The sequence below is a fragment of the Pyrus communis genome, chromosome 13 (assembly GCF_041283825.1).
Source record: "Pyrus communis isolate YQ-2024b chromosome 13, ASM4128382v1, whole genome shotgun sequence".
In the NCBI taxonomy this organism is placed as follows: Eukaryota; Viridiplantae; Streptophyta; class Magnoliopsida; order Rosales; family Rosaceae; genus Pyrus; species Pyrus communis.
The window spans coordinates 29,286,709-29,354,547 of record NC_142577.1 but is presented as its reverse complement, the minus strand read 5'-3'; the positions used below and the strand labels follow the sequence as shown (position 1 = coordinate 29,354,547).

At 36.8% G+C, this 67,839-nt stretch overlaps 9 protein-coding genes and 2 pseudogenes across 20 annotated transcripts in view; 8 read left to right on the top strand and 3 right to left on the bottom strand.

Moving 5' to 3' along the window:
• Positions 1–1,819, top strand: part of LOC137737782 (origin of replication complex subunit 4-like) — a 2,526-nt pseudogene extending 707 nt beyond the window's left edge. The window contains exons 4-10 of the transcript XR_015954850.1: positions 1–42; positions 147–197; positions 287–330; positions 404–467; positions 1,128–1,214; positions 1,350–1,442; positions 1,552–1,819. The exon at positions 1–42 is cut by the window's left edge and continues 6 nt beyond it. The product of XR_015954850.1 is annotated as an origin of replication complex subunit 4-like (transcript). The remainder of the gene's footprint in view (positions 43–146; positions 198–286; positions 331–403; positions 468–1,127; positions 1,215–1,349; positions 1,443–1,551) is intronic.
• Positions 1,820–3,005: 1,186 nt separating this feature from the next.
• Positions 3,006–7,286, top strand: LOC137737961 (uncharacterized). Of its 2 annotated transcripts, XM_088682718.1 has the most exons (4): positions 3,006–5,534; positions 5,632–5,665; positions 6,596–6,681; positions 6,824–7,286. In XM_088682718.1, exon 1 carries the CDS (start codon positions 3,200–3,202, stop codon positions 5,366–5,368), a length of 2,169 nt encoding a protein of 722 aa, XP_088538844.1. In that variant the 5' UTR covers positions 3,006–3,199; the 3' UTR covers positions 5,369–5,534; positions 5,632–5,665; positions 6,596–6,681; positions 6,824–7,286. The 2 variants fall into 2 exon arrangements, with proteins under 2 accessions (XP_088538844.1, XP_068333652.2); XM_068477551.2 differs by lacking the exons at positions 6,596–6,681; positions 6,824–7,286 and having other exon boundaries at positions 3,012–5,534; positions 5,632–5,875.
• Positions 7,287–8,645: 1,359 nt separating this feature from the next.
• Positions 8,646–11,103, top strand: LOC137736634 (palmitoyl-acyl carrier protein thioesterase, chloroplastic). The gene is made up of 6 exons (XM_068475871.2): positions 8,646–9,138; positions 9,228–9,361; positions 9,545–9,658; positions 9,766–9,934; positions 10,039–10,107; positions 10,299–11,103. The coding sequence occupies exons 1-6, from the start codon at positions 8,773–8,775 to the stop codon at positions 10,641–10,643; spliced, it is 1,197 nt and encodes a 398-aa protein (XP_068331972.2). The 5' UTR covers positions 8,646–8,772; the 3' UTR covers positions 10,644–11,103.
• A 490-nt stretch (positions 11,104–11,593) lies between these two features.
• LOC137736851 (L-serine--phosphatidylethanolamine / L-serine--phosphatidylcholine phosphatidyltransferase) lies at positions 11,594–17,694 on the bottom strand. 6 transcript variants are annotated; one of them, XM_088682975.1, is made up of 13 exons: positions 17,196–17,694; positions 15,277–15,466; positions 14,651–14,716; positions 14,513–14,572; positions 14,193–14,283; positions 13,961–14,015; positions 13,603–13,682; positions 13,376–13,492; positions 13,206–13,290; positions 12,951–13,042; positions 12,269–12,522; positions 12,049–12,167; positions 11,594–11,948 (listed from the first exon to the last, which is right to left on the bottom strand). In XM_088682975.1, the coding sequence occupies exons 2-13, from the start codon at positions 15,432–15,434 to the stop codon at positions 11,821–11,823; spliced, it is 1,305 nt and encodes a 434-aa protein (XP_088539101.1). In that variant the 5' UTR covers positions 15,435–15,466; positions 17,196–17,694; the 3' UTR covers positions 11,594–11,820. The 6 variants fall into 6 exon arrangements, with proteins under 6 accessions (XP_088539101.1, XP_068332250.2, XP_088539104.1 ...); XM_068476149.2 differs by having other exon boundaries at positions 12,049–12,137; XM_088682978.1 differs by lacking the exon at positions 17,196–17,694 and adding an exon at positions 17,109–17,140 and having other exon boundaries at positions 12,049–12,137.
• A 6,274-nt stretch (positions 17,695–23,968) lies between these two features.
• LOC137737776 (DExH-box ATP-dependent RNA helicase DExH5, mitochondrial-like) lies at positions 23,969–32,116 on the bottom strand. Of its 2 annotated transcripts, XM_068477327.2 has the most exons (19): positions 31,518–32,116; positions 30,751–30,905; positions 30,589–30,676; positions 30,203–30,439; positions 30,001–30,096; positions 29,551–29,739; positions 29,290–29,449; positions 29,083–29,213; positions 28,706–28,873; positions 28,351–28,623; positions 27,913–28,107; positions 27,333–27,536; positions 26,916–26,985; positions 26,653–26,801; positions 26,127–26,432; positions 25,765–25,824; positions 25,527–25,679; positions 25,255–25,365; positions 23,969–25,030 (listed from the first exon to the last, which is right to left on the bottom strand). In XM_068477327.2, the coding sequence occupies exons 1-19, from the start codon at positions 31,935–31,937 to the stop codon at positions 24,563–24,565; spliced, it is 3,633 nt and encodes a 1,210-aa protein (XP_068333428.2). In that variant the 5' UTR covers positions 31,938–32,116; the 3' UTR covers positions 23,969–24,562. The 2 variants fall into 2 exon arrangements, with proteins under 2 accessions (XP_068333428.2, XP_088538329.1); XM_088682203.1 differs by lacking the exons at positions 29,083–29,213; positions 29,290–29,449 and having other exon boundaries at positions 31,518–32,087.
• A 276-nt stretch (positions 32,117–32,392) lies between these two features.
• LOC137737354 (fructose-bisphosphate aldolase 3, chloroplastic) lies at positions 32,393–35,377 on the bottom strand. Its single transcript, XM_068476805.2, has 6 exons — positions 34,986–35,377; positions 33,987–34,256; positions 33,773–33,882; positions 33,563–33,653; positions 33,110–33,379; positions 32,393–32,941 (listed from the first exon to the last, which is right to left on the bottom strand). Exons 1-6 carry the CDS (start codon positions 35,145–35,147, stop codon positions 32,663–32,665), a joined length of 1,182 nt encoding a protein of 393 aa, XP_068332906.2. The 5' UTR covers positions 35,148–35,377; the 3' UTR covers positions 32,393–32,662.
• Positions 35,378–37,106: 1,729 nt separating this feature from the next.
• Positions 37,107–40,859, top strand: LOC137737682 (2-oxoglutarate and iron-dependent oxygenase domain-containing protein CP2). Of its 3 annotated transcripts, XR_015955293.1 has the most exons (10): positions 37,130–37,581; positions 37,947–37,994; positions 38,218–38,394; positions 38,469–38,619; positions 38,726–38,812; positions 39,173–39,297; positions 39,547–39,665; positions 40,089–40,156; positions 40,267–40,378; positions 40,472–40,711. XR_015955293.1 is itself a non-coding variant. In XM_068477225.2 (9 exons), the coding sequence occupies exons 1-9, from the start codon at positions 37,291–37,293 to the stop codon at positions 40,505–40,507; spliced, it is 1,146 nt and encodes a 381-aa protein (XP_068333326.2). In that variant the 5' UTR covers positions 37,107–37,290; the 3' UTR covers positions 40,508–40,859. The 3 variants fall into 3 exon arrangements, 1 of the variants encoding a protein (XP_068333326.2); XM_068477225.2 differs by lacking the exon at positions 40,089–40,156 and having other exon boundaries at positions 37,107–37,581; positions 40,472–40,859; XR_015955294.1 differs by lacking the exons at positions 40,089–40,156; positions 40,472–40,711 and having other exon boundaries at positions 39,492–39,665; positions 40,267–40,379.
• Positions 40,860–50,161: 9,302 nt separating this feature from the next.
• Positions 50,162–51,158, top strand: LOC148692065 (E3 ubiquitin-protein ligase RHA2A-like). The gene has a single exon (XM_088682192.1). It carries the CDS (start codon positions 50,368–50,370, stop codon positions 50,878–50,880), a length of 513 nt encoding a protein of 170 aa, XP_088538318.1. The 5' UTR covers positions 50,162–50,367; the 3' UTR covers positions 50,881–51,158.
• Positions 51,159–58,108: 6,950 nt separating this feature from the next.
• On the top strand, positions 58,109–59,240 carry LOC148692064 (uncharacterized; annotated as a pseudogene). The gene is made up of 2 exons (XR_015955342.1): positions 58,109–58,882; positions 59,142–59,240. The product of XR_015955342.1 is annotated as an uncharacterized LOC148692064 (transcript).
• Positions 59,241–61,245: 2,005 nt separating this feature from the next.
• On the top strand, positions 61,246–62,628 carry LOC137738450 (LEAF RUST 10 DISEASE-RESISTANCE LOCUS RECEPTOR-LIKE PROTEIN KINASE-like 1.2). The gene is made up of 3 exons (XM_068478083.2): positions 61,246–62,065; positions 62,226–62,285; positions 62,397–62,628. Exons 1-3 carry the CDS (start codon positions 61,342–61,344, stop codon positions 62,513–62,515), a joined length of 903 nt encoding a protein of 300 aa, XP_068334184.2. The 5' UTR covers positions 61,246–61,341; the 3' UTR covers positions 62,516–62,628.
• A 2,160-nt stretch (positions 62,629–64,788) lies between these two features.
• On the top strand, positions 64,789–67,173 carry LOC137737871 (cytochrome P450 CYP749A22). The gene is made up of 5 exons (XM_068477445.2): positions 64,789–65,152; positions 65,351–65,574; positions 65,713–65,945; positions 66,037–66,415; positions 66,514–67,173. Exons 1-5 carry the CDS (start codon positions 64,870–64,872, stop codon positions 66,946–66,948), a joined length of 1,554 nt encoding a protein of 517 aa, XP_068333546.2. The 5' UTR covers positions 64,789–64,869; the 3' UTR covers positions 66,949–67,173.
• Positions 67,174–67,839: the final 666 nt, after the last annotated feature.

Here is a 67,839-nt window from a genome sequence, read left to right as displayed (position 1 = left end):
TTGAGTGGCCTTTTACGTAGCAGTGACATCTGCGCGTTCAAGGTTGATTCGTGGCGGGGTTGAAATTGTGATGAATCATTCAGGAATCTTAGACAGTAACATTATTATGTTTTTCCTTTTATTTGATACGGTTGTTGGTTATTCAGGAAATCGCTAGGCAGCTATGCATGGAGCATCAGTTGGTGTTCTCAAGAATGGTAAGTGCATAGTTTTAACGGAAACCACTTTTGTAGCATTGTACTTCCGAAAACTTATGGTTTCTTGATGTGTGTGATCATTTTTGTAGGCATCGTTTGATGATAACTCCCAGTTTATGATAGCCATGTTAAGGTGCGCATAAAGTTTTCTTGGTGCTATTCGTATGCTTTGGAAGTTCTGACAGACTTGTTTCTCTGCTAATTAGGGAGTGTGGATTAGCACATAAAACAATTATCTTTGTGCTCGATGAGTTTGACTTGTTTGCTGTTGTAAGACCTAATCATCCTTTGCCCATTTGTTTTTCATTCCTGCAGCCTTGCTCTTTGACATTCATGATTTATTGTTGGCTGCTTCTTGCTCTGAAACCCGTGAAGATTTGTGAAAGGCAATTAATTAGCAAGTAAAATTTTTTGAATCTTATCTGGGGCTGCAAAGTTACACTGTAAGCTGTAGGAAAGTTTATCCTTTCATAAGGAGCAATTTAAGCTTTTATTGAAGAAAAAGATTGTGCAGACTGAAACATATTGAACAAGCATACTCTTCGGTCTACTGAAACGTAATGTTGGAAGAATGACAATGCAAAGATGCAGTAAATAACCTAGAGAAAATATATCTTCTACTTTGTCTGCCTACTGGAGCTTTCATGAAAAGGGTTTGCTTGGTCAGGCAGCTCAAACGAGCATATTTGTTTTCTTAAAATTGACTGGTTGGGTGCTTTTGGTTGAAGTGTCAAGTTGTCAAGTATAAATATTAAGACAAGACATCATTTGGTATGTGAATACTATGCAACATATAAGGTGTAAGAAGTGTACGACTTACAAACTAAACATATACACACCTTAAAGAGGTTCTTGTTCTTGTTGGATTTATAGAATAAAAATAAACAACCAGTAACTCTAATATTTCTCTTCATTTATGGTTCCTTACAGATAAAACAGAGATTGCTTTATAGTTTACTTGATGCAATGCAGTCAGTGACATCTCAAGCTGTTGTCACTGGTGTGAGTTCGCGACTGGTATGTTGCTTTAAAGTTGCTCCTATTTTTCCCTTGTCAACTTTTGTTGCCATAACTGTGATGTGAATGCCTAGATATAATGTTAGCAGAAATGTGGATTAGTTGCATCAAAGTTGAGAAGACTTTCTCATGCAGGATGCTGATATGCTTTTGGACAAAAAGAGTGAGATCTCGGTTTTCACATAGAAAGCTTTTGTTTCTTCCTCCTGCTTATGAAGACATACAACAGTAAAGTTACTAACTTATGACTTGGGTGCTACTATTGCTTCTTCCCAAATATGGACACTTCCGGTATAATAATTGCTTTTCTGATTTTCTTAATTTCCAAACGAGGCAGATTGTTGGAGCACATTTTACTATTGCCAACAGACTCGAGCTTTCCTCCAGACTATGCTATTGTATTCAATGTCAAACTTCAAGTATCCTTTCGCAAGCATTCGAACACCTCCGACAACGTGAGCTAATTGGATTTGCAGACAACAGAGGACAGAATCAATCTGTTGAGTTCAGTCCTATAAAACTTTTAGTCTCATCCCATGAACTACATCAGGGGATGAAATCATACGGATCCTGTCCCGTAAGTCGCGACAATATTTTTTTTTTCTTTCTACATGTGCAGTGGATAAAAAGGATCAACTGCAACCGATCATACAAAGAATTTAATCACAATGTAGGAAAAGGTTTAGCATGTATTAGAACTTTACGTTAGGTTTTATGCCATCGTCGTCGATCTTAATGTCGAAGATAACGTGTAGCAAACCACTTGGGTTTCATGAGCTGTTGGTTGGCGTTGTTGACAGCCAATTCTTCAACAATTAATGGATCGTCAAAAGTAGAGTGCACGGCTCAAGGGAACTGGTTCATGTCTATCATAATCGCAAGGCGTGTAATCTCTACCATTGTTTCACATCAAACACAAACAAGCAAGACTTGCTTCTCTTTTTTTTATTCTTTTTTTTTTTTTTTTTTTTTTTCGGTCAAACGATAGATTTTATTAAACTATGTGTTAGATTATCCATCGATAAAATTCGAATTCACATCGTTATACAAAAGCTTAATTTATTTTCATTCCGTCATGCAAGACTTGCTTTTTAATACCAATTTTTTAAAGGAGGTATCGATGCATGGCTTACGACCATACAATCTTATGGTGTATATTAAGGGTGCGTATACCACGATGTGTCACATCACATACAAACAATCATCTTTTCAACTCGTTGAATTTGACGGTTTCACTTTGCCTTTTAGAGTGTAGAATAGTTATCACCCGTGACATGTGTGATCAAATAAAGGAAGACACTTGGGTTAGTTTGTCGTAATTCATAAAATTCTTGAACAGTACAATTACAGTATTTGTTTGGTGAGGTATAAACACAATCTAAAGAGATGTTATTGATATTCTCAGACTTTCTCGTTTTATTTTTTCAGCTCTCATTCTCATCATTTAAGATTGCATGGTAATCTTATTTTCGATTATGAATTTAGTTGATTTTAAATCGAGTTAATTTTTAAAGTGTAAAATATAAAATAAACGGATTTTTTTTTCTTTTGAGTCTAGCGATAGCGGTAATAAGTCACTAACGAAATTTGAATCCATATTGTTATGTAAAGACATAATATTTTTCCATCATTATGATAAAAAGTCACGACGAATTATTAAATAAAGAAAGTGCGTAAATGAGAAGTTGCTAACATTCCCCTTGCCCATGGATAACGGGAGAATCGGTGAAAGTGTAAAACCTAACAGTAAACTTGAAATTCAGATTACCAAGTCGGCAAGTCCTCTGTTTTGGGTTTGGGCTCGGGTCCGCAATACACTAGCCACCATGGCTGCTTCCACCACTTTCCCCAAGCTCACTTCGATCTGAGCCGCCCAATAAACCTCCACCAACGTTGAGGTCACTCAAAACCCAAAACCCAAACCCCCCCTCCCCGCAACCCCTCTCTCGGATCCTCCGCCTCCGGATGAGTCGCCTCTCCACTCAATGACCCTCTGCGCCAGAGCTTCAAAAGCTTTAGCCGCCACTGCCTCAGCCGTACACCACCGTCCTCTCAAGGTACGCCGTTTCTCCCCTGTCTCTGGGTCTTTCCGCAACTGCTCCTCCACTACTTCACTACCCACCGTAGCTTTCTCCGAGACTCAGTACCGGGACCTTATTTTCGACACCATTGACGAAAAGCCCTGGGCTTTTTGCAACTCCAAGTGGGTCTCCGATCGTTTCCAAGCTGTTATTGTCGACCCCGACTTGTTTGTTCGAGTCCTCGTCGAGATTAGGAGCCGACCCAGAATCGCTCTGAGGTTCTTCCGATGGGTCGAGGGCCAACCGGGTTTTAAAAGATCGGAGTTTGCCTTCTGTGTGATTCTTGAGATTCTGGCTCACAACAATTTGATGAGGCCGGCGTATTGGGTTATGGAGAGGGTGATTAGTGTAAATATGCATGGGATTGTGGATGTTTTGATTAATGAGTATATGTTTTCGAAAGTTTCGTTGAAGCTTCTCGATCTCTTGTTCTGGGTTTATACGAAAAAATTGATGCTTGAGCAATGTCTGTCGATTTTCGATAAGATGATTCGAAACCGGTTGTTGCCGGACGTGAAGAACTGCAATAGGGTTCTTAGGATACTTAGAAATAAACACCTTGTGACGAGAGCTAAAGAGGTTTACAGAATGATGGGTGAGGCTGGGATTAAGCCGACGATTGTTACCTATAATACCATGTTGGATTCCTTCTGCAAGGAAGGGGAAGTGCAACAAGCACTTGAACTTTTGTCAGAAATGCAAAAGAGAGGATGTTTTCCGAACGATGTAACGTATAATGTGTTGATCAATGGGCTGTCAAAGAAAGGGGAGCTGGAGCAGGCCAAGGGACTGATGAAGGAAATGATGAAAACAGGATTAAGGATTACAGCATTCACTTATAACCCTTTGATTTGCGGGTATTGCAACAAAGGTCTGCTTGAAGAGGCATTATCTCTTGAGAAAGAGATGGTAATTAAAGGAGCAAATCCCACTGTGGCTACTTATAATTCGTTAATGTATGGCCTCTGCAAGTGGGGAAGAATGACTGATGCCAGGGATCAGTTTTCCAATATGTTAAATAGAAATGTAATGCCGGATATAGTTTCATACAACACTCTCATACACGGGTATTGTAGATCAGGGAACTTGGGGGCTGCTTTCATATTGTTTGATGAGTTGAGGCATAGAACTTTCACTCCTACTGTCGTCACCTATAACACACTTATGGATGGCCTTTGCAGATCCGGAGACTTGGCTGTAGCTGGGCAGCTTAAAAAGGAAATGACCAATCAAGGAATTTTCCCTGATGTTTTTACATATACCATCTTGGTAAATGGGTCTTGCAATGCGGGAAATTTATCGATGGCTAAAGAGTTATTTGATGAGATGTTGCATAAAGGAGTGGAGCCAGATCGATTTGCCTACAATACTCGAATAGTGGGGGAATTGAGGCTTGGTGACGCGTCCAAGGCATTTAGCATGCAAGAAGAAATACAAGCAAGGGGTTTCCCTCCTGATTTGTTCACATACAATATTTTTGTGAATGGGATATGTAAATTGGGCAATTTAGACGAAGCATATACATTGTTGCAGAAAATGGTACGTGACGGTATTGTTCCAGATCATATAACATATACTAGCGTGATTCATGCTCACCTGGAAAGTGGCCAGCTCATGAAGGCAAGAGAGGTTTTCTATGAGATGCTAAACAAAGGTTTGTCTCCTTCGGTGATAACTTACACGGTATTGATTCATGCACACGCGGCAAAGGGGAGACTAGAACTGGCTTATATGTACTTCTCAGAGATGCAAGAGAAGCGTATTTGGCCAAATGTGGTCACCTACAATGCTCTGATAAATGGTCTCTGTAAAGTGACGAGAATGGATCAGGCTTACGAGTATTTTACTGAGATGGAGGAGAAAGGAATAGCTCCAAATAAGTATACATACACTATTTTAATAAATGAGAACTGCAACATGGGCAATTGGAAGGAGGCTTTGAGGTTGTATAAACAGATGCTTGACAGAGAGATCAAGCCTGATTCTTGTACACACAGTGCACTTTTTAAGCATCTAGACAAAGACTTTCAACTGCATGCAGTTCGATACCTTGAGAGTTTAATTTCAAGCTAGTGAAGGAACTGCTCGTTTTTAAGAATTGACGAGGCTATTGTTGGTGTTCAAGGGTTCTCAGCTGATTAGTCGAAGAGTGGCATGAGATATTAAGAGGGATTTCTCAACTCTGAGAGAAAGCTATTGTGTTAAACCACTTGGCAAATTCCCTTGAGTTATGGTGCAAGTAAGATATCTTCTTTCAATGTTTGCATCAGAATAGCACATTCTCAAACTTTTAATATTCTTCTTGGCTTGACAGCTTTCCTGGTTTAATGTTACAGGTGACTTGCTAAATAGCGTTGCTGATGGTGATTGGTGAGTTTGGCAAACCTTTAACTTGAAAGGTTGAGTTGTGCCGTTTCTAACTTTAGAAGAATATACTCGAAATCAGTTGTTGAATTGGATTATTGATTTTTTAACTATCAGAAACCATTTTTTCGGAAGAGTCAACATCAGAGTGTACAGATAAACTCTCAAGTGTATCATATCGTTCCAAATAAAATATCTGACAAGATTATTGGTTCATTCTTTTGCTCCTTATTTTGTTTCATGAGGTAATAGGAAAGATCGAAGCGTTGCCATGTTCTGTATTGTTGTAACGAATATGGGTTTTGTCCAGTTTAAAATCAGATGTATTACTTTTTGTTTTTAACATAAGAATTTCATTTGGTACTGAGCAGATGGTGAAAATTTAACTTCTTCTAGTTTATCCAATTCAGCTTGAAATATCGGTTAGTGTTCCTGTAGTGTTATCTTGGACAGCCTTCCTGTAACTATTATTTGTTTCTCGGCCAGTCTCGAATGATCTTGTTCACGCTTCATCTTCTGTGAGCATCACAGCCTCCATTGATCTTCTTTCACAAAAACCCAATGGATGCTGTTATGTTGTTGGAGGTTTTACGCACATCATGTTTGCCCTGTCTTTTCGATTATTTCCGAGATGCATAATATGTGGCAAGTAGAACTTCAACTTGAAACAAAACAGCCACTACTTTTGGTTACCTTTCCGGGCAGAAATGAATACAGGATTGTTGGTCTGCATCTCCTTGGTTGCTGCACTTGTATGTAGCGTGAACAAGATGTTGGCAAAGGATGCCGAAGAGTATCACTTGGCACACAGTCACTTTCTAATTTATAATCGCTTCCTTCGTTCTTTTTTATGAGTATTTTGATTTAGCAATGTTGTATAGAGGAATGTTGTTTATATGCTAATTAGTTACTAATTATGCACTTAACGTTGAACAGCAAAGTGTGAAAAGTCCAAATTCGAATCGTTCAATCCGATGCTTATCGTAATCCGACCAAGGGAAAGCGATTGGATAATCGACATGGTAAACACCGGTCGTGCTTAGGTTTAATAATTGTTTTAACTGAAGACTGTTTAGTTTAAGAGAAGTAGTTCTTGTCTCACTATGTTTGATGGACATATAATTCTCCCCTTGGATTTGCTTGTTTGTTGCCTTTTGTATGCAGAGCATCCATCCCTAACCTCCAGTCCCTCTCTCCTGCTACTTCAGCCATTTCTTGACTACGCCAATGTTGAAATCCCGACGTTGGCCGACGCCGCCAACGGGTTAGATTTATCCGGCACTTGGATGCAGAAGAGTACTGATGAGAGTTTGACTTCACACTGCAACTTGGCACTGGAGGATACTTGGACCCCAAGAATTTACTTCAGGAGGCAGTGGAAAATTGACCACTGCTCGTCTTGTGGTAATTCACCTTCTTCGAGGTAATACCATATTTGTAAATGATGAGACGTATTGTCAGTAAAAAATAAGTACATTAATACCTACATAATAATCTAATTATCAATCACATTATATAGTTTGCAAAATATGATTTATATAAATAATCTACCTAGCATTATTCCTTGTACTAAACAAATGCAATTTTGTTTGATTTTCGTAATTAGACGCTTCTTCGACTTCAAAGTGCAAATGCAACTCCTTGCACGTCTTACGATGTTGATCATATCAGATTGTGGAAAATAGCTACAATACTTATAAGTATTACAAACTTTCACCACCTGACGTCAAATATGATATTGGATTGGCATTTGACCGTACAAATGGTAAATGCATGTGGTACTTGCAAGCAAATTGTGAAATAATTTCGCCGCACGCCTATTTCCGCACACTTCCTTTTTAGGGGTCATCTAGAATTATTTCAAAGTAAAATTAATGGCCAAAAATAAAATAACGGTGTGCAAAAAATATCAGTGTGGGGACAGACATAGAAGTGGGCCTCTCAGAGTGTAGTAAAAACAAAGGTAACATTTAAAAACAAGAATCAAAGCTATTGGTTAATGTTGGTTTAGGTTATAGATAGTTTAGAAAGAGGAATTGGATCCACTCTAGATCTTAGTATCTGGAGTCTAAGGATCAATTTATCTGGACAATTGATTGGTGTGTAAAAGAAATCAGAGCCGTTGAGTTACTTTTGTATTTGCAAGGTTTTTTTGGGTTGAATTTGAAAAATAGGGTATGTAAATTATAATGGGCAAAACTTGTTTGAGATGGTTTTTGAAATGATTAAAAGTGTTTTATAACACTATAAGCACCCCTAATTCCGTTTAGCAAAAAAAGTTAAAACTGCTTGTTAGGTCATAAAAGCGTTTTATAAGGAAACACCTACCAAATGTTTTTTAATTTCAATATGTTTCTAATTAAAACGCTTATAAAAAAAGACACTTGTGTGTTTCTTATAAAAGCAATTCAAAATTAGCTAGCATCAAACTCATAATAAAATATATCATGTTCTCGCATTCATGTGGGTGGACCCTCAAACCCCTTCAACCAAGTAGAAATAAAACACTTAGGTTTGCATTTTCACTCCGCCCAAGGGATTGGTCAAGTGGAAAGAAAGCAAAGGTTTGGAAATTCTAACCCAAGCTTGAACTCTCATGGACACATTTTTTGGATCATCAACTTTGCTTTGGCGCGTTGTTTGACCCAAAGGTTGAAAGTACGTTGCCGTTCCATGTGAGATCGGAGCTTCATGATTATGAAAATTAGTTTGTCATCAATGTGTAGTAGGATACCTCCTACGTTAAAAAACATAAAATAAGACAAAATAAAAATATGAGATGAACAAAAGAAAAGTGTGACAAAACATTTGTACCCTAACCCTTTTGTCTGCTTTGTGAAATCGATCACACCTATGTGTTGTGTAGCACTCAAAATTTTGGGGAATCAAAAACTTAGCCTTCAACAAATACAAGGCAGATCTTTGAGATGTACAATTACGACTCCTAATAACAATGTTTCCTTCCTCTTTTTTTCCTCACTTTTCCTTAACTTTTTCCGTCCACAAGGCACAAACAACTATTTAAACATCTCCTTCCCCATTTCCAAATTTCAACCTTTCTTCCAACCAAAACAAAAAATAAATAAAAAACAAAGAATAAATAAATTGATGCCATGGCCACCTTCTCTCATCTTGCCTACTTCCCTGTAAGGTGTTCTTCCTGCAGAGATAGCTATGATCCCAATAAGCAAAACCTGAGCAATATCAAGATCGATGGAACTTCCAAGAAACCCGCAACCAAAGTTGAAATGGCCGGTGTGGCAACGACTTCCATTTCCATGACTTTAGTAGTAAATGACTACGTGACTGAGCAGCAAGCCCGACAGAACATTCCGACAACCAAGCAGTCCGTTGATCATTTCCGACAAGGGTTCAGCATCGAAGGTGGCGTGGGGTACAGGCAGGGGGTTGTCATCAGGTCCTATGAGGTCGGGCCGGATAAAACTGCAACACTTGAGAGCGTCCTCAATCTGCTGCAGGTGATATAATTAATCAATCCAAGTTATGTGAAGATTGTGTTGCATTGTTTGGAAAGTACGGATTTTTTGTTTCTTCCGGTATGATGCAGGAAACTGCATTGAACCATGTGTGGATGTCTGGACTCCTGAGTGATGGATTTGGAGCAACACATGAAATGATGAGGAATGATCTTATTTGGGTTGTGTCCAGAATGCAAGTTCAAGTTGACCAGTATCCAATCTGGTATGTCCAATCATCGCCTTTTCTTTTGATTAGAGCGATATTCTAAACTAATCTAAACCTCAGAGAGGGGACTCAAACCCGGAGTTGTTCTCTTTTTGCTATAATCTTTAAAGCTAGGAAGTAGGACTCTTTGCAGTATGAAACAAATTTCAAGCCAAAAAATGTGACAATCACATCCTGCAGGGGAGAGGTACTGGAAATCGACACTTGGGTTCAAGCATCAGGGAAGAATGGTATGAAGCGAGACTGGTTGATCCGAAGCCAAGCCACGGGCCATGTTTTCGCTCGTGCGACCAGGTATCGTAAAATTTCCTCAAACTTCCAATCACTTTCATGATCTGCTCATGAATGATTTATTTCAGTCTTGTCATTGATTAATCATGGTTGTACAAAACGTGGAACAGCACCTGGGTGATGATGAACCGGAAAACTAGGCGCCTTTCGAAAATGCCAGAGGGAGTGAGGGGTGAGATTGCACCTTGGTTCATAGAGAAGCAGGCAATCACAGACGATGTCCCTGAGAAAATCGTCAAGTTGGACAACAATGCTAAGTATGTCAACAGCGATCTGAAGGTAATGTTTCGTGTCCAATTTACTCCAACGTCTCAAAGCTACATCCATATACAGTTAAGAGAATTGAAAATATGCTGAATATGCAATTTCTTATTACTTGGTAGCCCAAGAGAAGTGATTTGGACATGAACCACCATGTCAACAATGTCAAGTATGTAAGATGGATGCTTGAGGTAAAAAGTCTCTCTCCCCTCTCTAATTAAAGGCATGTTTGGCACTGCTTCTGAAAGGGTTAAAAGTGTTTTCTAACCACGTTTGACAGAAAAACTTAAGTGCTTCCTACAGAAGTAGTTCTAAACAGTCACTTATGTTTTCTTACCATAATTAAATCTTAATTAACTGACTTAATCTTTGTTTTCGACAGACGATTCCTGACGATATTTTGGAGTCTCACCAACTGACTGGAATCACACTAGAATACAGAAAGGAATGTGGGAGTTCAGATATAGTTCAATCGCTTTGCGATCCAGAAGATGGAATGTTCATAGAGAGACTCAAACAAGAGAATCAAGATACAGGTTTACCGGATGGATTTTCTCTGGCAGCTGGAATTCTTGAGAACGGCGGGTTTTTGGGCTCCTTTGAGAAGCAACAATTGAGATATACACATCTCCTCCAAACAAATGGGAACCTTAAAGATGAAGAGATTGTTCGAGGACGGACTGTTTGGAAGAAAAAACCAGAGCCCTCCCCATTTGCTTCTATGTAGAAAAATTGTATGAGAAAAAGGGGTTTAGAAGCTTGTCCTCTAAGAAATGGGATGGCCTGAATAATAAAGGGCATGTTGTGGATAAGGGTAACAGAAAACAAGCAAGATCATGGATTCTAAGGAGAGTGAAGAAGAAAAAAAAAAGCCAAGGATCTTTCATTGTTTCGGATGTTGCTAGCTTCATCGAAGCTGAATAACAATCCTAATAAACGAGCCAGATATGTAAATGACGAGTTATCGGAAAAAGGTAACAGAAAACAAGCAGCATCATGGACTCTTCGGAGAGTGAAATAAATGTAATGTGTGGTCATGAAGGTAAGAAAGTTCACCTTAAGCCTAATAGCGGGTACATTGATTTTGATTAGAATGAGTCGTTTCGTTTCATTTGGGTCTGTAATTTGTATAGCCATTGTCGTAATACCATTTGGTAAAGAATAATTGTAATTTGTAAATTCCGTCATTGAAATTGTTTACAGAACATACTTTTACGGTCACCATTTTCAATTTCCACTCGAGGGACGGGCTAGTGAAGAGAATTCTCATGCGGGATATAACCAATATGGAGTCGGGGTGGTAAGAAATATAAGTCTCGTGCTTCTGTGAGACGTGCCTTACAATCGGTACACCTACACGGTACAGTTTTCTCTTCACGAACATTTCCGCGCGTTGAACGAGTGAAACAGGTCACGTATATGAACATTCCATAATATATTCATAACCCATAAAAAATTAAATTATATAACAATAAAAATTAAGGAACTTAAACGAAAAGCTTCCAATACTGCTCACTTTAACGAAAAACCACATTTTTACACCAAAAAGTCAATCCTGATACTATTCACTTTACTCTTTATTTTGTTCTCATCGTTAAAGCTCAAAGTTTTTAAGTTATTTTCATTAGTTTTCCTTAAAATTTAAAGAAATATACTAAACATTACAACATGAAGAAATCGGTTGAAAAAGGCTCATCCTTGAAAATTTTCTGCCGGTAATGGGGACAAAACCAGTAATTTTACGAGCTGCCTAGGAAATGAATAAAATCCTCTACTCAAGGAAGTGTGATCCGCTAATCTATAGGAATTAACAAAAAGCTGATTAATATTTACAATGCCGATCGATATCGAAACCCTTTTGAGACGAAGAAGCAAGTCAAAGAATGATGTACACAATTGTAAATTCATTGCCTCTTTCGCCGTAAACTTTGATGCAGTTGCCACGACCAAATTATCAAAAATATTACGAGGGCCGCTCCGGTAGATGCCCAAAACGTTACCAGCCATAATGGCATTGACTTAGGATATAATCCTGATCAAAAGCAATAAAAACAAATCACGTAAATTAGCATCTGACAATCAATGGACGAAGAAATTTCACAAAACTAAGGAGCGCGAGGAAAAGGACATACCATGTCCAAACTTGATGCAAATGAGAAGTTCAATGATGCAAATAGCTACGGAAAGCCAACAAAATGCCCCAACCTTCTTCACTGGTTTTCTGCAAACACAGTAATTGAGCAAGCGTAAACTACATCAATGCAAATAAGTAGATGATGAAATGTAGGGGGTGTGTGTGTGTGTGTGTGTGTGTGAGAGAGTGAGAGAGGGAGAGAGAGAGAGATAGAGTACCGATCTTGAAGGTATGAATTGTACTCGCGAATTGTCGGAATTGCAATTAGCCACCACAGGATCAACCTATACACTATCAAGGGGTTCCGGGGAGGAATCCATAAACAGAACTTAAGAAAGAATGTATTAAGCTCTACTGTCATGAATACAATACAAAGAGTGAGGACTTGAATGAAACGCCATGGACCAAGCAAGGGATGCCATTCGTCCTTGTCCCACTGAGCTGGTGTGAATTGCCCCAGTGTTCTTTTGACCTGAAACAATAAAGATTGCATCTCCCAAATCACAAATTATATAATGATGCCGAATGCCCCAAAAACCAATTTCAAATAATGTCATCGAAATCACAGTAACTATTTATTGTGATTGCAGTGGCTAGAGAAACATCCCATGTCATATGATTACTTTCAGTTTATTATAGGGAACTTTAACGAAAAGCTTCCGATACTGTTCACTTTAACGAAAAACCACATTTTTACACTAAAAGGTCAATCCTGGTACTATTCACTTTACCCTTTATTTTGTTCTTAGAGTTAAAACTCAAAGTTTTCAAGCTTTTTTCATTAGTTTTCCTTTATTATAACCGCTTCAAAGAAAAAAAAAAAAAAATATCATCAAGCCAATTGGCAAAATTAGCGCATTCATGGTCAACCAAAATGTGTAATTGAAATTCCAAACATACTTTTCCAATAATATTCGGCTGACGGCTTAGACCAACCCACTTGTATGTTTTTCCATCAAAGTACCTAACCGTATGCATTCCTGCCCAGATACCTGCAAAGCACCCAATCAGAAAGCTTATGAGGCTGCAACCATTATTTGTAGATGTACTGATGGTAGATACGATCAAGAACAGTCTGAATTGTCAACAGAAAGTAGCATGCTATTTGCTACAACTTAACAAGAGAAGCACGTTATAATGTAAGAGAGTTCTCACCAAACCAGTTGCAGATCAAAATGTCAAGAATGATACTGTCCCACCAGCATTCATTGAAGTTCGGTAACATATGGCGGAAGGTAAGCTGAACGTGCCAAATAAGCTTTCAATTAAAATCAAGTAAACCACTCGAGCATACATCAAATTAGGTATAAGGTCAAGACACTAACCTCCATCAGCTCAAATCCGATGGAAAGCACCCACAGAAGGGGCTGATTGCGGATCAATATAGCTTTTCCCCACCACCCAACTATATGAGCCACAACAAATTCATCAAAAAGTGTTTCCTGGGGAAAAAGAGAAAGATGTATTATAAGCTGGTGTACTGATGTAGATTGACAACATAACGATACATGAGAAACAATTAAAATGGATGGTGTGAAAGAAGAAATCATACATAAACATTCTTAAACCTGTTAGTAGGATTTTCAGGCAAATATATGCGACAATCAGCACCATAAGATTTTTCTGGAAGTTCTGCATGAAATCAAGAAATACAAACAAAGAATGAACACCTTGATCATGCAGCCTACCCAAGGCATCCAAAATAATTTGAGTATAAAATGTTTCCCGAATCTCATCCGCATAACGAATTAAATAAGAAAGCATATCCCTTGTCAGCTAAAATACCATATTAAAAGTTTAGAAAAAGGAATTGCATGACCCATAATGAGATCAGAAAGTTTAATCTTAGAAACTTATCAGCTAAAGTTCCACGTTAATGGTATTTGAAAGAAAAATTTTAACTGCATTACCAACACCAAGATCTGGATGGAGAAACTTCATAAACTGCCGAGCATTGTCACGTTTCTGTAAAGCGAGAAACCAAAAATAACTATCACAAAACTGAAGACATTAGAACTTCCAACAAACAAACTTCCAGGTTTTTATACATGCATATACCAACACACATACATGTATACACAAACACAGAAAAATCGCATATATAATAATACAAAAAAAACAATAATAAAGAGAAAAATTTACCTGGAAAAGCAAAAATGTGAGAGAAATAAGGTAAACAACAGCCATTCCATGAACCAAGCGCCAGATTGCAGGATGAGGTCTGATAAGAACCCTGTATGAAACGTAATAGAGCATAAGGCTAACAATTCCTCACCAGTATACTACTGTGAATGCTAGTAGCAAAAGCAGCACTTGCATATAGGAAAAACAAACAAGGAAAAGTAAAACCAAACAACCATTTATCTCCATATGAACACTTTTATTCCCATTCATTACCAAAACAACCATCCAGTAGAATATTAGCAGAACCATTATACAACTAGCTCAATCCAAGAACTTACGTAGACGGGGCTTGCAGCAAGCAATAAGCAAGAAAAACTGTAATCATCGCCCATATACCCCTGCAGGAAAAGAGTGGGCATGGGATTTGTAAAAGGTAAATAGGAGAACACTGTCATCAAATGTAAAGATGAGCTAACCTTTTTACGGATGTAACAACATCTCCAGATGCACTGCTTTCTGGGTCTAGGGCTCCACTTACCCAACTGGTACATTTGAACAAACAACAAGATACAGAAACCAATTAACCAATTGTGTAAGACGAACATAGATCACAATTGCTTCAATAATGAATAATTGTATATGAGACCTAAGGTCTGGGATGTGGGGGGTAAATGCTCTACCACTGGAGGCTACAAGCAGCCCCCCAAATAACTAGAGAGGTGCAATGTTAAACCTAAAAAAAAAAAAAGACTACAGAAACATAAAATAATTCAATTCCGATAGAAAAATAAATTCTGTAAGCCTAATAGAGGGACCTAACAGCATCATGGCATCACCTATGTCAGTGGATAGACAATTTGACATGCTAATGCAATCACATAAACTTGAAAGCTAACAATTCAACTACTTCTATTTGACAACTGTAAGAAGAAGAAAATAAAAAGCCATCAGAATACTACTCGACAGTGAGAAAAACCATCTGCTGCCAATAGCTTTGTCAGGAATTGTAGTAAATAATGCAGAATGCCAGAAGCATTAGTTCGCAATCAAAGGTAAACCTACCATTGTTATAGAGAATCTACTTAGTGGAAAGAGCACTCACATAAGGAAACATGCGCCAATAAGCAGCATCGAAATGGTCCGAGGCTTGTATGCCCATGCAGTCCATGGATCCAGTTCATCGCCTGTATTTGACTGACCCATGTCACCATTTTCTAGAACATCCTTTCTCCTCGCTCTCCTGTGACCATTAGGCTCCATCAGCCTTGAATACGAAGACGCCAACTTGTTCGCTACACATGTAACATTATTAAGGTTATTATATTTGCATGATAAGTAGACAAACACTAGTTTTTTTTCAATATGCCAAGGAAAGTACATTATTCATGACCCAATTAATAATTATAATAAATATGCATGTGGTGGTTCTTAAACACATAAGCTATCACAGATTTACAGTATCACTAAGTTCCACAAAATCTCAGCTGTAAAAAGATTATGTTTTTTTTTCTTGGAGAGAACTCAGCTTTAAAAGAACATGTCATACAGAATCCCCATCCTCCGGAATAGGTTCCTAACTCCTAACACAAGATTGCTGCCATTGATGTAACATAAATTTCAAGAGAGAAAGATTAGTGGCGATTGATGAAAATCTAAAGCAAAGGCCAAAAGCGAAAGTTAAAATGTCGCGTCTCATAAAGGCTCCATTCCAGATAAGAATGTGATTCCGTCTAATGTTATGAATGTTACTAAGCAGATATTCGATTCCCACAAAACTACTGAGTCCTACATGTTTGGGACACAGATATGAGAAAGATATGGAAAATCTAGTCAGACACAATTTGATGCACCTTTCCCTACATAAAGGTACAGTCCCAACAGGTTAAACATCCAGCACCTCTATAAAGTAACTATCCCCTCCCACACAAAATTTCCCCCATAAAATTCTACCTATCCTCACTAGAAATTTACACATTCACAGCAGAAACTTTCAGAAATAAACTATACAACAATCGCTCAATTAATCACGTATATAGACCACTTCCACCTACAAACACCATCTAAAGTTCAAACACACCCAATTTGCCCGTAGTTCAGACTTCCGAGGGTTTTTGATTTGGACAAGCGAATATCTGTTTATATCTAATATTTCAAACTAAAGCAAGCTCATCAACAATTCTTCCCCACTCTTTAACCCATGTGTGCTTAGGGTACAAGATCCTCAAACCTAATCCCTACAATAAGCATCTATACTCAAAATTCTTAACCTAGTTTTGTAACCCCAGTAAACAAAATAAGTTCTACACATCCTAGAATAAACGCACTAACAATTCTGCACACTGAAAGGAACTAACTAAGCTTAATAGTTAACCAAACCGTGCCACCGGAACCTAAAAAAATCTGATAAGGTATACAAGCAGACACACACATACATATACAAGATCAAATTTAGCTGCAGACAACAGTAACCAAAAATACCCATCAAGCAATTTTCGAAATTTACGGTTTCAAGCTATAAAACACTGCTTTGATATCATGTGCTTAACAAGCAGCAAACACACTCACTAAACGAAATGCAGAAACACAGATACTCTGAGCAGATTTAAACAGAATAAGTAAATCGGATACGAGCTGTTGAAATCGAAAATCCCCATATCAGCTAACAAGTCATATAATTCGTTAAGTTCGAATGAACAAAAGCTATAAATCATTGCAATCGAAATTTACGGTTTCAAAAGCTACAAATCATTGCATGTTGGAAATAATCAAAGATTAAGTGTCAGATTCAACAAAGAAAACATGGGTTTTTATAATAAATGAAAATTCGTCAAGTTCGAATGAACAAAAGCCTAAAAACGTAAGATTATGCAGATACAAGATAAAAACAAATGAAAAGAACACAGTAAGTGCGTATATATAGTGATATAAAAATACCCAAGTACGTATATCAGCGTAGAAAGAGTGAAGAGATAAAAAGGTAGGTGAAAAAGGCTATGTATTTGAAGAGGGAGAAGTACTTACGTAGAGAAATAAAGAGGAGGTGGCCGTACGAATGGAGGACGAGAAGATCCTGGCCGTCGGATCAGAGCTTTTTGGAACTTTGAATAAACCGAAAGCGTGACCGCACAGGGAGAGAGAGAGTTAAATTATGGAGAGGGAGATAAGTGATGCACTTAAACAAAAAAAGATTTGCATTTAATCAATCCAATCAACGATGTGTGAAGCTTTTGCAGTGCCAGAGAGAAACAAAAGTGAGAGAAGAAAAGGATCAGCCTTTCTCTGTCTCTCTCTCTCTCCTCTTACTCTCTCTCTCTTCTTTTTCTCACAACACAGAGGAGGTTTTCTCTGCAACAGCGGCGAAAGGGCGAAGGATGACGATGGGAGAAAACCCAAAAAAAAAAAACTCTGGAAAACCGATATATAAATATTTATATATTTATTTTACAGAGGAGAGAGAGAGAGAGTGTACGACGGTCAAAGGAGATTTTGAAGATGTGTCAGCAGAGAAAATAAAAGGGGAAGAGATTTTGAAGATGTTTTTTTGTTTTTCAGATGCGGTTGGATTGAGAAAAAGGATGCGTTATGCCGAAAGTACCCCTGGGGATCTTCTTTAATTGCGGTATATTATCATTGATGATCCATTGTTTTTTTTTTTTTTTTTTTTTTTTTTTCTTTTTCGTATGCTAAGATCATCTCTAATGGTTGGGTTAAAAGCCAAATTTTTTTGCCCAAAAAATTTAGCTTTTAGCCCAGAAACAATTTTTCTGCTCTAACCGTTCTAGCTTAAAATTTTAGCCCTGTATTATTAAAGAATGAATTTAGGCTATTTTTTTTTTGTTAAATTATTTTTTTTTAAATAAATATGTAGACTATCATAAATTAATTTTATGAACATTTTAATCTAAAAAAAATTTAAATTCCTATAAATATTGGTGCAGTCCACTCCGATTTCTAGGCTAAATTTTGGGAGGAATTTGGCCTTGGTTTAGCATTTAGCATTTAGCTCAAATTTTCCCCTTGGGTTGGAGTGGGTTTGGAGAAAAATTTTGGGGGGTAATTTGACTTTTAGCCCACCATTGAAATTGGTCTAAGCGGGGCTCTACCTCTATTCGATAAATAATACAAATAAATAATAAGTGTGGTATTACTCTTTTCATCATGCTTTGCTTTAAATTTGACTCCCTTTAATGTTAACATATGATGGAAATCTTTTTCGTATTGACTTTCGAGTTTTGAATCCTTTATTCCGATTACGTTTGAAAAAAATCAAATGTTCGAATTATATTATTTATCTGTTATATGGAGATTAAATTTGTAAATAAAATTGTGTAAACTAAATGACATGTGAGTTAGTGATTGAATTATTACTTAAACGTTAATAAACGTGCTCATTTCTATTGGTGACACATCATTTAGTTTGTAAATTTTGTTTACAAATTTTATCTCTCCCACATTACCCTTCACTTAAATATATAGGTGATTGATCGTACCACTCGTGATGGAAATATTTGACACATTGGTGGTTGTGTGTAAACTTAATCAATTGCTTCAAATAAAATAATGAATAATTAAAACTTTGGACTGAAATTTGAGTAAAACATGATAAGACGAGTAGCACTCAATGTGCCTCCAATACTTCGAATATGCTCTCCAATTCCTCATACCAGCCATTGCCTTCCACTCTAGTTTTGGGGGATTTCATCTCATCTCTTGTATGTTGCTTTTGGTCAGAGACAACTATATGTTGTCACCCCTACAAATGTTTGGTATCTCTTTAGAATGATGTTTACACCACCTGACCTTTTTGGTTACATCTTGGTTTTGGGCATTCGCTTGCGTTTGTGTTCATCTAAGGGTTGGTTTGGTATTGCTGTGTTTTGAAAAAAAAACTGTTTCTGTTGTGCTGTGAGAATAAGCAGCTGTGAAATAAAGCAGCAGGGTGTTTGGTAAACTTTTTTGTAAAAGTGCTTTTGAAAAAAAAAGCAGTATTATAGTGTTTGGTAAACTTTTATGTAAAACAGACGTGAAAAAAAGCCAGTTTTTCAAAGCTGGGTTTTGCAGCTTCTTGTTTTTGGCTTTTTTTCACCCAAAACTGTGAAAAAAAGCTGAAGCTGAATGTTTACCAAACACAAAAACAGCTCCCAGCTTTTTTCAGAATCACCTCAGTACCAAACCAGGTCTAAGGACCGGATTTGTGGCGTTCAGGATGGGTTTGGTTCTTCCTGATCTACAGGTTGGGCTTCTTTTCACCAACTTTGAAGCATTGATGGGTTCTTGTATTGCACTATGCGGTGGTATCTGTCAGTTTTTCTGTTCGTTGGTCGTCTCCATCTTTTCTGCCGCGGTTGAGGCAGCGGGTGATCTTCGTTTTAGGGTTATCAAATTTTTCAGAGGGGCCACTTTTGGGCCTCTTCGGGTGGACTCTAGCTTTTGGGCCAAGTCACATCTCTTGTAATTTTTTTATGCTTTAGGTATATTTGAGAACCTTTACTCATGCGATGAATGCATAAGTGGCGTCTCAATTGTCTTTGTACTATGTCCGTTTGGAATTTGTTATAAAATTCCTCCTTGACCAAAATAAAAAATAAAACTACCAAACCCTACTAAAAAGGGTAGCCTCACGTTCTATCCCTGTGTTATTATGTTTGTATATATTTGCATAAGTTGGTGAAGGGGATTTGAATTTAGTGACTATCCCTTGGTTCAGCATTTCAGATGACGAAATTTGGTTATGGTGTGTTTTTGGTTGAGGGTTTGTAATTTTTGTGCTGCAATGTCTTGGTCGAATCAATCAATCAGTCGTTTTCTATACTGTTGTTGCCTTGGTGGCCGTTGGAAATACGTTTGTGGTGATGACAGTAGGTGCTGCTTTTTGCACTTGGAGAATAAAGATTAGGGTTTTAGTTGGGTTTTAGTTTTTGTTTGTTTGGTTATTGGACTGGCTTTTGTGCATACTGTGTTTTGAGTTATGTTGTCTTCTTTTGAGTTGGCGTGTAATATTTTTCCCCTTGATAAATATTACTTTTCAACAGAAAAAAGAAAGAAAAAAAAAAAAAAAAAAAGAATGCATTTTCCAAGATGTAAGTGGACACCATTCGCCGCACGTAATTAGCTTCGAAAATCTATCTCCCACAGTGTTGTGTACAGACAAAGCATATGATTAACTCTTTAGAACAAGTTGGTACTTGTTCAAAAGTTGGCATAGGCTAGTAGCTGAAGACTGAAGTGGACCACTCTTGAGATTTTGACATCTGAGGGGCCGTTCTAAACCATCAAAAGCATTTCATAATACTAATTAGAAGACACTTATACTCGTAAACGGTTTTATTAGAAGGAAAAGATTTGGATCTTTAAGGATTTAGGAGGAATTCTTCTTCAAGATATCTCATTATGGAACTTCATGACTATTAATTAATCCGTTCATATTATAAAATTACTATTTAAAGATAATTTCTATAAAAAAAAAAAATACAAAGAAAGAAAGAGATCGCGTAATCATTGAATAGTGTAAAAGTATATGTTTGGTATTGATAAAAATATTATGAACCGTCTATTTATTTACTATATTTTATTTATTAAATAACCTTAATTTCAATTGATTGTGTGCACATATAATCTTTATATATTGATTTTTAATATGAACAGTTTTGATCATAAGTTCGAAGTTCTGTGAATCGGTCACAAAATATCTTGGGAATGAAATCCTCCTCAAATTAAGGAGTTTAACTTTTCTCTTATTAAGTGTTTCTTTTTCAAAAAGTGCTTTTATGACCCTAAAAGTATGTGTTGGTTGTCATAAAACACTTTGAACCCTTCTATAAGCATTCACAAACAGACCATTAGCAAAAGTTCAGGCGTTGCATGAAGAATCACTTGTCACATGTAGCAAGTAAATAATTTTAAATTTTTTTATTAACGTAATTAGAAACACTTTCAGTTATCTTTTTAATCATTCTGGACGAAACATGTCAGGAGATAGTCCCACATGCTTTAGGTGATTTTGTGTGAAATGATTAATGAAATTAATCAAGATTATGCATCAATCAATGACGAAAGATATTTCATTAATACTCGAGTACTTTCTTGGAATGTTGTGGGGCTACTTGATTAGTGTGAGTGGATGTGGTCCGGGACTCCGTGTCCATTGATTTGATGATGATGAAGAATCGTACGGGTTCGGGATTTCTCTTACCGAATCGATAAGCGAACGGGATAATTGAGCAACACAGGATTATAATAATAATCATAATATTATAATAATAATAATAATTAGTAATTGATGTTCTATTTGTAACCAAAATTACGATATTCATTTATACGAAAGAGTCATTTATACGAAAGAGAATACGTACATATAGAAGGGTAGGGAGCATTTAATATGGACCTTGATAAAAATTTTGTTGAGAATTTCAACCTGGTCAAAAAGAAAAAGAACTTTTCACGCTAACAAATTACAAAATTGTACTATCCTCAAACGTAAGATCTAATCATTCCTCAGACCAAATCATTTGTTGATCTAAAATGACAGTGCCAATCGTGCCAGCCTCTGAGCGACGTTGTTTGCCTCCCGTCGAGTACGAGAGAGCTTGGTTTGAAGGAAAATAGGAAGAATAATCCAGTTGGTGGTACTGCTACAAAATACGACTGCGTTTTGGGACATTTCATTATCAAGACATGGCTCCACCTGTGACTTCGTCCAACCCATCCCTTTGTTGTACACTACACACCCCTACATGGAACATGGTGCATGTATTTCTATTTTATTTTAATTTTTTTATTGATACGAGATATTTGACTTCAGAATTTCTTTCAAAATAATCGACATTGTTGACTTCAAAATTTCCTCCACCGGCGCTTTCCTTTGTTGTGCACATCTTCATTGTACATGCATTTCTTTGTTTCGTTTCTTTTGTATTGATCAACAACGGAGTGTTTGTAAAATTTAACTTTAGAACCTCCTCTAACATGAGAGTAATTTCGGCAAGACAACCTAACTAAGAAACTCTTACACCAGATGAGAAGTCAAGTGATACCAAAATACAAAAAAAATCATATGTTTTTGTGAAAGTTGTTTCACAAATAACGTGATCGGATATTCCTCGACAGTTTTCTCCATCAAACAGTATCAAGACCTTGTTCAATAGGATCCTCCCTTTTCTTAGTATATTTTTTTTTCTACCCCAAAAGTTTAGGCTTTGTTAAATTAATGTCACGGGATTCACAAACCTGTGATGTGCGATCGGACGAAGTGGCCCAAGGTTGTGCTCCCCTTGCACATAATCCACCCACGCACTTGCAATCTTGATTAACATATAAGGACCAACGGGGTCCGCCAACCTTACTTCCGTCAACTTCAGTTTGCTACCGGCTCCAACAACCGAACAACGTAACGACGACAAATGCGCTCCCTCCTCCCTCACATGGTTCTATTGTTACGAAATTGTCACATCAATGTGTTATAGAATGAATGTACGATGTGATTGATGTTTTGAGAACATAATATTGTATGTATTAGTACATAATTTCACATGTTTTGCCAACCTTACTTCCGTCAACTTCAGTTTGCTATCGGCTCCAACAACCGAACAGCATAACGACGACGAATGCGCTCCCTCCTCTTCACATGGTTCTATTGTTACGAAATTGTCACATCAATGTGTTATAAAATGAGTGTACGATGTGATTGATGTTCTAAGAATATAATATTGTATGCATTAGTACATAATTTCACATGTTACAATATAAATGAAATATTAAAATTAGTACAACGGTTGGTGACATTATGATTTGAGACTTTGAGGAGATTTGAGAGCTTCATTTGGGCAAAAGAAAGAACCAGACGTTGTCACCTCTCTGAATATTTACCCAAAAAGCAACACGCTTCATTTTTTGTGTGCCCTAACGTTCTTTTTTTCTTTTTTTTTTTCTTAGAAACATGATGGTCGTATGGACAATTGGACATGAAAAGGGCAGAGATTTCCCAGCCTGTCCCATGCTCGTAGCATATGGTTCAGATTTCATATTCTTATAACCTAATCAATAACAGCCTAGATCCCCGACAGCCATATCGATGTCGCATTTCGAGGAAGAAGTGGGATCGAAATTTGCCTTCTGTGGTTTTCATATTTTAAACAATTAATTTAATTTTATCATCACAAAATGCAAAAGATGCTTCAATTGGCCAGTGGCTGGGAAGGACAAGGCTTCCGTTTGTTAGGTCAAGATTTGTTGTAAGATTACATACAGACCGACTACACTGTCACAGTTGTGTTATATTGCTCCTGATCCTGAACGGCATTGCGACAGTGTATCTGGTTCATCTAAGTTGCTTACAAGATTTTTGCCGAGAAGTTATTTTAATTGGAAGGAATTGTGGTCCCTTTTCTTTTCTTTTTTCTTGGAAAAGAAATAGAATATGTTTTAATAACCGAAATCAAAGACCCATCAGCGGTTTTATCTCCTATGTTAATTTAATTTCAGTCACATGCAGGAAGTCGTCATGGGCAATTGGGTATGGATAGGTTCCCACATGCAAACATGTAAATTTGTAACTCTTTGCTTACTCAAGTTTGACAGCTCTACGAGAAAAAACTCTCGCATGTTGCATGCTGCTTTCTGTTTCATGCAAGTTTCTCTCTGCCGTTGGTGCGCTTGACCAATGAGGGAGTCCAAATATAACCGGTTTAAATCCAACTGGGGCAATTTCACCGTGGTTATACTATGAATATACTGGGAGCCATTATGGATTTTTTTATTATTTTTTTTAACAAGGAGCTGGTTATTAACAAGAGGGATGAAAAGAAAGTTACGATTACAGTACATTAGCCTTGGCAAGCTATCCAGAAGAATAATATGTTACAGCAAAGTGAAAATCCGATCCGGCGATGGCGTGAGAAATCACTTTTTTTACTTGTGCGAATGCGTTGTGTATATTTCCCCTTGACGCTTTCTAAGTACTGTTCAACTACAATTGCACCTGTCTTTGATAAGCTCTCTTGGTCATCATCAGTGTCTTGATCCAAATGCAACAACTGAAATGGCCAAAACATGTCGATTTCCGTCTCGTCAACTTTAGCTCGATGTAGCTTTGTGTCCCGTGGCAGATGATCCACCAAGCCAAAACCAACCACAAGTTTGGCATCTCGGAAACTATTTGTTGGTGATGTCTGATCAAATGTGGGTGTAAAAAAATGTAGATACAAGGCCAGATCTGCTGGCTTTTATGTGGTGATAATGCTGCCCGACCTTCACTGTTTTCTGCGGCAGGTAGCAAGTTGGACATTGCGACCACATTGATTCTAAGTCTCTCCGAAGCAAGCACCACAAGTTGTGCTCACCGCCCTCTGATAGAGTCCTTTTTCGAGAGGGAAAATCGGCAAATAGTTTATTTAATTGTGGTCCTTTTTGCTTCTCTTTAACATCATTGACATGTGCTTGATGTCCTCATGGCCCATTTGTGTTCCACTCACCAGCCACTGAATGGCCTCCGCTGCCGCATCTTTTTCTGCACTCTTCTTGTTGTTACACGGGTGGCCCATAATTTGCATTCCGTTAAACTCCACTGTAGCTCGGAACTGGCTGTTCTTCAGTTGCATAGTTTTGTAGGTAGGTGCGTTGTATCCTGCTCGTGTGAGCAATGTCTGGAGCTGACTCTTAGAATTGTCACCCCCGGGTCCACTTTCAGTTCTTGAAACTAAGGATGGCTGTGCTGCCACCACAGATGGCTTTGACTTTGAGAGTGCAAGGACCTGGCGGCCAAACACAAATCTACCTTCGCCTTGATCCTCCGAAATCAGCAACCGCATTGCAGAAAGAAGTTCATGGTAACTGTGTGTGTCCATCCTGGGGTTCAGTAGCTGTTCAGGATTCACAATATTCGACATTAGCCAGAGGTAACATGCGAAGAAAATATATTCAAACCTCACATCAACTGGCAACTGGGAAAGTAAATTAGAAAGAGGCCTAAAATAATAAAATATATATTTATACATAATAAATAAGTACACTACAAGAACAGAAACAACAGAGCTCCTTCAGGTCAAAACTTAGGAGAAACTAAGTTCGTAATAGCTTCACTTACTTTGATTTGAATTAACTGGTCAAGTTCCCCTTTTAAGCATTGATACATTTCTGCTACAGCAGGCTTCATGAAGAATTCCAAATATCCTCCCAGCATTTTCAAGTGTCCATCCTAGCAGAACAGGAAATATATCACACTATATCACTAAATAAGGAGCAATAACGATAACAGAAAATAGACATAATCGAGCATGCATAAGTATGTCCCCACTCCCACAATCAGAAAATAAGTTACTTGACACATCCAGAAAACACCAGAAACGAAATACGTACGGTATCCCCTTTCGAAAAACTTCCACCAAATAGGAGGAGCACTGAGTCAGACACAGCTGTTGAATCCCGTAGGAAAACAGAGTTCACCTTTATCTTCTCATTGAAAACCAGCCATGGATATGGAATTTTAGAATCCCTAGCATTGACAGAGTTCTAAACAAATGAAAAAGAACATGAGATTAAATAGAAACAGAATTGGGGCCATCTTTTTCTTAATCTGATGCACAAGAATGCTTACCGAGTATAGCAGCACCTGCCCATCCTCCATTGTCTTCAGTGAAAATGACTTCTCATTGTGCTGCATATCAATTTATGCAAGTCCTCAAGAAAATTATACAAGAATTCAATCATGCTTATGTGTATCGGACAAACCATACACATGAACAAACACTGAAACTGATAAAGCAATTTCAGTTACATTCATGTGGCTAACTTAACTTTCTTACCAATTTGATTAGTAAGACACGGGTTAATCATGAGATAACCATCATGAATCCAACAGAGGGAGGAGAATGACAGCATAAAATTTTTAGAGAAGTGAACAGCTTATATCCTGCTTAATTATAATGCGGAAGGAAAAGAAAATGGATCTGTGCTTACCACAACAGAGCAGATTCCAGGATACAGGCCATAGCAAATAACTGCAAGGACGAGATGCTCATCATAACTCCATGCGTTATGAGTGGTGGTGTTGGCATCAACAAGATCAGTATCCCTAAGCAAAGAGAAGAACTCCTTCCTAAGGGAATCAATAGCTTTCATCGATTGTGCTGAAAGAAAATTCTTCCAGCAATAGTCATATCCAGCAAAGTCTCTTTCAGCAACCTTCCAGCCCTCATAGGCCCGCACAAGTGCAAGGTGATCACTATGATCTCGGGAAAACTGAGATTTTGCAGCCTCAGCAAGCTACAAAGACAAACAAATACAATAACCTTAAATTGTTTCTAATGATAATGACACAGTGGCAAATTATAAATCTGATGCAACTTTACGATGTTGCGCCTCCACCCAAAAAGACTAAAAAAAACTTCAGCCAACAAAGCATTTATCTCAATTTGCCTCCACTCCATTTCTGTCCAAGAAATAAAGAGCATGATAGATATAATGAGAATGGAGAGTGGCTTACGTCTTTCTTGTCAAATGGTGTTAGGAAAGGATCTCTGACACTAAGCCCAGAAACAATAGTCAAAACTGGATCCAGGCAGTTGAAAATGGCGCCTAGCAAGAGCATCTTTCCAAGTTTTGGCTCCACAGGAAGCATAGTTAGATAGCGTCCTGTCAAGTGATTTAGACTGCATTAGGTTTATGACTTTCAAATTTAATCTCTCAACCATTACAAAGAGTTGCAAGCATCACAGTGCATAATTGAAATAAGACATATCTTCCCACCTAAAACAGTCAGATTCTCTTTCTCATCCAAGGCCCCAGTGATCTTTAAATACTCTATGGCGTTTTGCACCTGTAAAAGATATCAAGAGAAAAAATGTGAATTGCAGACAAGCAGCAAAATGTGAGTGAGAATAAGCACAACATAATTTCAGGAGGAACAATTTGGGGTAAGCCTTGAGCTGCACGTGTGCAGGGTGCAACTAAAGCACCATATGCCACTAAGATATCATGACAGACATTAATAAGCATATGCACTGAATGCTAAGGAATTAACAAGCTTAATTAGTGCAAGAAAGTAGAGCTACAATGAAAAGCAAATTACAACTATTCTCAATAAGCCTTCAGCAACAAAAAATTGTGCAACTGAAGATTTAAGTTAAAAAATATTAGGTCGATAAATATAAAATAGACTGTTACCGCAAGTAACTCTGGTGACTGCAGAGCCCTAGATAAGAACTCAGAAATGCTTCCGAGGTTTAAACTTTTTATTTGCAGACAGAGAGACTGCAGAGGTGTCCTCAAAATCTCCGGTAACTGATACTCTGCAAATGCGTCATACACACATCTAGGATAGAGATGATAACATTCCCCGGGCTGGACACGTCCTGCTCTTCCTCTTCTCTACAATATATAAGCAGAGAGGAGCGTAATTAATCAAGGTAACAGACTGAAACTTGAAATGTACTGAACATTAAGGAAAATCAAAGTGGCCCACATGAAATCACATAAGCATGCACACACATATAGAAAGAACAACATGTAAATAAGCGTTTATAGCCTGTTGCCCCTGTTGGGTGTTTACTGTTTACACAGAAACTCTAATGATCTCAAGAGAATTATAAAGAAAAACTGTTAATTTAATGGAACTTGTCTAATTATAAAAATAATTTCTGCTACTCATTCTACCACACATGCGTGCACACAACGATGTAGGTCAACAACCTAGGAATAGATTTCATCTAAGAGACAAAAAACTTCAGCCAGAACACATCCTTACTTGTTGGGCAGAAACCTTGGAAATCCAGGAAGGAAGCAAACAAGGAGTATTATTCAGTGCGTCATATGAAGTCTCTTTTGCCTTTCCACAATCAAGTACAAAAACAACATCATTAATCGTGATGCTTGTCTCAGCAATATTAGTAGCCAGCACTATCTTCCTCACTCCATCCTCAGGCTCATCAAATATTAACCTCTGCATGCAGTCAACATGGAAACAATACAAATATGAGAAACCATGAGAAACCACCATTTGAAAATGGGCTAGAGAGTAGATTTGGTAGTAATTCTTTCATTCACTAAAGTTGAACACAAATTATGGCAGCATTAATTAATTAATTACCATAAACAAAAATACATGCCTGAACAGCGTACTACAAGCATACGCAAACAAATTATGCTAGAGATAGTGCAATTATCAGGGCACTAAAAAATTTACCTGCTCAGTACTTGCCATAGAACCATGGCATGCTAGTAACAAGACTTGGCTTGGATCACCTAATAGAGGATTGGCATGTAACTTTTCCTTCAGAGAATTGATGTCATCCCACCCAGTCATAAAAACTAGAATGGCACCAGGCTTGTCACTCTCACAGATATTGCACAAGAGATACTCGATGAGATAAAAACCGATACTATCAGGATTCCAACATGCTAGAGACTCCCGAGTCTCCGGACTATACTCCTTAAAATCGGCTGCTTTAAGTGCATCCTGAATACATTCCATGAGAGCAAAAATGAGAAGATACAGAAAATGAAAAAGAACAAAACCGTTTATGCAGTAACTTGTATACCTCAACAACAGAAGCAATTTGGCTTTTCCTCTTTCTTGGCGCCTGTTTGCTCATTTTCCACATCTTTTCTTGACCATAATCATCAATCTGATTGTATGGCGTTAATTTGCATCCCGTAATTTCCAGAACATCCTCCAGAAAATGAGTTCGAACTGGATATGTAAAACCCTAGTTTAGAGGAAAACAACAAAGATAGACTAACCATATTAGACATTATTATTAGACTAACCATATTAGACATTATTATCTACCTCTGCAATCATCAATAAGACTTCCCTCATGAAACAAATAGAAATATGCATTCATGCATAAAACCCCTCAAACATAAAAGGAAATACACATTTTTTAACGCAAATGCACAGGAATTTTTAACTTACTGGAACATGAATTATCGGAGCTCTACCAAAGTAGGATGAGAAAAGCTCAGAATCTAGGGTTGCACTCATCAAAATCAGCCTAAGTTCTGGTCGCAGAGGAAGGAGATCCTTGAGAACAATAAGCAGAAAATCTGGCATCAAATTATTTCCAGTGAGAAATCACCCCTTATCTTCGAAAATTGAAGCCTTGATCTAGCTATAATTTACCTTCATTCATTCCACGTTCATGAATTTCATCCACAATCACATGAGATATACCTTTCAAATTTCTATCAACTAGTAATCTTCTCAACAAAATGCCAGTGGTGCAAAAGAGAAGGTGAGTGTCCCTCCCCTTCATACCTTCTAACCGAACCTTATACCCAACCTAAGACCAAAGGAATGCTTGGAAAGGTTAAAAGAAAAGGAAAACATCAGTTCTTTTTATCTGAAGGGTAATAATTTGATCAAGTATGCCAGGAAACTAACCGAGTCACCCAATTTCTCCCCTCTCTCTGAAGCAACTCTTTCAGAAACAGACATAGCAGATATTCGTCTAGGCTGTGTACATATAATACTACAAACAGCTCCACGAACAGCTTCTATCTCAGATTCTAAAATGAATTGTGGAATTTGAGTAGTCTTGCCACAGCCAGTTTCACCTGATATGATAACAACCTACAAGTACAAACGTGCCAAAAAATTATACACAGTCAGGTTACAGGCCACCTTTGCATAATTGAATTAAAATAATTGCATGATTCAGCATGTATCCACATCTACTACCTTACATTTGAGAAGACCCATAAAACAAAGAAAAAATGACCACCGCTTACGAGAGAAAAGAACCGACCATGAACACAGGCCAACTACTGAATTGTAAAACTAGGAAGTCAGAATAAACATCTTGAATGAATTTTCCTGAAAATTTAATCACACCTGATCTCGTGAAATTGCTGCCAATAATGCATCCTTCTCTCTATAGGCCGGAAGACTTCTGCGAAGTTCAAGCATTTTTCTACCTTCGGGAGATTCCTGAAAGAAAAAAATATTACAAAAACATTGAACAAAACACATGATTCATCTTATGAGTTATCACTAAATGGAATCGTGCAGAGCAATATGCCAAGGTAAGACAAACCTGCCAAGCTTGTTGCTTATCATGCAGCTGCATACTTCTCCGCCAAAGAAGTTTTTCCATCACACCCTTACTTGACGCAAATGATTCTGGTTGCTCAAAAAGCCCTTCGTCAGTAGCAATGCTGCCACTACTGTTTGATGTAGAAAAGGAAAGATCTTCCTTTGTCCTAGACTTCTGGGAAAGGAACTCTCCAAGATATCCCTCAACTCTCCTCAGCAACCCAAGAGGCAAGGTCACCTTTCAAATTTAAAAACCTTCACTTAAGAACCGTGTAGAACGAAGTACAAACTGAGGCATTAAAAACATCATGAGATGGAGGGAAGCTGTCCTAAATTCCTAGCTAATCTATTGTTACATTTTCATATAAGTAAACTAATCAGAATTACCTCTCTCTGAGGGCGCCTATCATCCAGGTCAAATCTGTAGTTTGGCAGTGGGACCTTACTAAACACAGCAACTTTCGAATACAGATGGCTGTCAAAGATACTTACGGTCAGACTTCTATAAAGTTATCAAAACACTTACATGCTGACAAAAACCAAAGATACCTATAAAGCCCCATTCTGCTTGCCAAAGCAGCTATTTTCTCAAAGTTGCATCTATCTTTTTTCTCCCTTGTAACCAACTCTTGCTTCTCCTTGTCACATAACAGCATGGTTAATTTCCGTTCCCACTCATTATCAGATGAGTAAGGACTCTGTGTCTGCAATGTTCAGATAAACAAATACCAAAAGCATTTATATATGTTAGACCTTTCAACTGGATAGAAATCTCCGTAAACATCATGCTTTGATGCGTTAATAAAACAGTCATAATGGTATGCCTTGGATTAATTTAAGATGTAAGGGCTTGAAAAGGCTACACAGTATGCCATTTTGAGCGATTAGCAGCTGATAAGAACTTCATACAGGGCAAAGGAAACCACTCCATCATATACTATTTCCAAACTGCGAGGAAATGTGGTTGCAAAACTCCCCATTCCAACCGGCTAAAGTGATTTTCTTATCGGTCAATGCGTACTTGAAATGGCTTTGAGTATGCAATGGTAAGACCATCCGCAACCTAATCGCATTAAGCTTCGGATAAACTACCAGCAATTCATATCGAAAATCGACACAGCATTTCACATCGCAATCGGTAAACGACTCAATCAACAACCAAATTAAAAGCTAAAATTGAAACACCCAGCTACCACTCAAAACTTCAGAGTCTGAGCCCTAAATGAAACCCGATTACCAATTCACACTTAGTAAACACGCGGATTCCCCATTTAACAACTCTACACGCGCGCACAATTCACCTACAAAAACCTCACCGGATGCGACGGCAACTCAGCTTCGCGATCGGAGCCTTCCTCGGAAACGCCGTCGTCGTAAGCGGAAGAGTGCTGAAGCTTGGGCTTCTGAAACTGCTGCTGCTGAGTCTGGTAGTACGCCAGAACACCATTGGTGCTGCTCCTCTGGTTGAGAGCAGCAGCAGTCTGGTTGTCGCGGAGCTTGGAGCCGACTGAAGTAGGGGAGGTGTAATTGGGGGTGGTAATGGCGGAGCGGAGGCGGTGGTGGGGAGGGACGTAGACGGAGCCGTACGAGGAAGGAGGCCGATCCTTCATCGCCAGGAGTGAGGGTTTGGAGGAGGAGGCAATCAGTTTGGGATGTGAAGGCGACGGCGACGACGCGTGAGGGAATTGCAGAGACGGAGGAGATGGGTGGAGGAGGAGGAGGAAAGAAGAGGGCATGCACGGTGAGACAGCAAAGTGGCGTCGTGTTCGAGATCAGATGAATGTCCGAATGAGTCTCCCCTCCGGAAGCGAAGAGTTAAGTGTACTTCGAGTTCGCACGTCAGCTCTGCACTTTCGGCTTTAAACTACATCAAGTAAATCTGGGCTTCTTTTGCAGATAAACGCTTTCCATATTCTGGTATTTACACTTTACTTATTTTTATTTAAAAACCAAAAACAAAATTAAATTCCCCCCCTGCCCGAATTTTACAAGAAAATGTACATGCGTTCTCATTTTTCCAAATAAAAATAATTTTAGATGACAAATTATGTGCAAGGTAAAGATGGGCATGCTGTCCTTAGGTACTCACGTGGTTTTTATTTGTGTACGAAATTGAGAAGTTCAGAGTAATTATAATATTCGCGTCAGTTACAAGAAAAGAAGTTGCTAATGTCGTCCAAAAATGTAATCGTGTGGAGAAGTGCATGACGACTTTTTATGTGTCGATAATAATTCTCGTGAGAGAACTGTCATCAAATTAAGTTACATTCGGCAAAACATATCCTTTTATCACCGGTCTTATTCAATCCCTCGTGTCTTCTAACGGGAAAAAAAGAAATCAAAAAGCTTTTACTCAGCATACATAAGATAACACCAAAAAAGAAACTGCTGTAAATTACACCCGTCTCGAGTTTCAACTTCCAAGGAGAGGAATGAGTTGCCTCAGACTCCGGCTTCTGGCTTAGTACGTATAGCCCTTGACGAACATTCCTTTCTTGGCTTCCTCGTCCTCGCCTGCAGCAGAGTACTTTCCTAGCTGAGCCAAGGAGTTTGCCTTTGCTCGCACCAAAAGTGCCTTTTGTGCAGCGTCCACGTTCTCTGGATGTCCTTGCCATGCCTTAAGGACAGAGTTCTGCAGGGCACGTGCGTACGAGAAGGATACGTGCCATGGGTTGGGGCTTTGGTTCATTGCATTCAGGTTGAGGGTTGCTTCTGCTTCGGATTGTCCCCCTGACAAAAACTGTTAAGTGAAAGGAGCAAATATGAATCAGCCTTCGTAGGTCAATGGTAACAAATATCATGAGTATTACGTTCTTGAACTAATATTTAAGGGCGTGTGAAGCTGATAAGCACAGGAGGAATGGAGCATCAGTTTACAGCTATTGCAAAAGTGATCGAGCAATCTTACCATGATTCCAGGTACTGCAGGAGGAACTCTCCTTTTAAGAACTGTGAGGGTAGCCTTTGCAATGGCTTCTGGAGTAGCCTTTTCCTTGTGTTCAGCCCCTGGGGTAACCATGCTGGGCTTAAGAAGGATTCCTTCGAACACCACATTGTTTTCGGCCAAGTAATAGAAGACTTCGGACCAGACCTTCTCTGCCACTTCAAGTGTCCTTTCGATTGGGTGGTCCCCGTCGAGAAGAATCTCAGGCTCTACAATGGGCACAAGACCATTGTCCTGCAAATAATTTCAAACCAATGAATCACACAGAATAAAAAATACCTACCAATTCATTGTTAACGACTTTTTAAACAAAAAGAAAAAAATCTAATTTTTATGTTTCAAATATCAATAAAAAATTCACTCTTACAACAGAAATTGTTTTGCAAAATCCAACTAGCTATCTAAAAGTGAACATACCTGAGAAATGGCAGCATAACGAGCAAGTCCCCATGCAGCTTCCTTAACAGCTAGAGCAGAAGGACCACAAGGAATGCTAACAACTGTACGCCTACACATTTCAACCCGACACTTGGATAAATTTATCTGTCAAATAGAATTATACCAACTGGACAGAACAATAAAAGGACCTCTATGGAGCAGATGTCCACAAGAGATTAAATGACTTACCATTTAGCAAAACGAGCACCTTGCTTGTAGTACTCAGCAGATCGTGAAGCCAATCCATCTAAGCCTTGGCACCAAGATTCATTGTTTGATCCCGGCAGGGGAACCAAACCCTGAACCACGGAAAAAGAATGTGAATAACAATTAGGGATCTAATTCCAAGTACTTCAAGAAATTAATCAAGCTATAGAACACATATGTCCTGGTGGCCACAAACCTTGTCAACTTTGATTCCAGGTACAATTTTCTGGTCACGCAACACATCCACAAATTTCTTCCCATCGGTTGTAGACTGGTAAAGTGTTTCCTCGAAAAGAATGGCACCAGAAATGTATTCGCCGAGGCCAGGGGTGGTCAACAAAAGCTGCCTGTAAGCCTGTCGGTTAACCTCGGTATTGTCCAACCCAATAGAGTCTAACCTCTTTCCACAAGTAGCATTTGATTCATCAATGGCAAGTATACCACGACCAGGGGATGCAATGGTTTTCTGTACCATCCAAAAAGAAGCAAAACCAAGTTAAAAGATACAATAATAAAGCTGCAACGGAGAAATCAATTAAACCCAAATACAAGCAGTGTTATATCAAACTACACAGGGAAGCAGAAACATAAATTTCCAATTTGTAGTAACCAAAATCTTCCAAATACAAGCAGTGTTATATCAAACTACACAGGGAAGCAGAAACACAAATTTCCAATTCGTAGTAAGCAAAATCTTTCTAACGGTTACCAAATGCTTTTCTTCTATTTAGAGAATCCATAAGAAACAAGAACAAATATATTAATCAATCGAAGAGGAATAGCACTAGACCACACGACGGGCCATAATAATTAGGTATGAAAGTCACCATCTGAGCGAGTCGAACATGAGACACTTCCAAGTGAAGCGGAATACGACTAGACCTTACTAGTTACTACTTAGTGATAGTGACCTATTAATAAATTGAATTAAGCAAATCAATCATAGTGGAGAAACAGTTCATTTCAATCTTGAGTTCGAATTCACAAAAGTCTAATTCAACAAAGCAGTGAAAATTAAAATCAATACTGAAACAAACAAATCAAATCGAATAACAGAAAAATAAATAGTAATTCATAAAAAAAAGATCAGTCTAATATAGATTCAAACATTCAGCCACCGATGAAATCAACAAACAAAAATTTCGATTTGTCCATAAATATCAGCAAATTGAAAATAAGTTAATGAGATGCGCACAGCGGTTAGGACGAGTTCGTCGGTGTAGGCCTTGGCTCGGATCGGGACGGCGACTCGGAGAGTAGCGAGGCTAGTCGATGATCCTGGGCGCTGAGTGAAGGACTGCTGTCCGATCCACTGAGACGACGACGCATTAAGCTTCGCGAAGCTGGAACAGGCCATGGCTTCGAGCAAAGACGATCAAAATTGCTTTGGAGAGGTCGACTGGTTGTTTGTTTCCCGAGAAAATGCGGGTTTTCTTGCTGCTTTAAGTCTGACGCGGGGGGGGGGGGGGGGGGGGTGGTGGGGTGGGTAGGTGACTGCGAAGAGAAAGAGAGAGAGTGTTATAAAACAAGACGTCGTTATTCTTTGGAGAGTCCGCAGTTGGCTTTACGGGTTGTAATCGGACAAGCAACGTGCGAGACTACCAAACGGTCCATATTGTATCAGTGTGATTTACCAGATTACCCTCTCTTGACTATACTGTCCTTGCACGCTGCCGAGGAAAATGAAATTGGGGGTATTAAACGGGTCGGGTCATGTTTACCCTTTCCTAACAATTGACAACTTGCAATTACGGCTTGCTTTAGGTAGGTGGAGAAAAAGAATGATAACTTTAATGAAAAAGTTTCGATATTGTTTATTTTAATAAAAAATTATATTTTTACATTAAAAATTATATGTTTTGAAGATGTATAAAGTTGTAATAGACCTCAAACTTGAGATGATAAAGTATAATTTACCTAAAAATACACATAAAAGTTCTTGTTTATGTGTCCTTTTGCGAGTTTCGCTTATTTTGACTCTCCTCTCTTTAATAATTATTGTTTAAACTATTACTATTATCACGCTAATAAAAATAGGGAACTTTAACGAAAGATTCATGTACTGTTCACTTTAACAAAAAAAAACATTTTTATACTAAAAAATCAATCATGGTACTATTCATTTTACCCTTTATTTTGTCCTTAAAGTTAAAACTCAAAGTTTTCAAGCTCATTTCATTAATTTTCTTATAAAAATAAGCTCTCTTCTATTTATTTATTTGTTATAGAAAATGTATGTATAATATTTCTACTTTTAGAATGACAATTGCATCTCTAAATTTGATTAAAAAAATGTTGTAAGTATTGTTAATTATGTGTTTGTTCACTTACGGCGAACATGTAATATCTCAATACTTTTGCACCTTTTTATGTAAACCATAAGCCTATAAGTAAGTACCCTAATGAAAATGAAAGATGACCTTGATTTCTCCTTCACTTTCTCTCTTGTAAGTTTCTATTTTCTTTTACTCTACACTTTATCTTTAATATATTATTAGCATAACTGTCTGTCGATTTATATTTCTTTATTAAAATAGAATTAAACACTACGATAACAATACAATGAAGAGGAGAGGAAAAAGATCTCCCATCTCCTTTGTAATTCACGATTCATCGCTTGCATGACAAATTTGGATTTGGATTCTTTCCCGAGCTCAGCATCCTAAGCCTACTGAACAAATAATATGGATCGTTGGAGTTTGATCCAACGACTACAATTATTATAACTTTTAGAGGGGTTCCTTATTTGTAACCGTTGGATCAAAATCCAATGGCCCATATGATTTGCTCAGTAGGCTCAGGATGCTAAGCTCAGGAGAGGATCCAAATCCGACAAATTTAACATAGGCCAAAAGAGGCTTTATTTTCTCTTTGGTAAAGGCGAATGAAAATTTCCTTTTTCTAAAAATAATGAATTAAGTAAAACTTGATAATGTCAATTAAAAAAGGTGATATTTATTTTTTATATGATGTTTTCATTCGACGAGCTATATTAGCTCAGTTGAAGTTATTTCATATTGACTCATGTGATCTTATTTTTATTAGAGAAGTTATACAAATGTTCTAGGAAAAACGTGGAAAGGGTAACAATTTTTGTTAATTAACCGGATCATAAGATTGCAAATACAATTTTCAAAAGAAAAAAAAAAATTGTGGGATGAATTATTGTGGAAAAAAAAAGAGTATAGGAAAAAGAAGTAATGCACTATTAGAAAATTAGTGGATAAGTTTCCAACACTCCACGTCAGAGCGTCCCCACAACTAAAATAAAAACCACCCCACGTCATCAAAGTGGACCCTACGTTCAGATCCAGCTGGGGCGTCCACTGTAAAGTGTTTAACCAACAAACTACACCACAGGGGAACCCCAAACCCTAACCTGCAGCTCAAACTTCATCTTGTTCAATTTTCAATTCTTCAAAACCCTAACAAAATTCCGCCAATTCAGTCATCTATCTCTCTGAAAATCCCCAAATATCTCTCACGAAGTGTCGAAGGCCATGGCTACGGACGGCGCGGCGGACCGACGGAGGCCACCGCCTCAAACGCTGAGCGCAGGCAACAACGGGAACTGCGTGATGAGCTTGTCGAACAGGCTGAGGCTGATGCCGAACAAGGAGCACAAGGCGGAGAGCTACGAGGACCTGCAGCAATTGGAGTTCAGTCCCTTGCTTTTCAGCTCGCTGGAGCGCTACTTGCCTCCCACCATGCTCAATGCCTCACGTGACCTCAAGCTCCAGTACATGAGGGACATCCTCCTCCGGTACTCGCCCGAGAGCGAACGCACTCGTGTAAGTCATGAGACTCTATCTCTTTAGAAGTGGAATTTGGTAAATGCAGGAAACTGAAAATGACTTTGAATTTTGGAAGTTTTGGATTTCTTGTTATGTGAATTTTAATTTTTGGATAAATGTGTGAAATGTGTTTGCTTCAGTTACGATTGCGGAAGAATGTGTAATTTCTTTGAATTCTCCAGAAACGATTCATGTGGATTTTCAATTCCTGTGTTAAATTCTGAGGCATAGACGAGGGAGATAAGCTTGGGTAGGAAAAACATATAGTCAGAACCGGCAGGGGCAATGTGCTCTGGTTAATTAGTCAATGCGGAGTTCTTGTGCTCCCGAAAGGCTCATATGTTCTCTGTTTGAATAAACAGGTTCAACGACATCGAGAATACAGGCAGAAAATCATCACACACTATCAGGTGCGTTCAATGGGTAATATGCTGTTGACATTTAGAAACTTGCTGTAATATGTAAACAACACATTTATGGATTGCCATTGATGTTGCAGTCATTAAGGCTAAGTCCCTTCTTTTGGTACTCCTGGAGTTGAGGGCTTGAGGTTTCTGCATAAGACATTTAGTCACATTTTCATGTCAACAAACTTAAATAATTTCCTTCTTAATCGGTCCTTCCTCGTTGCAGCCTCTACGAAGGGAGTTATACACGCTGCAAGCTGCAAAGTTCTTTGTCCCCTCATTTCTCAGAGCAATCAGTGAGAACACAGAGGATAGCTTTAGAAATATACTGTCTGAACCCTCTCCTGGAGTTTATACCTTTGAAATGCTTCAGCCGGATTTCTGTGAATTGTTATTAACTGAGGTATCATTTTGGATATAAGTTAATTTTCTTTGAGCTACTTTTTTCTATTTTCTTATCAAATTTTGATTTCTTAGGTGGAAAATTTTGAAGGGTGGGTCCATGAGACAAATTTCAGAATCATGCGACCAAATACAATGAATAGATACGGTTGTGTTCTTGATGACTTTGGCCTGGAAACCATGCTTGAGAAGTTGATGGAGGATTTTATACGTCCTTTGTCTAAAGGTATTTCATCTCTAATATTGTGAAATTGTAATTAGAAAAAGTTCTTATATGTGAAAGATTAGAACTAATGTTATACTCGTTTTTTTGTTTGTCTGGGTTTATGTAGTTTTCTTCCCGGAAGTTGGCGGATCCACCTTGGATACGCATCACGGTTTCGTTGTTGAATATGGAAGTGATAGGGATGTAGAGCTTGGTAGGTGCTCATCCATCTAAAAGTTTTGGATTTAGTTTTTCAAAAAAAAAAGCATTTGTACTGAAACTAAAAAAAAGCATTTGTACTGAAGCCTCTCTCTCTCTCTCTCTCTCTCTGCGCCATTTCCACTCTATATTTCTGCTGGTTATAATTACTCAGAACAGTTTTTGATTGGTGGTCTAGCTGATATGATATGATTTCTCCTTATTTATGTTTTCATAGTTGTGTCCAATTTATTTATGTTTTCATAATTGTGTCCGATTTGTTCAATAATGTATGTCTGTCTTCATCTTAAGCATCTGTGCACTAGATTTATAGCGTGTTAAGCTTTTATGAATCCACAACAGCTTTATATTGCAGGTTTTCATGTGGATGATTCAGAAGTCACCTTGAATGTTTGCTTGGGAAAGCAATTTTCTGGTGGAGATTTGTTCTTTCGAGGTGTTCGATGTGATAAACATGTTAATTCAGAGACACAATCTGAGGTATGCTATTCTTTATGATCAATTTTTGGTACAATTTTTTATTTAGGGTCACACTTTTCATCTTTTAGTAATACAAATGCTTTGGAGTATCATATTTGATATCATTCTAATATATGATAAATGGTAAGTTGCATGTTTATTTTTTTTAGTTATATTTTCTTCATTATAATATATCTTTTTTTATTTTTGTACAGTTTACCATGTATGTATTGAACTTTTTCCTTGGAATTTTTATAATTCTACATATAGGAAATCTTTGATTATACTCATGTTCCGGGACATGCCATTCTTCATCATGGTCGCCATCGGCATGGTGCTAGAGCCACAACATTGGGGCGTCGAGTCAACTTACTATTATGGTGCAGAAGGTACCTTTCTCCAACTTTAGTCCCCCACACAAGAAATTCAAGAAACCTAACCTAAAGATTTTATGAATATCACAATCTCCCAAACTTTTTAGTACCTGCTCTGTGTGGAAAAAGTATCCAGTGAATGCAACTTACCAATTCATTCATGGTTTGATATCAAGTAATGTTGCTTGCGTATACAATAAAGCATGTGCAAAATCAACATTAAGAGTACCGGTCTTTAAGTAGAGTTAGGTGAAATGTTGGAATATCCAGGTTTCACACGGTTGATTTCTCCTAAACATTCGTTCTCGATTGTTTTCTCAATTGATTGTGCACATTGTAATCACACTGAATGGCCTTGTAAGCATACATTACAGAAAATATCATCTAAGAAATTAATGGAATTATTTAAGGCTAACCTTTGGATCTTGGTCTCATTAGGTTCTAGGAGTTTTTTGCCTGTATGCTGGTTGATATCATGACAATTAGTTTTGCAGAAGCTTTTCTAGGTAGGCTTACAGTAAAACTGTCAAAACATAGGGTTTTACTGCAAGGATTATCTCAATTATGCATTCTTGTTTACCAATTTACTCGCTTTGTATCCCCAATCTTCTTGTAGTTCGGTGTTTAGAGAGCTGAAGAAATATCAGAAAGATTTTTCCAACTGGTGTGGAGAGTGCAAACGTGAGAAAAAAGAGAGGCAGCGTCAATCAATTGCTGCAACCAAACCGGTACAGTATATTTGATATGAGAAAGAGAACAATCAGCGTCTTCCTATATTTGGCATTAGTTAATCTTTTCTGACATCTGATTGTATTTTCCAGGAAATACTCAAGAGAGATGGACAAACCGCTTCTTGAGCTGCTTGTTTTGTATGTTTTTGCTACCGATACTTCTTGACCTGTTCATCGTGCAACTTTTGCTTGTGAAGTTGTAAATTTACTCATCCTTATCAGCACGTAGAAGTTTTTCGTGTCTGTTTTCAAATTCGTACTCCATCCATTTATAGAGACTACAGTCGGGCCATTTGTTAGTAATATGAAAGGGGCCGGTGTTGTTGTGTTTTTGCGGTGTGCTTCAATGCTTTTGCGTACACAGCTCGACAAGTAACTGTGATGTGTGGTGTCCTTTTTATGTAGTTGCATATGGCTGCTTTGAGTTGATGGGAGTATACTTGCAATATAGTTCTCTGCTTCTCCTTTTGATTTGAAAGGTTTCGATGTGCAATTATTTTCTTTTTACCTAATAATGGGGTTTGCCGCTGAGGGTGTATTGATTGTATTTTAAGTCACGCAGGCATTGATATACAGGAAAGTTAGAGTACTTGACATTGCATGATTGAGTTGGATACCCCAACAACGGCATTTCTGTTGTAAGTTTCTCTCCCACCGTCCACAAACAAATCTCGTGAATTTCAAAATTCAGAAAACCTGCTCTGATACCATGAAAGACCATCTAACCGTCTATTGAATCTTACTCAACGGCATCTTTAGTTTGACCAAAGTAGTAAAGTCAAACATGCTTTCTCTGTTTCTGTAGGTCTTTTTCTCTTAAGGAATTGGTTTAAGAAAGCAAGCGAGTTAAAGAGCTTTGAAACCAAATGTGGATTGTTGCTGAAATCCACATCCCAAAGGTCCTTATGCTTGCATGAACCTTTCAACATTCTTCCCACATAACCCCACAAATGGAACAATGTCATCCATCCGATCACAATCTCCCACCTGAATATGAGAGGCGGTGACACTTTTGACTCGTTGAGAAACAAAGTGACTTAGGTAACTGGAGAAATTTTTTCAAGTGACGGGTATTTAAGCGGATATTTTACGTGATACAAAATAGGTGAAAGGACATGAAAAAATATATCATTTATCTTACATATATTATAATACGTAGAGTACTACTTAAATACCAGCACCTAGAAAAATGTCTCACATGATAGGTAAAGGTCAAAATAAAAGTAGTGTTAGTGCTATTAATAGGGTGAAGTTAGCAGGATGGATTAATTAATTAAACACAATTGTTTGGCACCTACAATTAGAGAAACGGAAAGGGATCCGGATGATCTCTCCTCCTTATCAAAAAATTCGGATCTTTAAAATTTGATATAACAGTTAAAGTTATTATAGTTTTTAAAGTAGATCCGTGTTTTTAACCATTGGATTAAATTTTAATATTCCAAATTGTTTGATGAGGAAAATTAGGTGGAAGAGATCCAAAGAGAATCTTTATCACAAAGACATGTAAACATATTTTAGTCATATGTATTAATAAATTTTCTGCTTTAGGTGGCCCTGTCAAGTCATACCGAAGTAGGGAATGATCTTCCAAGTCATCTTCTTTTACCTACTAAATTTCGTTGGGATTCTTGTCGACTCTCGAAGGATCTACAAAGAATGCATCCGAAAGGGATTCCTGCTAATAAATATATCATTTTCCTTCTCGACTGTTCCTCCGGGGATGTCATCGTACAATTACAATGTCATTTCAAAGCCCTTTTCTTGGAGGAATTGTGATTAATTTACTTTAATTCATTGCTACGGTGTCCAATATACCGTCCTACTTGTCGTCGTTGTCATTGTCGCTGTCGACATCACTATTTCCCCTCAATCATATATTGTCTCGATCCTTCTAATAAGAACTACTTTTGACTAAATTATAATACGTGTGCGATTGGCACTTTTTGGTCAATTGGACAATAGATCGGGCACCCCTATGCACCTTTTGTTTATGATAAGGTTTTGATTGGGTACAATAGGAGTTTCGATCACTTTCGCTTAAGAGCATCTCCAATAAAATAAATTGAATTTATTGACGTAATATTAGAAAATATGAAAAATAACAATATAATTTTAATAATAATAATTATAAAGAAATTTACAATATTAATTATATATGAGATTAATATAAGTAACTAGAGAGAAAGTTATAAAAACTGACAAATTTGGAGATTGAGGCTTGCATAAATACAATGTCGTAAAGATAAAATTTCACCTCTACTCTTGTGTTTGTAGTTCGGTAGGTGTCCGTCTCTCAAAGATTCAACAATCTATAATCCGAAGTTGAAGCACTTCAATATTCAGACTCTGGGGAAGTTGAAGCACTTCAATATTCAGACTCTGGGGAACTTTATATATTCTGTACTCTCAAGATACGACTCGGAATTTGACAAACAAAGAATGAGAGAAATATAATGGAAAAACCCTATTTCTCAAGAGTAAAAATTAACTTTAATTTTGTATATTTAATGACAATGGTTTTATGGGTTTATATAGAACCCATTGTGTTGTTTGGTGTAAAATGCAACTTTGCATCTATGTAACCTACACCACTCATCAAACTACACGTCCCAATTTACAAATAATATGATGCAATTCTTTGCATCATTTGCATCAGACGCAACACTTAAGAATAAACAAGATTAATTTTTTCATTCAATATTTTGAAATTAAATACTATAATATCTAATAAATATTATAATATAAATTTCCAACACAACTTAGAGAGCGAGTTGGTTTAGCTCTTCCTTTGCACATTTGATGTGAATAGTAGAGTTCCCTCACTTCAAGATGAACTAGCCTTTCGTACACGTTTTCGCGTGTGTGAAAGGTTTTTTTTTTTTTTTTTTTAATAGAGCGCTGTGCTCGACTTACATTTTTTTTTTTAACAATTCTATATCAAGTTTGCACCAATTGTTTATTTCTGTTGTGAAAAACTTACATGCAATTGGAAAGTCAAAGTGACAGTATTCTAAGCCTATTATATATTTTAATTACTAACATGATATTGCGTAATTAATTTGTAATACAGTTACCTTCACATGTAAATTCTCTTTCTAAATGCTTTAAAGGAAAGTGATAAAAAAGTGACGGTAGTTCAACATTGCACCCAAATACTGAAAATGCTCGTACTTTTGAATTAAATTGCCCACACTTCTTTTTCATTTTTCTTTTTTAAAGAGATTATTAGTATTATTCAGTATTATTTTGGAACATCGTTTGGAGTCTCCCATCGGAGGCAGATTGTTTGCCCTCCTTTTACCATACCCTTTCCGTCCTCTCCTATTTGTGCGGTCACGGTTAAGTCACGTCAACATTTTATATTTTTATTACTTTTTGCCTTATTATCTCTATTAAAAAATTTATATAAAATGTTAACGTGGCTTAACCGTGACCGCACAATATAAAAAGGGATGAAGAAGGCATGGTAATAGAAGGGCAGACAATCTGCCTCTGTCTCCCATCAACGTTGAAGGGACAGTGCGTATTTTGTTGAAGAAAATAAATGGTGATCGATCACGTGGTCCTATGAACACGTCCAAAGCTAAAAGAAAGTTGTCCAAGTGAGCAACAAAATAAGGCGGACGTACGGGTACGGGGGCAAAAACAATAATGAGAATTGAGACCACATCCATAGGAGAGCCTGTGCCGACGTTTTGAACCGATAACGCAATTTTATGTCGACAACAAAAAATCTTACATGATATTATGTAATTAGAGTGAAACGTTGCGGTAACAGCGAATTCATTTTATAAAAAATCCTCCTTCATTCGTAGGGTTAAAACATACAAGAGGGAAGCTGGCAAGCCAACATAAACCCAAAATTTACACTTGATCATTTTTAATTGCTTAATAATTATCCAGGTTCTCAAAAACGTTAGACATGAATTGGACGGCGGGTTGAGGCCTAACGGCTAGACGGATACCTAGGTAGACTAGGCCTAGGTAGATTAAACGGATTTAATTAAATTTATTATATTTCATGTAAATAAGTGTCTATTTATACTTAAAATATATATAATTTCATCATAAACTACAAAATAGAATGACATATATATTATGAGCTATTGGAACATTATGAAAACATGGGAAACAAGTATATAATGTGTGTTAATTTAAGTATTCAACAAGTCTATTACAATTTATTGAAAAAAATAAATAAATTGCAAATGAAAGTTATATATTTTCTGTTGAAGTGAGTCGCAACCTAGACATGTGTCTTGGCAGGCTAGGCGGATGCTTAGGTGGTCTAGGCGGGCGCTCACAACCTAGGCAGGTGCTTAGGCGGGTGCCTAGGCGAGCTAGATGAGTGTCTAGGTTGGTCTTGGTAGGTGCCTATGTGGTCTAGGTGGACGCCTCGGTAGGTTAGACGCCATTTCTTAATTTTCAAACGTCTAAGCATTAATCAGGACGGTGACTAGCCATCTAGCACCTAGACGGGGATTTTTAGAACAGTGATAATTATTCTCAACAGCAAAACAGCTTATGCCTTTGGGGTATTTTGGAATATTAAAAATGGCAAATTGGTAACTATGAACTAACAGTGTGGTCGGCGGATACGTGGATCTTCGTGGACGGTGGAGATTGCATCATGCATCTCCTAATTATATTATTTCTCTCTTTCTGATCAATTAATAAACACAACACAGGGGTTACTAATTATAATTATAATTTATATGTAGGTTTAGTCCTCAATTTTTAATACATATACTTGATTAATTAGTCAGCGGAGATCAGGAAAAATCTTACTCCATGTCTTTGATTATTGTCTAATCCCACCGCCCAATGCTTGTCATTAGTTAATCACTAATTATGGTCGGAATCACACGTGTCTGTTTATATACATGTTGGATATCTTACTGACAATTATTTTTCATTTTCAACTGATTTTCCTGCCACCCAATGCAGCTGCTGTGCTGGATATGTTCTTGTTTCTACACTTTTATTTATTTTATTTTTATATATTATTATAAAATGAATGAAAATGTTCGAAACTATTACAATAATTTAAGAAAAAAGAGAATTTCGAACCTAAAACGCATAAGTGAAAACTAATACCCTGTGTACTAGGATATTTGATCACATGTTCTTGTTTCTACCTAATCTAGCAGAAAGAAAGAAATATTCTTGTGGTTAAAGGTGAGAAAATTTGAGTTTATACACATAATATCGTGGATATGGATAGTTAATTACTAATGCTTTAAAATTTTTATAAAAGCGTATTTTATATCAAATTGATTTAAATTAAAGGGAGACGATATTCAAAAATTAGGTGTGAAAAGTGGAGCACTCTGTCGTCCCTCTAATCAACTTGATTAAGTTCATATCAGTTGGTCAGTATTTCTTAATGTGGCTAATTCCAACTAAAATTAGAAGAAGATTTGACTTTTGTTATTGTGCTCCCTGTTTTCTATTTTTTTAATTATTATTTTTTCCTTATCAACTTGCTATCATCTCTTTTCAAGGTATGTAAATGTGACATTTACCTGTTGAATAATTTTATATTGATTACCACCTATAACGCAGCATGGCTTTATCAACAGTACATACAATTATTTTGAGATAAATGCTAGGAGGACTCTCTTAAAGCAAAATTTTTTGTGAATTTTCTGTCACCTCACAGTTTAATATCAATTCTCAAGATAACATTAGAAAACATTGTGCCAAAAACATGAAGTGACAGAGAATTCATGAAAAGTTTCACTTTTGAGAATTGAGAGATTCCCCTTAACATTTCTTTTATTTTAAACTTAAGTTAACAAATAAATTACTCAAACCATAGTGTTTTGCCAAGGAATCAATTTATTTTTTTTAATGCGAATAAAAGAAATTAAATGGAAATTAACTTTTTTTTAATTTTTTTTTTATGTAAACACTAAAACAATCCACCACTTACCAAGAAATCAATTTATTCTACACTAATCTATATGGAAAAGAAAGAGTTTAAACCCCAAAATTTAGTAAGTTAAAGGAAAAGATATCCTAATTATCATGTTATTTCACCACTTACAAATAGAAGCCTAAGTTAAATAAACGATGAAGAGATATATATTCCCTTAATAATATCTTATAAATATCAAATGTATCAATCACACATTAATGTTAGGAAAAATAGGTTTTCTTAACTCAAAAGAATAAAATGGTGACTATACGAGACTAGCTAGTGGCGATATGGGCCATGCATGGCCATATTCAGACTATGACAGGCTGAGCTTCCGCTCTACTAGTTCTGTAGTGTGATGCATGCTTCGAAATTTCATAAAGATCAAAGAAACTTTCATATTCATTAGGATTATGATTGGGATTGGGTTAGATTTTAGATAGAGTATATTGGATGGACGGCAACTCTTAATTTCGTACACAAGCTACATTCATTGGTTAATGGTTCTTTTTGGAGAGCAACTTACTTGACATTAAGATGCTCTCTACAGAATAAATCATTAGAGGGTTAGCCTTCACGCAAAAAAAAAAAGGTGTTTTTTGTGATAGAAAGATCACAGATTCAAATCGTGAAAACAACTTCTTTGCGAAGTAAAAATAAGACCGTGCACGATAATGTTCCTTCCCCGAACTTCACAAAAAAAAAAAAAATGTTGTTGGCTTGAGGTGACTCTTTAATAATGGATTAACGCATGGTGTCACAATACTCATTATAAAAAGGGAGACTTTGGATGCGGTCATTAGTTATGAATATTATTTGATTGAAACTTTGTTGGTTTTTAATTTTTGATCGAGGTCCCTGAAATTAATGTGATAATTTATTTCTACGTACGTTACTATATTTTTTAAATTAAAAATTAGAAATTTTAGTTGTTTATATAAATGAGATTTTAAATAAAAAAAACCATAATTTGTGGGATTAAAAATATTAAAATATAAATATACTATTGTCTGTGTGTATAAACATGGGTACGTTCATCAAAATTAACCAAAAAAATTATTGTATCCAAACATGGGTACATTCTTCAAAATCACAAAAAAAAAAATAATAATAAATTAGGGTTAATAACATTAGTAAATTTTTTCGATTAAACTTGATATGGATACATTTTTAAATCAAAGAAAAAAGAATTAATGTACCCATATAAGTTTTAAAATGGATTAGAAAAAAATTGAATAGATTTTATATAAAAAAAATGGTACATTTTACATATAACAAATTGGTATATTTAAATATGAGTACATTTTAAGATTAAAAAGTTTTACGTGAATGGGTACGTATAATTAGCATGGGTACATTTTGGAAAATAAAAAGTACAAATAAAAAAAATATGGGTACAAATACAAATAAACTTTAAAAAATATGGGCACAAAAAGAAATTAATATATGGGTACAAATTAAAACTGAAAAGAAAATTGATACAAATTAAAAAAGAATTACAAATTAAAAATGGGTACAAACTAAAACTAAAAATATATGATAAAAAATTTTAGTCATAAATATAAATATACTAATTGTAACATTTTTAACATTAAATGAATATATTTAGAAATAAAAAAATATTTTATTATCGAAACAATTAATGATATTATTAATACTCAAGGACCTTGATCAAAAATTGAAAATGAATGGGATTTTAATCAATAGAGTAGCAAAATGAAAGATGAGAACCTAATTTCTCCTTATAAAAATCCTTCTCCTTGTATTGTCAGGAATCATTCAAGAAGACCCAGAGTAGATATGATGAGAAACCACATGGATGGACATGCATGATTAGGCTTGGCAGTTGCCAATTTGGCATGCACACCTGCAGTTTCCCTATTTTTCATGAGGAGTGGGGATGAAATTAACATCAATCTAATTAGGGTTTCTTGTGGTTGTTTTCATGTCCTCTAGATATTTTTGTATTTAATTCAAAAACTTGGATTATACATACGTACCAACTAGCTGCCAATCACCAGGACAGTAGGACAGATGGTCATCCTAATTACATGATAAAACGACATTATTTTTGCATGCAAACATAACTCAAACCATTTATTAATGTGGATATTTAATATATGTCTTTGTTTGATTTTGAACTCCGAGCGAGAAAGAAATACTAAGAAGATATCGAACGCTTGCAAGAACTTACCATTAAATAATCTCTCGTATATGAATATTAGTTGGTCGATCGATCAGTTTTATGTGGAGTTAAACTTTAAGTAAATTAGGGTTCCAAACTCTTGTTTCTTTCTTTTAAGTCCATTGTATCTCGTACACATCTGACAATGAAGGCAGAACGCGCGTAATCGGAAGTATCTTTCTTCTTTAATTTGATTAATTTTCTTGTACAGTGGTGCAATGGAGGTCCAGAAAAGGATCGATCGATCAGAAATGAAGTAGCCTATCAAAGTACATATGTTTTAGTTCTTACTCATACGCACTTCAGCTCGCTTGGTAGCCGATTGAGATATCGATGTCCAAATATCTGGAGGAAATGTTGAGAACATGATCATATAGTACTTATGTAGGGCTGAGGAATGCCTTGTTTGTAGCACACGATTATATATAGATTCCTCCACCAAAATTGCTCCAAAGGATTTTGTATACTTGGTGTACCTTTTCATATATAGAGTTAAATGACGGCTCACGGTGGGATAGTTATGCGATTTTGATCATGTGAAAATTTTAAATTACTTGTAATTAATATGTTTGGGACTCCAATATTTTGATATTTTCGTTGCATGTAGTCCTGTCTTTTTAGATAAAGTTATCTACAAAGCTACTCTCTCGGAGAAGAAAAATTTACGATAAAAGGTTCACGTGCGGAGTTCACTCAATGTGAAAGGATTGCTTTATACAACAATCAGACTTAAGAAGAAAATGATTTATACACATATTTGTTCTCACAGTAATCTTTAATCTTCTTATTTTGAGATGTTAAAAAACAAAGAAAACTAATGAAAAAGGTTTGAAAACTTTGAGTTTTAATAATAAGGATAAAATAAAAGGTAAAGTGAATAGTATCAGGATTGACTTTTTAATGTAAAAATGTGGTTTTTCGTTAAATTGAACAATACCGTGAGTTTTTCGTTAAAACTCCCAAAAAAGAAATGATGAAAAATCACTATCGAAAATTGGTGATGTGAGGAATAAGGAAGAAAACAAATAAGAGGAAGGAGGGGGTGGGCGGTGGAACCCAACCCACATGGTGACGGTGCGAATAGGATAATGCTTGTGTCCTTTTTATGGAAATTAATTATTCTTTTAAGGAAAATAATTATTTTCTCAATTACGATTACACAGATATTTATCATCTAATTATTATAATTTGACTTGTTAATTTTTTATCATAGGGAAGTGTTATTGGCATTCTAAAAATCTCATTCTACACTCCTCACAAATGTTTTTTTCTTTCCAAATATAGAAAGTTTGGAGTGTAGAATGAGAATTTTGAAATACCAATAACAATTCCCAAATTATATATGTAAAATATTATTTAATTTGGCTATTTTTTAGCTATTAATATGTATAAAATAAATGGATGGTTCATCATGTTACTTGATATTGAAATTATTTGTTAATTTAACATGTATGGATGACTAAATCATGTCCAAATTAAATGATTTTTTGTATACAATTTTTAAAATAATAAAGAAAATGAACAATTCGAATTATAATGTTAAAATAATAAAGATTAGTTTTTTTTTAAGTAAAAGGACAATTAAGTTACAGAAGAGACACCCACTCCGCCTCTGCCTGTATTTCTCTTATATATATACATATACATATAGCTGTATGTATTATCCCACCTTCACAACATAATCAACTACTTATCCTCTCACTCCAAATACACACACACACACACACACACATCCACCAAAGGAAAAATGTATGGTCCTTGAGAGTTAACATAAAATTACCACATTTTTTATTACATATATAATATATGTATGTATCTATAGACTATATATAGAGATACAAAGAGAGAGATCACAGATTCATACTTCATTAATTTATTATGGGGTTACAAAGCCAGCTCAACGACGTCTCGTCCGACTCCATCCCCCTCTTACTCATCGCACTCATCGCCAGCTCCATCAACCACCTCCGGTCCTCCCTCCTCGCCCTCCTCCATTTTCTGGGCCTCAGCCCCCATCCCAGTCCAGGATCAGACTACGACGAAGGCCTTGCTGCCGCCCCGGCCGTGGGCTCGGGACTCGCGGGCCTCGTTATCTTGTCCGACCAGCTCGCCCTCAACCGCCACTTATCCTATCCATACGACCGCGACGACGCCGTTGCCACCGCAGGGGATTGCAATTGCGTGGTGTGCTTGTGCACCTTGGGGGATGGTGAGCAGGTCCGCATGCTCCAGTGCCGCCATGTGTTCCACAAGCACTGCTTCGACTCCTGGCTCGACCACCTCAACTTCAATTGCCCTCTCTGCCGCTCTCCCGTCGTACACCGCGATGGCGTCGCGCTCACGCGCCGCCGACTCTCCCGCGACCTCCTCCTCTGGTTTTCCATCAGCTGAGAATCAATGGATGTTAACGTCATAAATATGTTCACATGGTATCCACCACTGATATCCACTCTAATCTGCCCATGGATTGTGAGTCGTGACGATTGCCGGTGGATTCTTACGTTTTTTCCATTTTCCTTCTATTTTTTTTATATTTTAGAGGGTTGTTGGCGGCGGTTGTTGGCCATAGACTTTCTTTTTTATTGTTTGGTCCTTCTAATTATTTTTCCTACGGCTGTAAATATTTCGTGTTGCCAATTAAATAAGGAAGAGGGATTTCTTTGCGTTTACCGCCATTTTTTTATATATTCTGTGATGAAAATTAAGATTAGAAACGTGACTAAATGGTAAATAAAAATTAGGGAAGGAGCATAATTCAAGCTCGTTTGGAAATAAGTGCTTTTAAAAAATTGAGAAAATATTTAAAGAAAATGTTTTAGGGTTTCAAAACAATTCAAGTACTTCTTGTATTAAAAACAATTTCAACCATTTTAAAAACATTTCCAAACAAACTCACATGTTTACGGAAGCAAAAATGATGAGTGTCTTTTCAGCAAAGAAAAATGTGTCTAATGTGCAATATGTAAAAACATAGGAAAATATTTCTTTATGTCCTCTTTGTATATATTGTTTTATTTTTCGTAAATAAAAGTGTGAACGCACATAAAAATGCATGTTGAAATCTCTCCCAAAACCTGCACTCATTTCTATTCCACTGAAATTTTTAAAGACGGTATGAAATCCCTAGGAGAAGGTTAAAAATGGAAAAAAAGAAGTGAAAAAGTATAAACTACGAAAGGGTTGGTTCCTGAAAAGAAAAAATGGGCCGGTCATTAAATAATGCAAAGCCCAAAATATAATGGTAAAGCAATAATATTGCAAAGCCCAAAACATTGTCAACAAACTATAGTCCTACCAACGTCCTAACTAACCACACATACCAGTTGATTAAGTGTGTAGCACATCAAAGATAAGCAAACCAAAACTTTCAAACGTACCACATCTCTTATTTTTGCCGTTTACTCTTGGACTTCTTCTCTAAGCCCAAATTCGAATCCAATCTAATGGTGTATACAAAGATGGTTTACGTCTTGTAAAAGTCGTCTCGTACATGTAAGAATGCAGGATGACATTTTTGTTGTACTGATAACATTTCTTATCTTTTATCCGAGAAGATATATCTAATTACATCATTTCGAGAGGCAAAATGTACGGCCGTACTGCAATCTTCAATTGTACTAAAAAATGAATTTGGATGTTAGTTTGGTATATATCATGAGGACTGAGGGTTCAATCTTAATTTACCAGTACCTCAACTACTACCATTCTCTTTTCTGCGCTGATTTTTCTAGCTTTCATTCATCTAACTGAGGACTGAGGAGGACTCGAGCAAGAGATCTTAAGCCCGTCAATTGTTCTACTTCGTGCGGAGAGATCCAAAATATCAAATACCCTTTTCGTCTAAAGGGCGATCCATCCGGCTGCGGAGATCCTGACGATGATTTTGCTTGCGTGAACGGAAAAAACCATCTTGGAAATTTTCCCGGGAAAGTACTACGTGCACAACATTTCATATGATGATCAAATCCTCGTCTGGTGCACGTCGACTTCGCCAACGGAAGCTGCAGCCTTCTGTCAACGGAAGTGAATGTCAGGGATTATCGGTTCCAAGGATATGACACCTACTCTACTAGCCTTTTTCGATTGGTCAAGCGATACAATGCAAAGAAAAATTCCTGCCTAAGCGGCGGTAGGCTAGACCTCAACCATTGAAGGCTATTTCATCCCATAGCCATACACTTGCCATTGAAATTATGAGTATAATAAGCTTATTCTCTAACTCTAGATGTTTGGTTGTAGTTTGTAATATAGTTGTTCTATGTATTAAATTAGGGTAGAAATTTTTTGTACATGATGTCTGTTCCTTATTAAAGGATGAATTTTATATCGATAATGTAATTTACAGCTTATGAAAGCCAATCGTGTCTACCAATGTTATCGACAACTTATCAATAGTCATTTGATCTTTAACGTCATGTCCAGAAAATAACTCTTAGTAGGGGGCTTAAGAGAGCTTAGGAGGAAATAGGGCATATTGTGGAAGACAAGCTGTTAACTACATTGTAATGTTTGGAAATTGAAAGAAAATCAAGAAGAAAGCTAAAGAGAAGAAAGATCAACACAAAGAGTTTTACAGAGAGATAGATTTAGAGAGAGAAATATGCTTTTGTATTGATTGATAGAATGAGGGTTACACAACTGTTTTTATAAGGGAGAGCCTAACTACTCTAACCAACTTACTAACTGTATTGCTAACTTGTATACTTAATACTCCCCCTCAATCTCAACTGGGAAAACCCAGTTTGAGATTGGAAGAACATCTACAATCACTGAACACAATGTTGAACCATCTGCAATCTTGCAATCCCACACCAAAGTCTCATGAGCAACTCTTTTGACACACCAAATTCCTTATCGAAAACCTTGGTCCCGCCAGCCACAGCCACTTCCAAAGCAGCAACCCTATCTGTGAACTTATCAACCTAGGCTATGATTCTAACAATTGCATGAGAATTTTTTGACATCACATTGATTTTGCCTTCAACCTGTCCATCATTGTCTAGCATCTCTTTGCTATTGACTCCAACTTCTCCAGCATTGATTGGCATCACGAAACTGCGCTATTTCATATTGGTTCTTTACAAAGAATTTCAGCCCCACAAATTGATGTCTACAGCTCTTTTGCTACTGCAAACCAAATAGAAGTTTGCACCTTTTGCAGATACTATTTGTCCATCCAAAGAAGCAGAAACCAGACGGGTGGTCATCCATTGGCACATTGACAAGTCAGTCACTTCTCCATCATGTTTACCGACAAACTGGACTCCATCAATCAGCTTTTCAACAGGACATTTGAGAGGCTCATCAGCAGAAGGGGGTTCACCCTTCACAACTTTAGTAGTATCAATTCTTAGTACACGCTTTCCAAACCCAACCACCAAAACCTCTTGTTTATGACAGTGCCAACAAACTCGTGGATGAACAGCTTCCCCCTCTCCAACTATTTGAATAGCAATCACAACCTTTCCAGTGATTTGTGGCGTACCTTCTTCATCTGGACCTTTTGAAATTTTCCATACAAAGAGTCGTCCATCTACACTAACACTAGCCAAAAGGTGAACATCCTCGGCAAAGAAAGCCATGTCTGTGACCCTCTGTGTATGAGCTCGAAACAAAGATCTCAATGCAGTGTGTATATTCAACACCCGAATGTTGCCCTGCTACAATCCATAGCATATATACGACTTATTAACCGCAATTTGGCGGCCAAGCACAAGCTGAGGATCCGAACCATACTTGGTTATGGGTGTAACTTCGAGCTGAGGTTGAACCTCACCCTGCAACCTAACGTCCACATCGTAAACCACGTTATTGCCAACCAAATATCGGCCTTTCGGTAGCTTATTGTTGGGCATTCGAATCCATCTGCCTCTTGCAGGAGTTTCAATCGAAGAACAGCCTCTTATAAAATTGTAACACACCCTCAGGCCGGTTATAACAACTTCTTGCGGGATTACCCTTCGTGGGATTTACCGTCAACAACTTCATTTAACATTGGCTTCGGCCTTTAAACAGAAAAATAACAAACTATAGTGTGGCATCGGCCTTAACTATAGCACCATGGGATCGCCCTTTGTGGATTTTACCAAAATACAACTACTCTTAACAGTGGCATCGGCCTTCACAATTTCAACAACAGAAAATCAACATTTATGTAGGATTACCCTTCGTGGGATTTACCTACTTACATCACGGAATTACCCTTCGTGGGATTTACCGTTTACAACTTCATCAAACTTCATCGTATAACCGGACTTACTGTAGATTCATGCTAACAATTGAGTTGGTTAGACTCGACATTATAGGCTGTAATAAGGAAAATACTGCACCACTCCTCAGTTAGCTGCTGAACAATCTTCTTAGCCATTACATTTCTGAATTTTGACACAAACCATAATCGGAACAACCACAAAATTGTACATACCAGAATGCAAGAATTCACACGCATTTTTCCAAATATATCAAGAGTTGCAGAAAGATCAAACCCAATAACCTTGTAGACTATCAGTGAAGCAGAGAAAGAACTTCTCGAAAATTCTGAGCTTGGCATTTCGTCAAACATTTGGGCTGCACATAGGTCTAAACATTATTCCATACCAGAGAACAGAGCACATATCAAAATCCCAGAAAATAGAATTCAGAAAGTTGCACCACCAAGATGAATGAAGAAGCAGATAATCAATAGTGCAAAGAAAGCAAACTTTGTTCTCAGTCACATCTTGTTTTCAAGCACCAAGAAATCAAAAGACCGACGGTGAAGCGAGATCTTTCAACTTTGGCCAATGAGACCAGAGAAGTTCTCAAATCAATGGCCAAAAAACATGTATAGTCTGAGTACACAAACATTGCAGCATGTATGTTGCCACACTTCGCAGATGTCACATGTCACCATCCTTTGATTATTTGAGCTTGATTCTACAATCTCGAACCATGACTGCGGAGGTTCTCTCACAGCCCAACGACATCAAGAAGTCGAGAATCCGACCCTTACAACTCCGGCTTTGACCAAATCGTTGACGTCACTGACAACCTACTCACCGCCAACCGCCAAAACCCACCTGACTGGTACACCGTTCTTCAAAAATCTCGACCCAGATCCGCAAACCCAACTCTCATCCAGACCCAGTTCAAGAAACTCAGGACCCAGTTCGCAAACCCAGCAAGAACTGGAAAAATAAATAAATAATCAAAAGCAAAATCTACCCAGAAATTTGGAAAGAAAATAAGCTAGAAACAGAGGGAAAATAATGAGAAATGGAACCACCAGAATCAATGGCGTGAGCCTGGTGGCTCTGATACCATGTTAACTACATTGTAATGTTTGGAAATTGAAAGAAAATCAAGAAGAAAGTTGAAGAGAAGAAAGATCAACACAAAGAGTTTTACAGAGAGATAGATTTAGAGAGAGAAATATGCTTTTGTATTGATTGATAGAATGAGGGTTACACAACTGTTTTTATAAGGGAGAGCCTAACTACTCTAACCAACTTACTAACTGTATTGCTAACTTGTATACTTAATACAAGCAACATGTGCAGGTGGGCAAGGGCACTGGCAAGTGTACGCCCATGGGATGAATAGCTTTCAACAGTAGTCTTATTATGCTCATAATTTGGTAGTGTCCTGTTAAAGGGTTTCGTAAACACCATGTTCGGACCAAACACGAGCATGTTTAAAACTGCATATGATAGGATTTGAAACATTGTTCGGTAGTTATAAACGCTAGTGATTACATTTTACAAAAAATCTTAAATTGCTTCTAAGATCATAAAAAACGCTTTCTAAAGGTACTTTTCTATAATATAATAAAAGTTTTAGCATGTTCATATGAAAAATCATCCCAAATGAATCATGGCTAAATCAAGAGTGCCTATGATGCTAAACCCAAGTATGTTGCACATTGAAAACTGCTAGCTAGAAATTTTTAACTTGCGGCATGTTCTATTCTCATTTTTTATTCTGAACTTCTACAGACTTATGCTCCAAATTCGAATATTCTGAGGAGAATTCTTTCTCTCTCTTCCTAATCTTTGAATGCAACTTAGCAAAATTTTCTTTTTTAGAAGTCAATCATATATATTTGGATAGTGATTTTTGCACTCATAATTTCTTTATCTTTACTGCTCCTTAGTTTGTGACTTGTAATTTGATTATCTTTTTTTTTTTTTTTTTTTTTTTCAATTCACTAGAGTAAAAAGTTAGGAGTGCGAGGGTAGAAAATAGAGTGACACCTGTAAGGCTGCACTACACTCTTCAATAGTACAAAAAGGGGTTTTTCTTTTTCTTTTCTTAAAAAAATAAAAAAAAACTAATAAAAAGGGTTTGAAAACTTTTAGTTTTAATGATAAAGATAAAATAAATGGTAAAGTGAATAGTATCAGGTTTGACTTTTCAGTGTAAAAATATGGTTTTTCTTTAAAGTGAATAGTACCGCGAGCTTTTCGTTAAAACTCCTAAAAAATAATCTGTTGGTGACTTCACCGTGACAGTCTATTTTTTCTATGATCGGAAGACTCAAAGAAGTATTTCATCATCTCCTGACTAGCATCTGTAATTCACATAGTGTCAGAATGTGTTCTGTGACATGGAATTGGTTTTTAACCATTAGTGACTCTGTGGTGAGTACGAAAAATTTTGATGTTGGTTTTGTTAGACTTCCCATTTACATTCAAACTCTAAGCCTGTTGTGTGCGTGATTCTTCCTTATCTCAAAGAGAGTATGTTAAGTCTAAGAATATTTTGAATGTTTCTTAGATAAGTTTATTATGCTGTTATAAAGTTCGAATTTCACACTAGCGTGTAAATAGCGTGTTTCAAACTTGATGATGTCAATCTTTATGATCTTATAAATACAAGCAACCCTCGATTGAAAGGGGTATGCAAAAACAACTGAAAACCTAGCCTACTAAAGTTTTACATGGTATCGTAGTAGGTTGTTCACATATGAAGCCAAACAATCATACGCGCTCCACGCTGCTCCGTTATGTTATCCACGTGTTAGGCTTGGCGTGTTGAGAATGAATCCCACATTGATGGGAAGAGGAACTTTGCATGAGTTTGTAAGTAAGTTGAGTTACTTTCTAGATTGCCAATTACTTTTATAGTGGAATCTCAACTTTATTCAAGTTTGTTGTGCATCTCTTCGACTCGGAAAAAGACACTTCATCGCTGGCTCTGATATTTGGCATATTCATGAAAACTTATACTCGGTAGTGTATTGGCAAATGAATAAGCTAATTAAGGGAGCTTAATTGTCGTCGACCTTTGAATTCTATTAGAATAATATGGACATTGTTTTATTTATTTGAAGATCATCCAAATTCCTTTATTTTTATTAACTCGATCGATCTCGACTTAGACTTTTTGGATCAACAACTTCCACATAACGCGTTTCTGCACGAACTTCCTTGATTCTAAAATCATTACGTTATTATTTCACATAAATAGAATTTATTAATTAAAAAAAAGCTGAAGAAATAAAAAAACACTAGCATGGATGGGGCTCAAAACGTACTTTGGGTGTTTGACACTTTCAGTGGTTGACTATCTGGGAAATATAAAAGTATTAGCTACTTGTTCCGGGATTGCTATGATATTTTCCAATTTTGAAGTTCATAGTTATCACTTATTCTGCTAAGACATACGTATATAATATACCATGAGGGTTCAATGTTCATTTACCACTTCAACTATTATTCTCTTTTCTGCGCTGATTTTTCTAGCTTTCATTCATCGAGCGCAAGCAAGAGATCGTAAACCCGTCAATTGTTCTACTTCATGTGGAGAAGTCCAAAACATCAAATACCCTTTTCGTCTAAAGGGCAATCCATCTGGCTGCGGGGATCCTGACCATGAATTTTCTTGCGTGAACGGAAAAACCATCTTAGAAATTTTCCCGGGAAAATACTACGTGCACAACAGTTCATATGATGATCAAAACCTCCGTTTGATCGACGTCAACTTTGCCAACGGATCCTGCAGCCTTCCGTCTGGATCTGTCAAAACAGCGGACGGGAAAGTCATGGATTTTCGGTTCCGAGGAGCTGTAATCTATTATGCTAGTCATTTTCGATTCGTCAAGTGCTCCAAAAACATCAGCAGCCTGCCAACAGCTGCTAATTATCAAGGGTTCCATGTTTGGCCGCAACAAACGGGAGCTATTTCTATGCTGTTTATGTCCCCGAGTACTATTATCCCCCTCGATGCTCGCTTGTTGCAGTGGCTCCGGTAGATTATCATCCGGACATGAAGTTCACTTCTTACAAAGCCGTCATGAAACTATTGCAGGCCGGGTTTGATATTGGATGGTCGGTTAAGTGCAGGGACTGCTCTTTGGCTAAGGGATGCGCAGTAAGTTCATGGGTTAAGCCACTTACCTACGAATGCTACACAGGTTAGTATCCGATCTACAATAACACGTAACAGTACGTGTGACAGTCACATAATAACTCATCAAGGATGAATATACAACTAATTATGTATATGCCTTAAGTTTATGACCGCGATTAGTTTTATCTCTTGCTTATGTAAAGTCATTGCTTGAGGTTGCTTTTGAATTAGTTAAAAATATTCTCTAACAGTCAAAAACGTTTTTTTTTCACTTAAACTTTTAAATATTTTAACATCTAGTACTGTGATTTTTGTCGATGCAGAGTGCAAAGAACCCACAGAACTTCAAATAATCTTAATATATGTAGCAATTGGTGTGGGAGGTATTCTATTTATTCCATTGTAATTGTTCTTGTTTTTTTATATTTAAAATTGAATATAAACAGTACTTTACGAAAATTCGCTGCACGATGTACGATGAATTGATGTAATTGGAGGACCATCGGAATCCTCTCTCCTTTGGAATGTGAGGATCCTCACCGAATCCTCTTTATGAGGATCTCGGGAATCCTCAAATCACATTCGTTCATCATCGTATGATCTGAAATCATTGTAAATTTTTTATTTAAAATTAAATATAAACAATATCTAATAAAAATTGAGCATACAATATACGATGAACAGATGTAATTGAGAGATTCATGGAATCCTCACAAAAAGCTCCGGTGAGGATCCTCACTCTTCTTTGGAAGTGGGAATTACTGAAATTCAGCTTTGATTGATGAGTGGCGTCCATGGATAAGGATAAGGACCATGGAAAATGGGGAATTGACTTTGACCTTTGAAATTCTCAATCCTGGGGTGGACGGGATAGTTGCATATTAAAAAACTAGGCATACTGTAGAGAGATTATTTAGTGCGATCAACATATGGAGTGATATATTACATGTTATTATATAAATAGTAAGATATATGTGTGTTCAAAAGTTAATAATTTAAAAAATAAAATTCTTTATCACTTACTTAAAAACACATGATATACCACTCATATTCTTATCACAATCAAAAATTTCTAGACTATGGGCAGCTAAATGACACACTGTGTGCTTATCCATTTCAAGACACCGCAGCATCAGTCTTCAACGTTCAAATAACGGGTCTGTGACATCCATGAATATGAGTTAACTAGTTGCACTTAAGTTTAAATTTTGCGTACTCTTTTATTGAGGAATTTCTGACGCTGCACGAGCATAAAAAGGATATCAACGTAAGTCTTTAAAGAAAAATGTTTAGAAATTCATCAGATTTTGAAATACACTATTTCAATAATTCTTAAATATCGATTATAACATCAGTTATAAGGCTTAAATATAATTAACTCGAATCTTGAGAAGTTTAGGAGAATCTTAGGGAATGTAAAAGAAGTAATAGGACAAAAAACGAAACGTCTTATTTTAGTTAGAAATTCTAAAATTCGTTTTTGGAAGTCTAAACGACGTCAGATGGCTTTAATTCATTGAACTTCATAGCTAAGCAGTGTGTTCAATTTGGGATGTCGTGCTCTTTAAGAGAAAGTATTATGCACGCAAAACAGAGTCAAACACTAAATCTATAAGTATACAGATTCTTGTTGTCGGTGCGGCATCTTTTTGTCTTCTTTTAGTCTATTTCAGCTTCAATCTACTTGGTCATTTGTTTTACCTCAATTTTGCAAATGAAATTATGTTTGAGGCACACCTTATAATGTCTATTATGTAATTATTTTAATTATTTAAACGGTTTATATTTCAATTCATTATTTATAGATCATTCAAACAAATCCATAACAATCAAGATATTCAACAGTATTGTAGTGAGGAAAAATAGAAGAATATTGTGTTTTATACAAACACTAAAATGAATATCATCGATTTGGTTGTTTTTTGTGTAAATAACTTGAAAGGAAAATGTCAAAAATAAATGGTTAAATTATTAAAATATAATGTGGGTGTGGACTTTACAAAGATGTCACTCAACAATTTTAACAGTTATTGTAGGCAACTAGTTACAGTCATTACTATCTTTAGAAAGAAAGAAAAAACTAACGAAAAATAGTTTGAAAATTTTGAGTTTTAATTATAAGGACAAAATAAACGGTAAAATGAATAGTACTATGATTGATTTTTTAGTGTAAAAATATAATTTTTCGTTAAAGTAAACAGTACTGGAAGTTTTTTTTGCTAAAGTTCCCTAAAAAATTAAAAAAAAAAAAAAAAAGACAAAAACCCACAACGAGGAGCTGGAAATTTTGACCCTCTCCCTTTCGTTGACTAACGGTGGAACATCAATGGAGATTTCCTTTAAGAAGATGGGCCATGGCGTTCCAAACTTTGGATAAAAATCAACACGCCTAAACAATTATGAGGCGTTCCAGAAGACTATATATATATATATATATATATAATATATGCAGAGCTTCATCCGAAATTATTTACCCAAAGTTCTGAGATTCATAACTTTTCTGCAAAAGCATATAATATAATCATGAGGACGGTCCAATATACATCTTCTCTTCTCTATTCTCTGCTGATTCTGCCATTTTTCGTTCAAATTCAAGCACAAACCAACTGTTCGTCTTCATGCGGAGAAATAAAAAACATCAGCTACCCTTTTCGCCTCAAGGGCGATCCATCCGGCTGCGGCGACTCCGGTTACGAGCTCTCTTGCGTCGATAACAAACCCATCCTAGAGATTTTCCCCGGGAAATACTACGTGCGCAACATTTCCTACTATGATCACACACTCCGTTTGGTCGACGTCAACCTCGCCAATGGAACCTGCGGCCTTCCGTCTGGTCCTGTCGAAACAACGAACGGGTTTGTCCGGGATGCTCGATTCATGGGATATGGGTGGAACCCAGGAAGTCGTTTCCGGTTCGTCAAGTGCTCAACAAACATCAGCAGCGTGCCGGAAGCTGCTAATCACACAGTGGTTCCTTGCCTGACAAGAAACGGGACTTACGTCTATGCTGTTTATGATGGCGATTACTCGTATTATGAGCCTCAAAAATCATGCTCTGTCATTTCGTTGGCTCCTGTCGATCTTCGTAAAGATGCTACGAAGTTCAATTCTTATGAGGCCGTCATGGAACTATTGAAAGCTGGCTTTGAAGTTGGATGGTCAGTTAAATGCAGAGATTGCTCTTTGGCTGGTAAACAATGCGTAGTAAAATCAATGGATAAGCCACTCACCTATATCTGTCAAAAAGGTCAGTTCCTATATTGCGTTTTAAGTTGTTTAGATTCATCTGTTAAATTTTCTAAAATTCTTCAACACATATTTAACCGTTAAATTATGCAATTTGCTTCATGATTATGTTTTCGTTTTCTCTAATGTTGCACTTTTTTTTTTTTTTTTTTGAAATGCAGAGTACAAAGAATTGACAAGAGATGAAGGAAACTGGATAATTGCTGCAATCGTTGTGGGAGGTAATATTACTGTCGCATTTGTACAAACATTGACAAACTTGTTATTTTCTTTCAATTTTTCGATCTCGTTCCGAGTTGCAGCTGATAGAAATCTTGTTTCTACATTTTCAGGTCTGATTGCTCTGGGAATTATCATTGGTATAATTGTATTTGTCATCCGAAGATGTCGGAGAAGACGAAATGTAGCTGATAACACGAACAAGAATCCGCAGAATCGAATTAGTGCTTGAGCCAACAGTCAACAATTCTTGGATACGTGAATTCCATGAAAAAAAAATTATTTCCTTCTTTCTTTTTTGTAAGTCAGTTAAAAGAAATTAACTCGATTTTTTCCTTCTTTCTATTTGGATGTATAATTCAGTTAAAATACTGTGTGTTCAATACTACGTGAATTACATCACTTATTATGGATAAATTGTAAAAACACGATTAACATAATGTTTTGATTGACATTTTTGCTAACACATGAAATATCTCAAAGGGAAGTGTTATTGACACTTCAAAAATCTCATTCTACACTTTTCATAAGTGTATTTTTCTTTCCTAATATAGAAGGTTTGAAGTATAGAATAAAATTTTTAATGTGCTAATAACAATTCCCTATCTCAAATTCCTTTATAAAATTATCACGTAAAACAACACAACCAACACAACCTACACGAAATGTAACGAGCGAAATGTTTTACATGCCCATGTGTATATACCACATAAACAACACAATTGACAACAAAAGGTTTGAACATGGAAGTCTACAACATAACGTCTGTCATGTCAATCATGTTGATTATGTATTTTTTTTTCTTTTTAGAAAAAAGAATCAGTCGATGGCTTTGATACGGTATGTCAATCATGTTGATTGTGTATTTTTTTTGGAGATGTTATTGGCATTCTAAAAATCTCATTCTACACTCCTCATAAGTGTATTTTTCTTTCTAAATATAGAAAGTTTGAAGTGTAAAATGAAAATTTTTTAGTGCCAATAATAATTTTTTTTTTTTAAAAAAAAGAAATTAGTTAATGACTTTGCCTCGATCGTCTACTATTCCAAGAGCTAGAAGTATTTCAACCTCTTCTTGAGAACCATAATGTGATTCATCATCATCAAAAATCAAACCCAGATATACGGTATACCGGTAAAATACAAGTCACTTCATCTCAATTACTGAGCCACCGGTAGTAGTTACGTTGATTGTATAGTTTAAAGTGAGACATGAGACCATTTGAAGCATTAAACTTGTGGACTGATTGATTCGAGTCCTTTTCCATTGGGCTGACCCTCTTAATTACATAAAGACTTTTAGACCGTTTGATTTTTCAAATGTTTGTGTCTTTGGCTGATTGGCGAAAAAGAATAGGAGACAGATTGTATGCCCTTCTGTGTAGGTGTCATTCTCATCCTTTTCTATTTTGCGCAGTCAGTCACGTCAATATTTTATATTGATTTTTTTTTATAGAGATAGTAAGACAAAAAGTAATAAGAATAAAAAATGCTAACGTGACTTAACCGTGACCGCACAAATAAAAGAATATGGAAAGGGCACCCAAACAGGAGGACAGACAATCTGCCCCCAAAAGAATAAGGAGGGAGAATTGTCTTAAATTCATTATTTTAACACAACGCATAACCTTTCAAACTCTAGTGTTTTTATAGACGAACAAAGATTGTCTGCCCTCCCATTTCATGTGCCCTCCCGTGCCCTCATATTTTGTGTAGTCACGATTAAGCCACGTCAATATTTAATAAGACAAAAATGAATAATAATATAAAACGTTGATGTGGCTTAACCATGATCACACAAACAAGAGGGCACGGGAGGGCACACAATCATTATCTTTTATAGACGCCTTAAAAGTTCAAAGTTCATAATTCAATTATTAACTAGTGAAGAAACACACAGAGCTAGCAGGAAACTCTGACTAAATCCCAATATCTCATCCGTTAATTGCAGGGGAACATGTATAAATACATATTCTTTCAACACTTTCTAACCTCAGCAGTACGAGAGAGTTTATTTGATATAAAATATTTTTTACACCTAGTCACGAGAACATAAATTTTACCTCTCGCAACAAAAGAAAACCAAAATACAAAAAGAAGAAAAACATAAACCTTATCCCTTACAAAGCAAAACAAAATGGAAAATTCCAAAAGGATAATGAGAGGATTAAGTTAGGATTTCAACTAACATCTTGTTAATAAGTTTTTCAATTTCAAAATCGTCATATGCTAACATGTAAATAATTTAATATTAAAATAATGATACTAATATTTGGATAATTTAAAAGGAATTTTAACGAAAAACTTTCGGTACTGTTCACTTTAACGAAAAACCATATTTTTACACTAAAAAATCAATCATGATACTATTCATTTTATCATTTATTTTGTACTTATCATTAAAACTCAAAATTTTCAAACTTTTTTCATTAGTTTTTTTTATTTTAAAATAAGGCGGCTAGAATATTTGATAATATAAAAGTTTGTGATGGTATAATGTCATCTAATTAATTAATTCGTGAAATGTTGAAAATTCAGTAGGATTCAGGTTCAGAGATACAGACAAAGAGAAGCACAAAACGAAAAATGAAATCTTTGGGAGGCCTAGAGATCATTCTTTCAAGCCTTCTGTGTCTGCTCCTTCCCTTAGCTCTCATCAAGATCTTTCACAAACTATGGTGGTCTCCCATTCGACTACAGAATCTGGTGGCTATGCAGGGAATCAAAGGCCCTTCTTACCGATTCGTCCATGGAAACACCAAAGAGATCTCCAGCATGCAAGAGGAAGCCATGAGCAGGCCCAAAAGCTTATCACATGACATATTTTCTCGAGTTCAACCTCACATCCACTTGTGGACCAAGACATATGGTAAACGAACTTTTACCCGTTGATAGTTTTTAAATCTTTGTTCTAATCAAAACTTTTATCTGTTGAGTTAACGGAAGACTTAGCGCAAAACCGTGTATAATGACATTCTAGATTCATGCTGCCGATCCCACTTAGTGTGGGATAAAGCTTGTTGATTGTTGCTGTTGTAATCTAAATTTATTTCGTCTTTGGCAACAGGAGCAAATTTTCTTCAATGGTATGGTTCTCAAGCCCAGTTGGTCATCACAGAGCCAGAAGTGTGCAAAGAGATACTTACTAACAAAGATGGAGCTTATCCCAAAAGCGAGCCGAAAAGCTTTCTGAGAAGGCTACTAGGAGATGGACTTGTGGTAAGTGATGGTGAAAAATGGGCTAAGATGAGAAAGTTAGCCAACTATGCCTTCCACGGAGAGATCTTAAAGGTAATATTACTTATATATATGGATTAAATTAGTTGGTCAAGGCAGTGTGCCCTTCTCTTGCACTTGATTTTGAATTCTTCTCATCGTACAATAAACTAAGAGCAAATAGGAAACACATATGCTAATTGCTTTTGCTAGGGTATGGCTCCAACAGTGATAGCTAGTGCTGAGACGATGCTAGAAACTTGGAAAGAACACGACGGGCAAGAGATCGATGTGTTTGAAGAATTTAGGTTGTACACCTCAGAAGTGATTTCCAAGACGGCCTTTGGCAGCAGCTACTTAGAAGGGAAGAACATTTTCGAGATTCTGGACAAGTTAGGTCAATTATCATTCAAAAATGCGTTCAAGCTCAGGTTTCCCGGCATCAGGTAATTACTTCCTTTTAGCTAATTCATCATGAATTGGAACATTGCATTACTTAGGTTCTGATGTTTAATCTGTCGTTGATCAATGATGCAGTATGTTTATTAAATCCAATGATGAGATCGAATCAGCAAAGCTCGAGAAAAGTATACGCGACTCCATCATGGAGATGATCAAGAATAGAGAAAATAAGGCAATGGCTGGAGAAGAAGACAGCTTTGGGAATGATTTTCTTGGGGTACTTTTAAAAGCTCATCAGGACACCGACGAGAGAAAGAGGATTTCGATTGATGAAATTGTTGACGAGTGCAAGACATTTTACTTTGCTGGACAAGAAACCACTAATAGTGCACTTGCTTGGACTGTGTTTCTTCTAGCAATCCATACCGATTGGCAAGAGGATGCAAGAAAGGAGGTGATCCAAATATTTGGGAAACAAAATCCGAATCTTGATGGCATTGCCAAGCTAAAAACTGTAAGAATGTCAACAGCTCAATCAATTTTTGTCTTTGTTATGGCATATAGGTTCTCTCGCACTCAAGGTTATGTGTTCGATTATTCATTTTCATGCAGATGAGTATGATATTCAACGAGTCGCTAAGGTTATATCCACCGGTAGTTACCATTGAGAGGAAAATTGGAAGGGAAGTTAAGCTGGGAAAACATGTTCTTCCTGCTAATGTTGAAATAACCATTCCATGCTTAGCCCTTCAGCACGAGCCTCAAATTTGGGGAGAAGATGTGCTACTTTTCAAATCGGAGCGATTCTCAGAAGGGGTTGCTAAAGCTACAAAGAACAACATAGCCGCATTCTTACCATGGGGATTGGGACCTCGGAGTTGTGTGGGATCAAATTTTGCAGCCATTGAAACAAAGATTGTTCTGTCGATGATTCTGCAACGCTTCTCTTTCACACTTTCCCCAGCCTACATCCACTCCCCCTATCGGCTTCTTACAGTTCGGCCGCAACATGGAGTTCAAGTAATGCTACACTCGCTCACATTATGATCAATGTATCAGCACTGCGGTTTAGGTTACAAGTAATCCAAGCGCTGCTTTGAGCTTCAGTTAAAAGGGAAAAATAAGAGTTGCAATGGTAAATAGCCACAATAATTTTCTTTTCCTGTCGGTTTTTGGAGAATGTGGAGATCAAAAGTGATGGCTCATTTGGAACAACATCTGTAAAAGTACTTTTGTTTAGAAGTGCGACTGCTAGAAGTGATTTTACTAAAATATGTTGAAATGTTTACTAAACATCCAAGTGTTCTAATGAAAAAAAATACTTAAAAATGCCTCTTGAAGAAGCATCTGACGCTTGCCTAAAAAACGCTTTTATATTAGCGGTTAATCCTTCACTGCTGAAAAACTGAAGTCAGTTCTAGCCCAACCATAGTGGGCCTATATAAATTTTCCCGCCGAACCAGGGAAGGTGTGGTCCAGACTCGGGGCACAGACAGATGTTATATTGGCTTTTTGATTCTTTCAATTTTATGAATATTATCAAAGAAAATCCTTTTGACCTTCTTCCTCCTTCCAACAATAATGCGATGCAAAAGTTTAAACTATATCTGGGAAAACAAGAAATCTGTAAATAATATATAATAACTTATACAAATGATAATATATATTGATAAACAATTCACGTTTTGGTAAATTGGTAAGTTGGTAACGTCAAAAGCAAGTGACCATTAGACATTACAGACAGCCCCGTGTTTAGACACATTGAAAATTTTCTTTAATTACGGGTTTGTTATTATATTATAATAAACCATGAATACATGAATTATGAAGGTCGGGAACAATGGTCGATTTTTTGCCCTTTATGTATAAGATACATTTTTCTGTTTTTAGAATGGACAAAAATACGCTTCTAGCGATCTCGCAATTTTCGCCCAAGAT

Bases quoted from the DNA above. Each gene is read 5' to 3' on its own strand.
- LOC137737961 (XM_088682718.1), top strand. From the start codon at position 3,200: ATGACCCTCTGCGCCAGAGCTTCAAAAGCTTTAGCCGCCACTGCCTCA.
- LOC137736634 (XM_068475871.2), top strand. From the start codon at position 8,773: ATGGCCACCTTCTCTCATCTTGCCTACTTCCCTGTAAGGTGTTCTTCC. The intron at 9,362-9,544 runs GTATGTCCAATC...CACATCCTGCAG, and splicing joins GTTGACCAGTATCCAATCTG to GGGAGAGGTACTGGAAATCG. The intron at 9,935-10,038 runs GTAATGTTTCGT...ATTACTTGGTAG, and splicing joins ATGTCAACAGCGATCTGAAG to CCCAAGAGAAGTGATTTGGA.
- LOC137736851 (XM_088682974.1), bottom strand. From the start codon at position 15,554: ATGTACTTTCCTTGGCATATTGAAAAAAAACTAGTGTTTGTCTACTTA. The intron at 14,717-15,276 runs GTGAGTGCTCTT...CAAATGTACCAG, and splicing joins ATTGGCGCATGTTTCCTTAT to TTGGGTAAGTGGAGCCCTAG. The intron at 14,284-14,512 runs GTAAGTTCTTGG...CGTTTCATACAG, and splicing joins TTGCTGCAAGCCCCGTCTAC to GGTTCTTATCAGACCTCATC.
- LOC137737776 (XM_068477327.2), bottom strand. From the start codon at position 31,937: ATGCCCTCTTCTTTCCTCCTCCTCCTCCACCCATCTCCTCCGTCTCTG. The intron at 30,440-30,588 runs GTAATTCTGATT...TAAATTTGAAAG, and splicing joins ATAGGCGCCCTCAGAGAGAG to GTGACCTTGCCTCTTGGGTT. The intron at 28,874-29,082 runs GTAAGTTAAAAA...CCTCTAAACTAG, and splicing joins CTCCGATAATTCATGTTCCA to GGTTTTACATATCCAGTTCG.
- LOC137737354 (XM_068476805.2), bottom strand. From the start codon at position 35,147: ATGGCCTGTTCCAGCTTCGCGAAGCTTAATGCGTCGTCGTCTCAGTGG. The intron at 34,257-34,985 runs GTGCGCATCTCA...TGGATGGTACAG, and splicing joins ACGAACTCGTCCTAACCGCT to AAAACCATTGCATCCCCTGG. The intron at 33,883-33,986 runs GTTTGTGGCCAC...TCCGTGGTTCAG, and splicing joins CTGGAATCAAAGTTGACAAG to GGTTTGGTTCCCCTGCCGGG.
- LOC137737682 (XM_068477225.2), top strand. From the start codon at position 37,291: ATGGCTACGGACGGCGCGGCGGACCGACGGAGGCCACCGCCTCAAACG. The intron at 38,395-38,468 runs GTATCATTTTGG...TTGATTTCTTAG, and splicing joins GTGAATTGTTATTAACTGAG to GTGGAAAATTTTGAAGGGTG. The intron at 38,620-38,725 runs GTATTTCATCTC...GGGTTTATGTAG, and splicing joins TATACGTCCTTTGTCTAAAG to TTTTCTTCCCGGAAGTTGGC.
- LOC148692065 (XM_088682192.1), top strand. From the start codon at position 50,368: ATGGGGTTACAAAGCCAGCTCAACGACGTCTCGTCCGACTCCATCCCC.
- LOC137738450 (XM_068478083.2), top strand. From the start codon at position 61,342: ATGAGGACGGTCCAATATACATCTTCTCTTCTCTATTCTCTGCTGATT. The intron at 62,066-62,225 runs GTCAGTTCCTAT...TTTGAAATGCAG, and splicing joins CACCTATATCTGTCAAAAAG to AGTACAAAGAATTGACAAGA. The intron at 62,286-62,396 runs GTAATATTACTG...CTACATTTTCAG, and splicing joins TGCTGCAATCGTTGTGGGAG to GTCTGATTGCTCTGGGAATT.
- LOC137737871 (XM_068477445.2), top strand. From the start codon at position 64,870: ATGAAATCTTTGGGAGGCCTAGAGATCATTCTTTCAAGCCTTCTGTGT. The intron at 65,153-65,350 runs GTAAACGAACTT...CTTTGGCAACAG, and splicing joins CTTGTGGACCAAGACATATG to GAGCAAATTTTCTTCAATGG. The intron at 65,575-65,712 runs GTAATATTACTT...TGCTTTTGCTAG, and splicing joins TCCACGGAGAGATCTTAAAG to GGTATGGCTCCAACAGTGAT.